The sequence below is a fragment of the Nicotiana tabacum genome, chromosome 9, assembly GCF_000715075.1.
Source record: "Nicotiana tabacum cultivar K326 chromosome 9, ASM71507v2, whole genome shotgun sequence".
NCBI lineage: Eukaryota > Viridiplantae > Streptophyta > Magnoliopsida > Solanales > Solanaceae > Nicotiana > Nicotiana tabacum.
In genome coordinates this window covers 9,554,610-9,626,698 of record NC_134088.1, presented here as the reverse complement: position 1 = coordinate 9,626,698, position 72,089 = coordinate 9,554,610, and the positions used below count along the sequence as shown (strand labels likewise).

Below are 72,089 nucleotides of genomic sequence, written 5' to 3'. Positions count from 1 at the left end.
GGGGATAACACTGCTGAGGATAACTCTGCTAAGTAAATATGTTATCTTACTCCTTCCAAAATTACTTCCTTTTGAGTAAGATGTTTCATTCCTCTGCAAACTACTTCCCCCTTTTTCTTTTTTTCGGTTGTTTTTTTTCTTTCTTTTTCTCTTATTTTTTTTTTGAAATGAAAAGACTGAATGTATTCCTCTGTTATATGGGCGGGCTCCCAACTTTAACCAACAAATCACCTATTCTGTTCTTCAGTGGGGCTCCTGACTTCAACCAATAATGTCAAAAATAAAACGCCATTCTATTTTTCAGGGGGGGCTCCTGATTACTTAAGATTTGAATTGTATTCCCTTATTCTCCAGGTGGGCTCCTGATTGCTGATACTTCCATTGTATTCCCTTATTCTCCAGGTGGGCTCCTGATTGCTGATACTTCAACTGCTCTTCCTTGTTCTCCAGGTGGACGCCTGATTGCTAATACTCCAACTGCTCTTCCTTGTTTTCCAGGTGGACGCCTGATTGCTAATACTCCAACTGTTCTTCCTTGTTCTCCAGGTGGACGCCTGATTGCTGGGGATAATACTACTAGGGAAGTCTCCTTTCTTCCCCTCCTTCAAATTCAAATTTTTTTTTCAACACTGCTGGGGATAAAAGTGTTATCTTCTCGGGATAACGTTGTTGAGGATAACGCTGCTGGGGAATTTTATCCCTTCAAGTCGATGCTTCATTCTTCTGGAAGCTGCTGGGGATGATAATGGCTTTTTGCTTTTCTGAGCACAAGTGTCATCCCTTTATTCTGTCTGCTGGGGAATACTTCCTCCATTTAAACTTATTATGTTGGGGCAACACTGGTTCAAACACCACTTCCCTTGAGACTGGTGCTATCTTTATTCTTCCTCGAATGGGTACCTGACTTCCAGAAAATTTTCCAAATGAAAGGAAAATTTTCTGCCCCAGTTTGACAGTCTCCCTTATGGCATGCATTTCTGTCATCAATGCTATTTCCTTTACCTGTTTCAAATCAAACAAAATTTGTTAGTTTAAAACGTGGTGGTTGGTTGTGATACTCCTACTGGGATGGCTTTTCCTTTTCTCCTTCCTTGCTCTGCGCTCCACAACTTGTTGGGGATGATATTATTTGTTGGGGATAATCCCTTTCTGCTGGGGATATCCCTCTTCTTTTGTGGCATAGCTCGGAAACTGGCATTTCCCCGACCTTTTAGTCTAGTATGAATTTCCCCAAATCATGCTCACTGCTCTCCTTGCTTTGTTCAACGGGCCTTGGCCTTGAGGTTTATAACCTTTGATTTCGGCAACGGTATCCCTCTTGACACTTGTCAATCCTTTTGTCAATTCCCTTTTGCTGGGGATATCGTTTTTTGACACTGGCCTCACGTTTGTTCCTCGCTGATTATACCACTTGGATGTACTAGTCAGATCTTATCTTGCATAATTGGAAAGCTGATGGCATATTTTGAAGTCAATTTACACTTGTTTTGACCAGACAGACTCTATTGGGGAGTTTTTCTATGAAAGGAAAAAGATAAAAAGGGAACAGAATAAAAGACAAATGAAAAAGATGACTCTGTAACAAAAGAAACTATAAATAAAAACCTATTAAACGCAGACACCGACTCTAATGGTCATGGCATGCATTTGTGGCCTATCTTCCGTCGTCAATCGTCTTTCAAGACCTTCAATTGGCAATTCCCCATCTGATTCTCAATCTTATTCGACTTGTAGTGCCCGAAGGGTTTTCACTATCAAGTCTCTCTCATTTTGGTTTTTCTTTCAGCTTTCATCGCCTTATGGTGTCCGTGAAGATTTTCACCGATAAGACTCTCTCATTTGCATCACTTTCCAGCTGGGGATTTGGAGTGTTGTCGGTATGACTCTCTCTGTTGGAGATTAGAGTCCTTTCTGCTGTGGAACAGAATGTTATGTTCGCCGGTAAGACTCTCATTTGTCTGACTTGGCATCTTTTGCAGACTGGTCAGAAGGTCTTTCTTTGGACCGTAATGTGGGTTTTTGGACAGGCTAGAAAGAAAGGGTATTAAAGGCTCAAAAACAAATCAAATTTGGGGTTCAAAATTACAACCTTCGAAATCATATTTGTTTACAACAAGCGCAACCCTTGCCCCAGTTTCTTGCTTGGGGATTATTTATTATTATATTTTTTTATTACACCATGTACACTGTGACCATTGTGGCCATTATGCACCCTATGACCGAGCCGTGAAGCGCCTACGTATCATCTTTGAGGAATCAGGTCAAACGTAGTTCCCAATTCCTCTGTTTTCATTTGACTTTCTTTTGTTTTTTTTATTGTTATCATTTTTCTCTTCTTTTTTTTCGTTTTTTTTTGATTTTTTTTCTTTACCTTCCAGGCTCGTATTTCCTAGTCGTTGCTATTGATTCCGAACGAGGGGTATGAAAGAAAATAAATAAGGCTCAAAGAGGGGTAACGAAGGATAAAGTGTTTAGATAGCAGAACAAAATGCCTTCGTCATTCCAGTCTTCAAAACATGCCAAATGCAAACAACACAACTGATCATAGATTTATAGTCTCTTCCGATGGTGCTGGACTTGACAATTATGTTAAACACTTGCTTTTTCATTTGTCATTTCTAAAGCACCGTTGGGCGACACTCTCACTCTTATGAACGATCCTCATGCCAATTTGGCGAATCTTGCATTTAACGATTTTGTTTATGTTTTACTTGCCCCAGTTCCACATGACTCGGGCTTCAAATAATCTCAAACCGTTCTTATTTCCTTTAAATGTTCTGATTGCCTTTCCGGGGTTTTATGATTAACTTTAAAGACTAGGCCCAAACTGTGTGCGCATGTCATGTCACTAGAATCGGCGCTGACAAAAATGATAAAAGGACTAAACAAAAGATGATTGGAAATAAGAAAAGACCGGATTTTGCATTAGACTACCGGTGAAATGGTTTGAATAACAAAAACAAACCAGAATAAAATCCTAAAACAACCTGGACAAACTTAAACAAAGCGCTATGACAAAACGGAAAGATAAGACAGCTTGACACGAGACAATATCCGAATTACAACCCTAATAATCCGAACAACAGAAATGATAACAAAATAAGCCACCACAAGCTTCTCTCTTGCTAACCAAGGAACAGAGCGTCCTCCCACTTTATCAAAATTGGCATCTTAGCCACTGAGCTTCGCATCAGTATTGTCCAGACCATTGCCAACTTCGATATCATCAACCTTAGTCAACAATTTTCCAATAGGATTCGAGTGCTTCTGTCATCAGGCTTGATCCCCGCAAAGTGTGTATCATGATGTGCAGGTAAAGGATTCCGCGCGATATTCGGGGTGTCATTGTCCGGCTTACCACAAACCAACCACCTTAACTTTCTTTGTGATTCAAAACAAAACAGGTTAAAATGGACTCATTCGGTCCTCATTATTAACAACATCTTCTTTCTTTTTTTCATTTTTCTTTTTTTCTTGATTTTTTTTCGATTTCTTTTTTCTTTTTCTTTTTTTTTCTTTTTTTTCATTTTTTTGTTGTGGTCGAATCTTATGGAGATTGCCTACGTATCATGACCCCGCATGAATCAGACCTTGCGTAGTTCAGACCAATAAAGATAAACAATAATAAATATTTTTTCAATTTTCATATTAAAACAAACTGGGTTTCTAAGGTTTAAAGATGACCTACAAACTCGAAATCAAACAACTCACATATGATAATCAAAAGATTTATAAACTCCAAAAACAAATGGCCAGCTTCCTCTCTCCGTTTGACAAATGCAACCGAATGGTTATTTTTGCAAATGTAGCCCCTTCCAAATTTCACATGAATTTTGAGGCCGGGGAAGATTATTTTATGACACTTTACAAACTTGTCCGTTCTTTTACGAAAATAGCCTTTCGACAACTGAAAGATACTCTAAGGCTATTTCGGCAAGAACGGTTTAAGCAACTGCCGAAGCTGGCTCGGCTTATTTTGACTAAAAATCCAAACGGTATTCACCTGACCGCTGACTCTTTGTTTTTTTTTTGTTTTTTTTAAAAATAAAATAAAATAAAAGACCTGTTGTTGCAACGGGGACGAAGGTTTTTTTAAGGCTGTGTGGGTCAATTGCACCAAATCTAAAATAATGACCCAAAGGTGGCTGTTTATACAAAGTCAGCCTTCCGGCGTCCCTTTCGGGAACATTCGGCTATTTATGACAAAACAACATCACCTGACTTATTCATGACTCTTTTTATCGTTTTTTTTTATTGGAACTATGAAAGAACTGCTCAAAGGAAGTATATATATTTTTTTTGATTGATTTCCTTTTGAAAGAAAAACTTGTAAAAATTCCTTTTCTTTTGATTTGAACTTTGAGAATTTCAAAAGTAAAAGGAAGTTTTTTTTTCGAATTTCCATTTGTTTTTTTTATTCTAAAGAAAAAAAATATTTTTGGAATTTTACTTTTGATAAAAGAAATGCTTCTAAAAAATATTTTTTGAATTTTGAATTTTCTTTTCAATTTTGAAAGAAGAATCAAAATATTTTCGGATTTTTTTTTCTTAAAAGAAAACATTTTTATTATTTTTGTTTTATCAACAATGGAAAATAAAGATATTTATATTATTTTTTGCAAGACATATCTTTTTGGAATTTTATTTTGAATTTTCTTGGCAAGACAAATATTCTTTGCAACAAATAAAGATATATATATATCTTTTGGAAATAAAAAAAAACTATATATATATATATATATATATATATATATATATTTGCGACAAATAATGAAATACTTTTTTTTATTATTTTTTTTTATTTTTTGCATTTTCATAAGCAAATAAATAAAAAAAACATTTTAAAAATAAGACTCTTTTTTTATTTTCATTTTCATGGCAAGACAAACTATATATTTTTTCTATTTTTTATTTTTGAAAAACAAAAACAGAACAACGACTTTTTTTTTCTTTTCTTAGCTTTTAATAAAACAAACTAATAAGACATTTTTTTTCATTTTCTTAAAATTTCGGCAGAGTTTTGACAGTATTTGGGCATTTGTTTTCTTTTCAAAAATAAACAATCAATTCCCTAACCGTTATTTCGTTTTTTTTCAATTTCAAAATATTATTCCTGATATTCACAAGTCAGTTAGCACACAAGTCCGAATCAAATAAATGCGCAAGTAGTAGCAAGTAAGATGCATCAGGATGGTCATTTTTATTTTTGGTACACTTGTCCTAGACAGACCCAACCCCTGTGTTGGGCCTCCAAAGTCAAATGCACGTGATGCGAACAAACGTTCCTACTAGGGATCCAGCATGTGGCTTTGTTATACTAGGTTCAGAACCTGGGTGTTTGTTCTAGACCTGGCTTACCCGAGCGGACAGCTCGAGCCGAGGAGGAGGCGCCAGTCCGGGAATACAGAAGCTTCACCGGCTTTGCGACTTATCCAAACCTCGTTCTAAATTGGGACTTGACACTATACAGAAAAGAAGTCGTACGAAGTATACCCTTCTTCATGATTCAGAAGACTCAGAGAGAAGATGGGTTTCGGCACAATTTATACACAGTTCCCATAATATCAAAGCGGTAAAAGCATCATTTAGCACATTAGGCTCAAGCACATGTAAAAATCAGATAAAGCCAAATATAACAATTTATCTAAGCTCGAATTTCTAACCCTGAACCAGTGGTTCTGGGTGTTTGTCCCCAGCGGAGTCGCCAGAGCTGTCACACCTCCTTTTTCCGCCCCCGCGAGGGGTACAAGGGAGTTTTTCCAATTAAAGGATAATCGAAACAGGATTTATTTATGTATTTCAGAGTCGCCACTTGGGAGATTTAGGGTGTCCCAAGTCACCAATTTTAATCCCGAATCGAGGAAAAGAATGACTCTGTTTAACAGTCTGCGCACCAGAAATCCGGATAAGGAATTCTGTTAACCCGGGATAAGGTGTTAGGCATTCCCGAGTTCCGTGGTTCTAGCACGGTCGCTCAACTGTCATATTCGGGTTATTTATCTGATTTTAATACAAATATGAACTTATGTGCAAATTTTATCTTTTTACCGCTTTTATTATTTTTTAATTATTTTTACAAGAATGTGAACATTGTTTAAAAACATGTCTTTGGATTGCATCACATAAAATGCACCCGCGATCCGGAACATATTTTTATTCAATGTTTTGGGATTTGGATTTGGGTCGCATAAATGCGCACCCGTGTTTAAGAATGTATTATTATTAAAATCATGCCTAAACCGATTAACGTGTTATTATTTATGGGTAAGACTGTGGAATTCACTAAACAATCCATCCCGAATTCTAAATACTCAATTAAACATTTATTGAGGGCCCCGCAGTTAGTGCATTTTATTGGGCGAGGCTCATCTCATTTTATTTTTAAAAGGACAGTCCTAAAATGCCTACATTTTTTATTGAAATTTGTCTCTACAAAATAAAGGAGAAATATCTTAATTTATTTACATGTTATTACCTAGTTACATTATACTAGGCATGTTCTCAGTTTGTCAAATTAAAAAAACATAGCAATTCTAATTTTAATCCTAGACCATTTACATGCTGAAATTAACCAATATTATTTAACTAAACAATATTTCTACCAACTTCCTACTAGATGACCTATTCGTTTGATTTTTGACTCGACGGAATTACTACACCATTTATTTATTTTTAGGCAATAGATGTAGATAGTTCATTTGTTAAGCTATCATCGAATGTTCCACTATATGTATTAAATATCTACATGATTCTGATTTTTGCAAGCTAAATAATTTATACATACAAATAAAATTCAGAATATAATTAAATATAATTCAGAATTTCAACTCTTCATTTTTTCGTATTCATGCTTCATATTTCGGATTACAATAACCAGCGTGTCAGTTGTGTACCTAATATTGGAAGCAAAAGAAAATGAAGATGAGAATCAACAGCAGTAATAACAATACAGCACAGCAGCAACAATCCAGCAACAGTAACAACCCAGGAACAGAGTTTGCAAACCGGTGGAGTATTAATCCCAAAACAAAAACTTCAAGCTTTGATGACATAACAACAATTAATGTTAATTTTAAACAATGAAAGAAAGCAGAATATTTTTTAGTTTTTTTTTATTTGAAAGTTTAAATATTTTTTTGGAATTTTCTCTCTCTTAAATGTTCAGCCATTTTTTTTCTCTCTCTCTTATTCTCTTTCTCTTAGATTTTTTCCTCTCTGTTTTTTTTTTCTTATTCCTCTCTTCCTCTCATTATTCAAGATCTTCTATATATAACTCATCCCATAAATCTTTTAATCAATTAAAATCAACCCATTTTCTCTACCAAACCCACTCATCCCCATTACACTAAATAAATATATCAACCCCACCCCATTATATTTTGTTCCCCATGCTTCATTAAACAAATACAAGATTTTTCCCCACTAAATTTTGTCTTGTCCCCCCCTTTATATTAAACAATTATATCACAAACCCACCCCATTATATTTGTTCCCCATGCTTAACATAAAGAATCAAAATAATGTTCAATTACCAAACTACCCCTCCGACCTTATTGCAATTACAAATTTACCCCCGAATGCAATGCAATTTACCAAATTACCCCTCTGCTCTAAACAATCAATTAATCATAATTTGACCAAAATATAGTCAAGATGACCAATTTCTCAACAATCTTCAACAACAATTTACATGAACATGATGAACAACACAAACTCCAAATTAATGGAAATAAATCAACCATATCGGGAACCAATCCTGGTTAATTTAGACCATTAATGGATGAACAAAGAGACAATAATACAAACAACAATATGCATGATTCAAATTGAACTTAACAAATCACAAACAATCATAATCTCACATTAAATCACTGAATTTACACATGAACTTCAAACAAAAATGAACATGGATTAAATCGGTTAATTTTTAGCAACAAACATGACGGATTCTAACGATTCAAACAACATTAATATTTTCTGGAAAAATTCATAACAACATGAAACAAATTGAAGAAATAATTAATTAAATTTCAATTTGAATCTAACAAACATTAAACCAACAAATATTCACTTAAACAACAATACAAACATGAAATAAACATGAAAAACAATTAATTAATCTTTCATTTGAAATTTGAAAAATTAATTTAACAAACAACACATGAACATGAACTAAAAATTAATTCAAACGCTAAACAAAACAAACATTTGCCGATTTTAGATTCGAAAATATCAAAACAAAGTACGGACAAAAATAAAACTCAAAAACTACTAACCGGATCGAAACGACGAACAACGACCAAACAACAACGAACTTGACGAGCCTCGACCAAAGCTCGAACCAACAAAGACGAACACGAGCAGACGACGACGAACATGAACCTACGAAGCAATATCGGCAGTTGGCGCGGCAGAAGTGAAGCAGCAAAAGCATCCATGGACGACGAGGTTTCAGTACAAACCCATATGAGAGGTCGACGGACAGCGGAGACGCGACAGCTTGGACGACTGGACGTCGAGCAGCTGCTCGTCGAGGAGGAAGGCTATGGCAGACAGCAGTAGCTCGGGGGACTACCGGACTGGTTTGGGTGGTGTCCGCGTGGGTTCGACGGGCAGTAGCAGCTGTTCGTCGAGGAGGAGGAAGGTGGTCGACGCAGCAAGCAGAAAACTCGAGCTTGAAGCAGCGTCAATGGCGGGAAGGCAGCGCCGCCATGGACGATGATGGCAAAGCTCAGAGACGACGGGGTAACAGCAGTGACGCTGCTATAACAGGCTGAAGAAGATGAAGCAGTAGCAACACACAAAACATGGCATCCATGGCGATGGGTTTTCCTTCCATTTTGGCCGAGGGTTTTCCGGCGACGCAGCGGCGAAGTAGATGGGGAGGTCGACGTGGATGGTGGTCGTTTGGGCAGCCATGGACGAGCCTGAAGTTCTGAAGGTTTGGAGAAGAAGCCATGGGAGGTGTTCTTGAGTCTTTGGGAAGAAGAAAACCAAAAGGGTGGGGGCGGATAGTTTTTTTAGGTTTTTTAGGGTTTTTTGGTTTGTCTTTTGACAAAATGAAGAAAGGGTATTGGGTTAATGGGTCAACGGGGCGGACCTGGTCGACCCGGTCTGAAGTGGACTGGGTCATGGAGAAGATTGGGCAATTGTTTGGGCCTTTGGCTTACAATTGAAGAAATGGCCCAATCCGATTCTCTTTGTATTTTTGTTCTCTTTTCTTCTTTTATTTTTCTAAAACTAAATTATAAAAGTACTTAAATTATTATTAAGAACTAAATTAAGTTATAAAAGCGCAAATTAACTACCAATAACAATTAACGCACAATTAAGTAATAATTAAGCATAAAATTGTTCATTCGGACATTAAATGCTAAAAATGCAAAAGATGCCTATTTTTGTAATTTTTAATTTTGTAAAACTAATTTAATTACTAACAATTGTAGAATTAAATCCTACATGCAAAATGCGACATATTTTTGTATTTTTTTATTAATTTAACAAATAAGCAAACACAGACAAATACAAATAATTATCTAAAAATATCATAAAAGTACTCAAAATTGCACACCAAGGAAAATCATTTTATTTTGCATTTTTTGGGAGTATTTCTCATATAGGGCAAAAATCACGTGCTTACAACATGTTCTTAAGTTTAACGTTTTGGACACACAGGCCACCATGTGGCTTGGGTTTTGTAATAATCTCCCAATTCAGAAGTGCATCTTTTTCTTTTGTATTGTGGTACCTCATATAAAATCCCTCTGGATTTTTTTGATCTTCTTGCATGTGGTCATGGGTAACTTAATGTATTGGATCACATGACTAGGAATGGTAGCTAAGCTAGCTTTTTCTAATGTAGTGCGCCCTGCCAAGTTCAATAACCTAGTTTTCTAGCCTGCTAACTTAGAGTGCATGTTATCAATAATAAATTGGAAGTCAGCATTGGTAGGTCTCTTATGGAAGATGGAAAAGCCAAGGTATTTACCAAAGGAGGAAGATGGTTCGATGCCAAGAATGTTGGTATACAACTCAATATTTTCAGTTGATATGTTTTTGGAATAGATTACCTTGGATTTAATCAAATTGACTTTTTGGCCACAGAACAAATTAAAGGAGTCCAGAATTCTGAGGATGGTGTGACAGTTCTTTGGGTTGGCTTTTGCAAATAGTGTTAGATCATTCGCAAAGAAGAGGTGGGAGATCCTAGGGCCAGTTCTACTAATGGAGATGGAATTCCAATTCAGGATGTCTACTTCATGATCAATCTACTTGGATAACCTATCCATACATATTATAAAGATGTAAGGGGACATATGATCCCCCTGTCTGATACCTTTAGAAGATAGGAATGGGTCAGTCTTGTTTCCATTTATGAGAATGAAGATCGAAGCTGATATGATGCATGACATAATGAGGTTGATAAGGCTTCCTGGAAGGTTGTAAAAGAGGAGGGTGCTTCTAATGAAAGACCATTCAAGCCTGTCAAAGGCCTTCTCAAGGTCCACTTTGAGGATCATATTAATAACTTTCCCTTTCATGTTGTTGAAGTGGAAAATGTATTCTTGGACAATAATAGCATTATTAGAGGCTCTCCTATTTGAGAAGAATCTATCCTGGCTGGGACCAATGATGGTGCTTAGATGGGGCTTGACCCTATTGACAATGATTTTGGTGACTAGCTTATACATGGTGTTACAAAGTCCTTTAGGTCTAAAGTTTCTAATAAGCATGGTAGCATTGTCACATTTAGGTATGAGGCATAAGGTGGTAACATGGTGGGAAACAAGGTGCCAGTATTTCTGGTAGAAGATAGGCTGGAGCCTATCAGGACCAGAAGCTTTTTTGGCCTTGAAGGAATAGAGGGAATTTGTGATCTCACTTGGTCTCAGTTGCTGACTGAGGCTAAGTGATACTTCCTCAGAGAGGGAGTTGAAGCCAGGTGTTGTGTGAGTACTATGGAGGGTGGTTTGGGTATGGTTAGTGGTGTAGATGTTTTTAAAGTACACTTGCACTATATCCTTAAAACCCTCTTGGTCACGGGTCCAATTACCTACCTCATCCTTAAGGGATAAGATTTTATTCCTTCTTCTTCTTCTGTTTATGGTAAATTTGTAAAAGAACTAGTGTTGTCATCTCCATCACAAAGCCATTTGGTTCTGTCTTTCAACCTCCATAAATCCTACTCACATCTAAGAATGTGTGAGTACTCCTTTTGGAGGTGTGAGTCTAAGTCTTAGAGAAATCTGTTGAATGGGAATTGGGGGGGTTCTGGATCCCAGCTAGACTGGCCATGATATGCTTTTTCTTATAAAAAATATTACCAAAGGTTTATTTATTCCATTTCAAGGTACTGAGTTGAAAGTCTGTGGTGGCCAGGGTCAGTGTATCATTATTGGAGAAGCTCTTGTGAATGATCAGTGGTAGGTCAGGGTACCCACACCACATTGTTTCAAATCTAAATGGTCTATTGTGGTTAATCTGAGCATTATACAGGGAGAAAATCAGGGGGTAATTATCTAAGTGGGTCTTGGAAAGGTGAGTGACACTGGCATTTGAGTATAGATTAATCCAGTCAGTAGTAGCCAAGCACCTGTCTAGCCTTTCTAGGATGAGGTTCTGTCTATTAGAGTATCTCTTATTACTCCAAGTGTATTTACTGTCTTTAAATCCTAGGTTAATTATATTGCACTTGTTGATCCAATTCTAGAAGTGGCTATCCTTAGTAGTACTAATGTTATTTCCCCCAAATTTGTCTTTGGCTTTTAGGACTTCATTGAAGTCACCCCTTACTAACCAGTTACCCTTGAATACAGATGCTATGTCTACCAAATGATCCCATAGTTTAATCCTATCAGTAAGACTATTGCTAGCATAAATAGCACTAATAAGAAAGAAGTTGGGAGTGGGGGGGAGTACCTTGTCCATGACATAGACACCCTGAGGAGTAGTGGAGACCTCTTCAAGTTTGATTAGGACATCTTTCTACATGACCACTATGCCACCAGATTGACCATTGACAGGGAATTGGAATTGTGCACTAAACTGCAGTTTAGAGGTTAAGTGTTTGTGATCAACCATGCGAGTTTTGAGGAGGACAAGCACAACAGGGTTGTGGAGTTTGACCATAGAGGAACAGTGCCTACACTATTGGCCCTATGGCATTCCATACGATGAAGTTCATTAGTAGCTTCTATTAGTGTGGTGTCTTCCTCTTGACACCCTTTCCCTTCCCCTTGGTCAATGCTCTCTGACCCTCCATCCCTAGTGATGGTCGGAGTAGAGCTATGGAGTGTTCTAAGTTTGTTAATGAGGGCACTTGGAGATCGAGGTTGCAACTTGATAGTTTTCTTGGGCAGAGCGTAATAAGCATTTCGCTGAGACTCTCTTTGAATTCTATCACCTGGCTCTTTTTCAACAGTATGACTATTGTTTTTGGCACTCCTAGATTTGCTAGGGTTTCCTCTAGCTCTAGATTATACTCCTTGAGAAAGTCCAATGTCGGTGGAGCACAGAGCTTGGGCCCTCCGATAGTGCTGCTGGTACTGGAGAAACTAAGGGAGATATCATCGGCCCTATTTATGGGATCGATGTAGGGGGACACATGAGGAAGGATGGGGTTTTCGATGGATATTATGCACTAATTTTTGGGAAGAAGGGCATCATTTGGAACACCTGACTCATTAGAAGGTTGAACTCCTCCGTTGACAGGTTCCTTGCCCCACCCAAGTACTAGGCTTGGAGGAGAGTGGTTTACCACAGTTGGTGACCAAAGCTTGCTAGGACATGGTTGAGCCCCGTAGTTATTGACGGGGCTAGAAAGAGAGGTCTTGGACATCGACACCGAGACTGAACCGATCTTCATGTTGAAGACCTAGCTTTGGCCCTGTATGGCCATCTCTAGCTACGATCCTAGTGAGCGATTTAGGGGAAAGGGAGCAGAGACCAGCGTCAGCATTGGGATGGGTTCGTCCTCCGTTTCCCCATGGTTGGATGGCTATTGTTGGGACATTATTGGGATCGATTTTGAGGACTATCATGGTGGAAAGTTGATTACCCAAAGTGGTAAAAACAGGGACAATTTGCTTGATTTCATTAGTGTTAATGGAGAACTTGAGATGTGTGGGTTTGCTTGATGAGACATCGGATGTCACTTCGCCTTCTACATAGTGATGATTACTTGTTGCAGATGGCGGATTTAGTAAAGATTTGGGGCTAATCTTAGAGATGGATTTGGGAGAGACAGTGGGAAAAGATGGACTAAAGAGGAGGGAGTAGGTGTTATGCGGGTGTACGCATGCGTGTCAGTGTGAGCATAATTTCGAGGTCCATCTTTGGGCCACATGTCCAGAATGGGTTCCATTTACGGATTTTGGGTTTGGGTAATGGGGGAATCATTCCTTGGTTGGGTAACATAAACTGTGGGCTGGGGATGTTTTAAAAGCAAGTTGGTTTGGGTCTGTGTCAGTGGACCTAGTGTATAGGTAGAAGGGGTGGGTGGATGAAGATTGCCAATCTTATTAGTTTGGGGATGTGACAGTGTGCTATTTGAAAAATTAGAGGGGGTGGGGGTATTCGAAGTGTCAACCTTGAGATTACTTGTTTGATTCTTTATCCCCTTGTCCGTAGAGTGGGTAGATTTCCCTTGGTAGTGAAATGTTTGAGTGTTTAGGAACTTACCTGTAGTAACATCGAATATTTTTACCTGGATCCCTTTAGCTTCTGAGGTTGATTCTTGACGTGTGGGGTTTTTAAGCTTTTGCTGCCATTTCCTGTTCTTGTGGAATCTTACAGCTTGCCACTTCTTTCGCTTGTTGCAGGGTGATTCAGTTGTGGATCAATCGATTAGTTGGTGATTGGGATTGTTTGGTAATTGCATCTGTTGTTGGTATGACCAATGTCCCCACATCCAATACATATAATACCTTCGCCCTCATAGATAATTGGTTGGGTGTGCAATCCAATTGTAACAGATTTTATGATCGAGGATTCCAAAGGGACTTGTATGCTCAACCTAGCATATCTGCCCCTTAAGGTTGAGGATGTGCAGGAGTCCAATTTGAGGAGCCCTCTGACTCTTGACCCTATTCTTTCTCAGATATCGTGTTCATAAAACTCTGTTGGTAGCTGAGGAAGACATATCCAAATAGATGTGGAGGCGAGGAGTGTTGCTCCAGGGATAAAGTTTGGTTCCCATCTTCGCACTGTTAGGAAATGCCCAAAAACGAACTATGGCACACCACGAAGAGCCTTGGTCATGCTCTCCTCCAAATTGAATTTGACAGTGAAAAAATCCCATCCTAGATCGATTAGGATGAGATTTTCCTCCGGCTTCCACAACTCATTTAGTTTAACTTTGAGTGTTAGATGTGAAATTCTTCTCGCAAATAGTTTCACAATGGCAGAGAAGCACCAAGAGTGGTACAATCTTACTTTGTCTTCTTGGGTTAGAGCAATGGGTTCAGGATTGAGGTGCGAAGGTTCCATAGCATTAATTGTGAGGATATGTATGGGATCGGGACTGCCCGCCTACAACAGGCCATATCGACTTTATATTATTATTATTATTATTATTATTATTATTATTATTATTATTATTATTATTATTATATGATCGGGCTTCCTACCTGTAGCAGGCCTTATTTTTACTCTAAAAATTTGAAAATTTCTGTCAAGTTTCAACCACGAAAATCAAATAAATTGGCACTTTTGTGCTCTAGAATCTACCACATTAAATGAAATGAAGGAACAATTCTATATTACCTTTTATTTAGTTTTTAATTGTAAAACTTTTATTTTAAGATCGAAAATTAATGTACGAATTAAAGACAAAAATATTACTCCTTTATTTTATTTTAACTGTCGTTTTAGTTCTTTTCACGCTCGTTAAAATAATAAATGTAAGATATTATCTACAGAATCAACATATAGGAATACTGTAATACATACGAAAAGAGATAAATCACAAATTCACACCAAAGAAGTAATATTATCTGCACCCAGGATTTGCATGTCCGTTGCTCACAATATTTGACGAGTGCGAAAGAGTCGAATTCATGATTTGAGCTTTATAAATTTAATTTTTAAAATTCTTAGTAGTAATTAAATTAATTGTATTTTTAAAAAATATTAAATTCAGATAAATCTGATGTCACAACACTGCACCCGCCTCGTAAAAAATATGACAAGACAACGGTGTGGAAGCTTTCAGCAAGGTCGAATACTGTAGAAATCCAAATTTGTCTGCACTCAAGAAACTTCATGCCAAAAGAAAGAAACAAATAAAATTCAACATTTCACACATACTTCAAATGCAAACCACACACTACCAGGGCTACACAAGAAGGTTAGGTGTGATTTGGTTTTCCTATTTCATTTTAAGGAAAAGGTAAAATATTTATTATAATTGGGTTTTTCTTTTAGTAGAAAGAAATTATAAATCTCTCATATTTTGCTAGTTTTTTTTCTTGTAGAAAAAGGTTTGGACTTTTATAAATTAATTGAGGATCATTCTTATTCAATAGCATCCACAATGTAGTCTTGTCTAGATGGGAGAACTTTTCGGGACAAAGTATTAGTGTGTCACTTGTGTTTACTTTTTTGTAATTGTTCTCTCGATATTTTGTACTCTCTTTTATATAGTGGATTACTCATCTATATCCATGGACGTGGGTCAATTGACCGAACCACGTGTTTGTGTCTCTTTTGATATATTTCTCTTTTATCTGATTTATCATCGTTCATGTTTTATTTTACTAACTTCCGCATAATACCTTATTATTTCGATCCTAAGACAACCTTAAACATTTGGAATTAACAATAAATCCTTTTTATAACACAACTTTTCATTGTTTATATTGTATATTTTTACCATTTTAGGATGAAAGTACGTCCATCGGTGGGACAATGTTAAGTTGCTAACCTATCCTTGGCTTCAACGTTACGAGTTACGATATTACATGAGAACGACTGCTTGGACTTTATATGAATCTACACTGAAATTTCTATATCAAAAGCTTCGAGTAGGAAAAGCATATCACTGAATATTGGATTATATACAATCTTGTAAAAATTATAATTAATCAATCGAGAGTCTCCTATACATTTAGAAGCTTTTTATTTATTGCTGAACGCTCAAGAAAAAGTAGAACCTTAGGGAGGTACTTTCGTTTTGCTTTACTATAGCAATTTTAGATGTGTCGGTTGCTCTCTTGTGAATGCTCGTCTAGCTCTCTCTCCTTGATCTTTTCTTTTTGTTTTAGCTGGATTTGGCCTTTTAGTCACCCCTTCGATCAAGTAGAACTTTCTATCCTACATTTTTTTCCCACGATACTAATAAAGATTAGGGGTGTACAAAGGAAATCGACAAACCGTACCAACCCAAAAATTCGAGTTAAATAGAGAGAAAAAATGACTATGGTTTGGTGTTGGAAAAAAAACCCCGACCATAAGTGGTTTGGTTTGGTTTGATTTTAACTAAAAAAAGTCAACCGAAACCAAATCAGCCCGACATTACATATATAGAAATTTTAGATATATTTAATATATAAATATACTTATTGTGATGTAATTTTTAAATATTTCTTAAACTTTTTCATAATTTTATCTTTTAAGATATTATTTCAAGGTTGGACTTAGAACTTTTGAATATTCCAATAAGTTTTATAGTCATTAATATTAGTAACTTAAATAATGCTAATAAAAGCCAAATCAAAATCAAATCAATATTAATGCTATCAAAAGCCATTCAATTCAATACTATGAACGACAATGTATTGAATATCTATTTTTTGTTTTGCAATAATTTAGATAAAAATGCATAACCTATTTTTATTTTTTCTTTAGTGTTTAGTCATGTAATTAATACTCCTTTATTAGTCTACTTATTTTAGCATGACTTAGTACTTTTAGATTATGTTTATTTTTATTATTTAATTAGCAATATTTATATTACATAATTTTATTATCTTTATTGTTGAATATCTTAGAATAATGCCATGATACATCTCATATTTTGTATTATTTTCTTGAAAAATACCTTATATAGTTGTAGCTTACTAGGATTAACGAAATATTTTGAGCACAAGTAATATATTTCGTTCTACGAAGATTTTACCGGGAAAAAACCCGAATAACCCGAAAACCCGAGATTGAAAAAATCAAGTTTTATTGATTTGGTTTGATCTTTAGATTTAATAACCCGACACAATTGGTTTAATTTGATAATTGTAAAATCCGAACCAACCCGACTTATATACACCCCTAATAATGATTACAATGGATATATATATATATATACCTGAATACAAAGTATAGTCCGTAAATACGGCTAATAACACTAATATCCACCGACGGGCATATAGTTGATATTTTCCACACAAAAAGTTTTCATTGTCTGTTGATGACAATATTTGACGAGTGTGAAATATGACAGGCAGCATGTGAAAGCTTGTGGCCAAGGTCCAATAATCCCACCCCCACCATACACCAAGTTTCGACTAGTTAGAATACGACAGGAAATCCAAATATGTTTATAATCAAGAAACTTCATACCAAATAAAGCAACAACATTTTCATACATAATAAAATTCAAATGCAAAATTAACAACAAACTCTATTTTACAATCACCACATACTTGACACTACTTACTATCAACTTTACAAAGTTCCAGAAAATAAAAAGACATTTTAGGAAATAAATACAACCTTAAAACATATGGAATTAACAGCAAAAACTCTCTTACAACAACACCACAGTTTTTGTCCTCTTGTTTTTTTTTTTTAACCATATATATATTTACTGCATGTTTATTTTCCAAAGATTGATTTAAGCCACCAAATTCCTTTGGTGTCCTGTGGGCTATCGTCACCCTCTGGTGGAGGATCAGACTGAGGTGTCTTGTGAAGTTTACTCACATCATAGCCTACTTCTTTAGCCTTCTCAATCAGCATGTTGTATATCTCTTCGTCAAGATGTGTTTTCCTACATAATATCTGCAAATCAAACAATATTTTGTTAAGCTCTAAAAACCTGACAAATAAAAATTATAATATCAGGGAACTAGTAGTCAATGAAGTAAAGAGAGAACCATAAGCTCAAGATCAAATATTAGCATGAGGTCAAATTCAAATTCTTAGTCGAAAACACTAGGTGATTCTTACTGCGAGGATGGGAGAGTCAGAGGCAGACTATAACAACCTATGTGTATAGTGAGGGGTCACCGAATCCCGTAAGCTTCAAAAAAAATCTTTGTATATCTATATGTATATGCCTTGAAAATAGTTAATTTAAAGCATTTGGCATCCTGAATACTAAAAAACTTTTAGTGGTACTGATTGAGCATAATATTGTGTCCCGTTGCGTAAAAATCTGCCTCTCTATGCTGGTGAGAGATAGCTAATACCGATTGAATAGTCAAGGAGTTGAGGTGCACGCAAACTAATTCGAACACCACGATGTATATGTAGCTGGTCTTTTATTGAAAACTAAACCAATTTTTCAGCACATAGATGGACACTATGCTCAAGCAAACATGTAAAAGATATTAATAAAGAATAAACAAATTCCCAGATGAACAATCAATTCCTCAAAGCAGACACATTAAGTCATCTAATTATACTCGAAGCTCGTCCAAATTTTGGAGGAGGACCCTTGGCGCAACTGGTCAACTGGTAAAGTTATTGCCCGTCGAACCGTGAAAACAGTCTCTTACAGGAATACAGGTTAAGTCTGCATATAATATATAGACCATTGCCCTTATCCTTTCCCACATCCATAACAGAAGTTTAGTGCAGCCGCGCTGCCCTCATTCAAGATTCACATGAAAATGGCAAAACCCATGACTTTATAAAATGTCAAAAGAAAAGGGAACTTACCCAAAGATAATTCCTACTAGGCTGACCAATCAAAGCATATTGATAATCATTATCAATATAAAGAACCCAATAATCACCAACAATAGGAATAATTGGCAAAAATGGAGGAATATAAAACTTCACTTTAAGCTTAGCTTCATCACTTTTAGGATCAGCTTTATATGCAGTCCCTTCAATTGAACCTCTTTTTCCATCACTCCAAGTTTCATTTAACACATGAACTGTACCATCTGGATTTAAAGAGTAAGTGGCTCTTGTGTTTACACCATTTTTAGGCTGATTTCTTGATGGAAAACTAGCTATTTCATACCATCTTCCCATGTATCTTTCAACATCCAAATTCCTCACTACTTCCATTTCTTTTGTGGACATTTTTCAAGAAAATATTTTCAGATTTCAAGAAAATATTTTTTTTTTCTCAAGATTTTTGAAGGTTGGAGAAGGGGTTTTAGTAATTTTTATATAAGGGGTTTTGGATTGGGTTTTTGATAAGGTTTAGTGAGATTTGATGAGATATATAAAGGTGGTAGGGTGTAATGTGAAATTTGTGGATATAGACGTGGGGGCTTGAGCACCTTACAAGTGTAATAATGGATTTTAGAATACATATTTTTGGCTGATTGAATTGGTAATTTCTAGAATATTCGTATTTAATTTCTAATACAAGGGGCGGTTAAGTTGTTTGTTTTTGGAATTTTAAAATATTCTTTCGGATGAGGGGGTATTTGTGCAGTTCGGATTGAATATGAAAATTTTGATTTAGATATTTGGGTTTCGGATTAAATAAATGACAATTCAAATTCAATCCAAGAAAGCTCGGGTTGGGTAGGATTTTTTAAGTTCGGTTTTGGGTTAATCGGATTAGATATTTCGAATTTTCAGTTTTGAGTTTATAAGTTTAAATGTTTCTTTTTCTTAAAAAAAAAAGGAACATCTAAATAAAGCAATCACGTTAAGTTACCTAAAAAGTTCCTCATTTTCAGTGCTTCATTTAAGAAAATACAACAAAGACATTAATAAGGCCGATAAGAAGTAGCAATAATAAAATTATGTCCAAATAGAAAGTATTCTGCAGTAACTTAATAATCAATACTGAATTTATGTGATAATATCTAATGGATAGGGTATTGGACTTATTACTATTGGCATATGGATAATGGACTAAATATAAAGTATAAATTTTTTGAATTTTCGGATATCCAAAATCTGAAGTACCAAATCCAATATCCAATCCAAGATCCAAATAAATTAAAAATTAAATTTGAAATCCAATCCGTAATCCGAAAATCCAAACCAAATATTCAAAATATTCGGATTTTAATTTCGATTTTGGGTTTGCCCAAACTATGCCCGCGCCTAGTTCGGATTACCCAACACGCACATGATTAATGATGTGCATAGTGTTCGGATCACCTTACATGCACATGATTAATTTTATAAGTAACCTATTATTTCTCACTAACATAAAATATGCACTCCCTCTGTTGACTTTTACTTGTCCATTATGGATTTTGCACACCCTTTAAGAAATAATAAATGAAACGAATAATTTACCATAATGCTCATATTAATTGATGCATATTTTTAATGGAATTGAGAAAATGATTTGAAACGAGTAATTAATATTGTGCGTATAACAAGAAAAAAAAATTATATTCTCTTGATATGCTAAAGATGACAAGTAAAAGTGAAAACCTATTTTTAAAATATTGAACAAGTAAAGTGAACGGAGGGAGTATATGATAACTTTATCTATTAAAGCTTGGACAAATAGAAAAAGATCACACCTATAGGTAACAAAAAAAGAATTGCAACAACAACAACATACCCAGTAAAATTTCACTAGTAGGGTATGGAGAGAGTAGAGTGTACGCAAATTTTACCTTTACCCCAAAAAGGATAAAGAGACTGTTTCCGGGAAACTAATTGCATATATACTTATTCTATTTAAAATTAATGCAAGTTAACATATAACGATAAGTTATTTATCAACATTATTTTTCTATGTTTTAATTAGTGCTTGCCGAAGAGTTATATGCATTTATTTTTAAAATGACTATAAATCTTTTCTACATAATAAGTGTATAAAATTTAATTGGGCATTTCATTCATTCAGTTAAGTAATTACCACATAACTAGAAAAGTTATATTTGAATGCAACGGATAGAAAATGATTATGGTGATAGTGATTAGTGAGTGTACTAATTAAGACGTTATGTTCTCTGTGTAGTTGGTAGCCACGTGACCCAAAATGGTAAGTGTATAATTTGTTATAGTAACCATATTTAAGATTTCACATATTCTGCTAATAAACTAACTGAAGTTTTTTTTTTCCACATTAATTCCTAGTTTTCAATTTCAAACTCTGTTTAGTTAATTTTTCTAAGAGGGTGTTTGGATTGGCCTTTAAGCTGGTCAAATCAACTTTTAAGAACTTTTTAATTTTTTTAGTATTTGACAATAATAAAAAGTGCTTAAAATAAGTCTAAAACGGCTTAAAATAAGCCAAAAGCAATAAGTTGGGCAACCCCAACTTATTATTTTTTGAATTAAAAGTGATTTTTGCTGAAAACCCACTCTTTTTAAGCCAATCCAAACGGGCTCTAAAATCAAAGACGAAACAAAATTTAAATTATTCTTAATTAACTTTAAAAGACAGTCTGGTACACTAAACTCCTGCTATGTGCAGGGTCCGGGAAAGGACCGGACCAATTCATTTTTCTATAGTAATTCTCTGCAACAATTTTTTTTTTTTTCATTTTTCCGTTTATCTCCCGTCAGACAATCGTTAAGGATGTAGCAAATTCATCAGTATTCACAAATTTGAAACAGAATGGATTAGAGCCATTCCAAAAGGTTTCACTCTAGGAAATAACAATGTAAGAGATTTCTTGATCAAAGTTTTGTTCTGATTTGGTTAAACTGTGGGAACAACAATTTGGAAGATATTGATCAGGCATCTCTTATTCTTCTACTTTGTGATGCAATCCATTTTAGCACTACACCGTGGAAAAACCACATGCTGAGTACACTGGAAAATTACATCCTAATAAATTTCACTGTATTTGTTTTGGACTCTTCTCTACCGTGACACAGTTACACTTGATCAATCTTTAGTTACTTGTGAGGCATTATCAAGATTCAGAAAGGGCATCAAAATTTGAGGACGAATATTGGACTAGAACAGCTCCGAATGAAGCGGAAATTGATAGTGAAAATTCATATAACCAACTACAACTACCTCAAGATTGCAGCTTAGTTGCGACATATGAAGAGAGGGGAACAAATTGGAGCGATGCAAAACATAAAAGAGAACCAGAAAGAAAAAAAAAACTGAAGATTGTCAAAGGAATTGAAAGTTGCACAGAAATGAGGCTCAGATATGTTTAAACTATCAGAGCAACGGCCAATTCACCATAGCTGCGAAGGTCAGAGCTTTTGTGAGATAGAAATAACACAATCTCACTAAAACTCTCAAGAACATCGCCAAGCCAAGATAAGAATCAGCTCAAATATCTGAGATTTGAAGCTTTCTGGATAAGACCATTACAAACTCATTCACTAGGTGTAGGGTTTGCGACGAGTTGCAAATAGTTGACTCCAACTATTTTGGTGCAAGGCATAGTTAATTGAGAGGGCTGTTGATTTTTATTTAAAAAAAAGAACTCACAGGCCATCAAACTTCAGTGGAACAAAGCAACCACCCATAGAAGCTCCTGCAATGTCTGAATCACAGAAAGCTTCATTCTTATAGCACAATCAAAGTATTGAGGTATGCTCAGATATGCCTTCTCTCAAACAAAAAATAAGGGGAAAAAAACAAAAGCTTTAAAAACTGGCATGGCAGCAAGCAACAGTGAGCCTCATCAGAGTTCAGACAGAAGAAAAACACCGACACGGAATTTTTCCCTCAATATCTCACAGACCCATATCAGAGCTGTCACGCCAAGATGCAGTTTTCAGCTTAACAGAAAAATGTCTGATTCATCTTCCACAGAAGACTAAAATCTTCACAGCTCTCTGTCTTCACCAAGCCTCAAACGTAAGCTAATGCTTTTCACAAAGCGTTGGAGAACTTCAAACTATTGAATATTGGAAAAAACGAGTCCAAATGGAGCGGAATGAATAGCAAGTATTCATATATATGACAGTAGCTTGTTTGAGATTTAAGTGTTGTTCTTGTTGTGAAGAGGGGGAAATGACAATGTTGGAGAAATGCAAACATAAAGAAAAAGGAGGGAAAAAAAGGCTATACTACTGTCGAAGAAATAGGCAGGTAGAAAGAAAGAAATGAGGCTCATATTTGCCTAAAACTATCAGAAAAGGGCTAATCTGCCATGGCTGCAAAGGCCAGAGCTTTTGCGAGACAGGAAATAAAACCAGCTCCCAAAACTTTCCCTGAACTTTGCCAAGCCAAGATACAAATCAGCTCAAATATCCGAGATTTCATGCTTACTGGATAAAATCATAACAGCCTCATTGATTAGGTTTAGGGTTTAGACAGGAATGGATTCATATAGCCAACCACAACAATTAGGGAATGAGCTATAGTTGATTGATTTATCATCATAATCATCATCATCATTGTCGAGATATAATATAATTATCAGAAGTGTACTCTCCATCTAACAGCTTAAAATATCAGATGAGATGGTCCATAATCATTAGCATTTTGCAGTGCAAGGCTGTAGATCACAAAAGAATTCATCGGCTATGAACTCATAGAGAAACAGAGCAACCACCCTTAGGAATTCATGCATTCTCAGAGTCACAAAACCCTCTTTTTTTAGAATAATCAAGGTAACGGGGTAGGCTCAGATTCACTTTTTTTCAAACAAAATCCAAAGAGCTTTAATAACTGTCATGGCTGCATGCTTCAGTTGGCCTTAGGAGATGGAGAAGAAACATCAAAAATGGATCGTTTCTCTCCACATCTCACAGACCAATCTGAGCTGCCATGCCAAGATACGATTATTGTTTTTCAATATCAACCAAATTTTGCCCAAACGCCTAAACAGTCTTTTCAGCTCAGAGGAAAATGTCTGATTCATCTTTCAGAAACAGCAATCTTCATAGCCTCTGAAAAATGGAATCGAAGGAGTAATAAATCAATCAACTACTGGTGGTTTTGCAAATAGAAAATTTTTCATTTGAGAGATCATCGGCAGCGTAGAATGACAAGAGTGTGGCAAAACCACCCATTGAAATTCCCCAAAGCTCTTTGCTCTCACCGCAGTCTCAGACTTAAAACTAATCACCATCTTTATGTTTCCCTTTTGAGCTCAGATGCGTGTTATAGCTCAAGCAAAAGAGATCCGACGACACCATGGCTGCAAAAACCACCAAATCTGGGGCATGCCCCGCCAAGGTACGGGACGGATAATCTCAAAATGCTCAATTACTAAGCTCAGAAGGGAATGAAAGATATGCAAAATCATCATCGCATCTTTCGAGGCATCAATCATTCTCACCACCTCCGGCATAACTTGTCTCTAAATCAAACAAACCCTAACAGCTTGTTATGATGGTTGTTAACCATTATATTGTATTGTTATTTCAGATAGGCCAAATACATAGGCAGCTCCTCAAACTTGCACGAATTGTCATTTAAACACTTCTGCTTTACAAAGCAAAAGAGAAGGCGACGCTGCCATGGCTGCAGACACCAGTTTGCTACAAAAGCCATACCAGGCCGCACCGCCAAGATACAGGCCGATACTTTCTTAATAACAAGATTGAACATATCCCAGAAAGGAAAGCAATCTTCACAGCCCCTTACAGCATCAGTAGCAGCAGCACAGAGTGAAGAGGAAGAGGAGTACACCGCTGTCTTTGGTTAACAGATTTTTTCTTCTTCTTTTTCTTGTTTATTCCAAAGGGCTGTTGGTATTTTTGGTTATGAATGGAGAAATCACAGGCATAACAGAGAGGGGCAACCACCCTTTACAGAAAACCCACATATCTCTGATGCCTCATTCTTCTTTCTTGATAGGATATGCTCAGTTGATACTGAACAAATATGGTGATGGATTAGGACTGCAAGATGCTTTATAACTTGTAGTAGAAAGTCGCAGGTTAGACATATTCCGACATTGAATCATGGAAAACATTCTGCTTTTTTTTTCTCTCAAGAAAATGGGTCTCAGATGTGCCTTATGATAAGACAAAAGAGAAGCCAGCCACGCCGTGGCTGCAAACAGCGGTTGCATGACAGACAGAAAAGTCTCAGTCACAAGCATACCAGGTTGCCACGCCAAGATACTGGTTGGATAATCTCTATGCCCTAGTTGGTTAGCCCATATATAGAAACATCATCATCACTGCCTCTTTATGTACCTTCCATCAACACCATAAAAAACACAGACACAGAGGAAAGACACAGATTACAATGTATATAAGTTAAATTCTTTTTGCAGTTTCTGCTATTTCTAAAAACAAAGGGTTGTTGGTTGTTTGATAAGGGACGAAAATCAATGGCGGAACAGAGAGGGGCAACCACCCTTTAAGAACATCCCAAACTCTCTGTTTTGCCTCATTTCTTTCTTTCTGAGCTAAGTATTCGTTTGGGTAAATATTTTGGTTTTTTCCAAGTTTCCCAGTTCTCTTTTTCCCTCTTTTTTCTTCGTACTAGTCTCTGGATAAGCCTTGGGTAAAAAAGCCATAACATTAGCTTGGCCTTCGTGCTTTTATAATAGTATAGATATAGATCAATAGATAGAAATCCCCTGAGGAAGGGTTAATTTCTTAAATCAAGACTTACATAGGCCTTTCGGACAAAGCAAAAGAGAAGGTGACGATGCCATGGCTGCAGACACCAGTTTGCCACATTACCGGGTCCCCCCCCCCCCAAGATACGGGTCAGATACTTTCTCAATGCTGTCATTGAACATAGCCCATGAAAGAAAAGCAAGATTTGCACAAATAGGATAATTTGAGGCCACTGTTTAACGGCTCAGATGTGTGTTATGATAAGGCAAATAAGAAGTCAGCGACGCCATGGCTGCAAACACTGGTTGCATGTGAGAGAGAAGACTCAGTCACAGGCTATACCAAGTTGCCAAGCCAAGATACGAGGTCAGATAATCACCATGCCCTAATTGATTCGCCCAGATATATAAACATCATCATCATTGCCTCTTTATGTACCCTCCATCAACACCTAAAAAACAACACACCACACACAGAGGAAAGGCGGATATGTAGTAGTACTAGGAGGAGGAGTATTCTTTATGTTTCTGTTTTTTCCATGACAAGGGCTGTTGGTGTTTTGTGAATAAAGGAAAATCAATGGCAGAACAGAGAGGAACAACTACCCATTAGAGAAAATCCCTAATTCTCTGTTATGCATCATTTCTTTGGGCTGATAACTTGTAGCAGAAAGTGCCACAGTTCACATATCCATGTTCTTTTTCCTTTTCAGCAAATGGGTCTCAGATGTGTGTTATTGATAAGGGAAAAGAGAAGCCAGCCACGCCATAGCTGCAAACACCAGTTGCATATCAGAGAAAGAAGTCTCAATCACATGCCATATCGGGTTACCCATGCAAAGATAAAGGTCAAGTTAACTCCATCCCCAAATTCGTTAAATCAGATATAGTAACATCGTCATCACTGCCTCTTTATGTACCTTCTATCCACACTGAAAAAACAATACACAGTCACACACAGACACTTGTGTCTGGAGGAAAGACAGAGATGTCAGTGTATATAAGTTAAATCCTTTTCCAATATATGTTTTTCTCATAAACAAAGGGTTGTTGGCTGTTTGATAGTTGGACGAAAATCAATGGCGGAATAGCAGGGGCAACCACCCGTTTAAACAACAACAATAACTTGTAGCAGAAAGTAGCACATGTCACATATTCCCAACATTACAACAACAGCACACCCAGTGTATATCCCCACAGTGTGAGATCTGGAGAGGGTAATGAATCCCAAAAAAGATTCTGTTTCTTTTTTCTTTTCAGCAAATGGGGCTCAGATGTGTGTTATTGATAAGGCAAAAGAGAAGCCAGCCACGCCATGGCTGCAAACACCGGTTGCATATCAGAGACAAGTCTCAATCATGTCATACCGGGTTGCCAAGCCAAGATACGGGTCGAGTCATCGCCATGCCCAAATCGGATAGCTCAGATATACAGTCAAACCTCTTTATAACAGCCTCATTTGTTCCGATATTTTTTGGGTACTATAGTGAAGTATTATTATAAAAGACATACATTATAACATAATATAAAGAGCCCGTTTGGATTAGCTGATTTGAAGTAGCTGATAAGCATTAGGTGCTGAAAACACTTTTAAGTGCTGAAACCGATTTAATAAATAAGCAGTTACATGTTTGGGTACAAGTGCTGGAATTGATAATAAGTTGTTGCAGTATTTGATAAAAAAGTGTTGATAAGCTCTTTTTTTGTTAAAATAACTTAAATAACCGTAGAATTGTTTACGGTTATAAGGGCGTAATTTCTTCTAAATTTTAGATTCCAGATCAATCAAATTTTTATGATACAAAATATACAAACTATTCTATTTGTCATTTTATTTTAAATACTATTGTGCTTAGATAAGATAATTTTTATGATTAAGCATATAATCAAAAGTTATAATAATTAATAAATTGACAAAAGTTTCTCAGTAAAAAATAAACCTAAATAGGATAAATTATTTGAAGAGAAACAAACAATGTCTTCATCACCAGAACACTTGGAAAGCAATACACCAAAAATTTGATACGTCCTCATTTATTACATACAGTTCAAAGATTAATACACAATCACATAAATATCTCTTTATGTACCTTCCATCCACACTCTAAAAACAATACACACGGTCACACACACAGAGAAAAGACAGAGATGCAATGCATATAAGTTAAGTCCTTTTCCAGTTTCTGCTGTTCTCATAAACAAAGGGCTGTTGGTTTGATAATGGAGGAAAATCAATGGTGGAACATAGAGGGACAACCACTCTTTTAAAGAAAAATCCCAATACTCTCTGTTTTGCCTCATTTCTTTCCTCTCTTGGCTAACCTTTTCCTTTTATGGGGAATTCTTTGGTTTTTCACCTCGAAATTCCCTAGCTCTATTTTCCCTCTTTTCTCTGTATATAAATTCCCCGTGGGATAGTGAGAGAGAAAAACAAAGAGAGAAGGAAGAGTTAGTTTCTTAAATCAGGAATTACACGGTCCTTTCGGTTAAAAAGTCTCGGTTACAGTCTTAAAATGAGACTTATGAGAGTCTTCGGCTAAAACTCAAAAGAGAATAATGGACTCACCGTTGAAGAACATGAAATGGGCATTAAGGGCTCAGATTTGCCGTATTTGAACTAAGCAAAAGAGAAGGCAATGCTGCCATGGCTGCAGACACCAGTTAGCTATACAAAGCCATACGGTGTCGCCTCGCCAAGACACGGGTCAGTATTTTTTCAATGCCGTGATTGAACAAAGCCCAAAACGTAAGCAATCATCACAGCCCCTTTAAAACATCGTAGCAGCACCACAAAGAGAAGAGGAAGACGAAGAAGAGTACAAGGGTGTGTTTGGATGAAGGATTTTTTTTTTCTTGTTTAAAGGATCTTTACACAAATAGCCGGCCAAATTCACCATTACTTTTCCTAGCCGGTATACATAGATTAACACTAATTAAACATGGTTATACTCATGTTACATGAATTATACATATCTTATATATCTGCCTGCTATTTTTCATTTAAGCAGTTGGGTGGGCGGCTATATAGGTTAATTCTTCTAATTTGGAAGGGCTGTTGGTCTTTTTGGTTATCAATGGAGAAATCACGGGCATAGCAAAGAGGGGCAACCACCCTTTACAAAAAATCCCATTCTCTAGGCAATGCTCAACTCTTTGCTTTCCAGGTAGAACCTCTGGGTAGGGAACTTTGAAAACTGCCATGGCTGCAAGCATCAATTAGCCTTATGAGACAGAGAACAAATACCACAAATGGAACTTTTCCCCTTATATCTCACAGATCCATCCGAGCTGCCACGCCAAGTTACAGTTTTCTTCAGCTCAATAGAAATATGTCTGATTCATCTTCTCATCTTTCGCAGACAATAAAATCTTCATAGTCTCATTGCTCATAATTGAAACAGGGTGAGTAACAGGAAAAGGAAAAGAGGAAGATCATGTGAAATTTCACAAAAAGGGTGGTTTTGCAATCAGAAAGTTCATCATTGATCATCAGCAGCCGAGAATGACAGAGAGGTGCAAAACCACCCATTAAAACTCCCCACTGCTCTCTGCTTTCATCGCAGCCTCAGACTTAAGCTAATCAGATTTTCACCATTTTTGTGTTTCCTCTTTGAGGCTCAGATCGATGTTATAGCTCAAGCAAAAATAGATTTGACGACGCATGGCTGCAAAAATCACCAGAAAATCTGGGGGCATGCCCCGCCAAGATACGTGCCAGATAATTGCAAATGCCTGATTAATAAGCTTAGAAGGGGATGATAGATTTACAAAATCAACATGGCCTCTTTGAAGCTGTTGATCACGCTCATCATGCCGGCATAAATTGTCTTTACACCAAGAAAATTCATCAACTATGAATTCACAGAGAAAGCAGCCAACCTTAGAGACTCATTCTTTTAGCACAATTAAGGCAACGGGGAGGCTCAAAATTCCCCCTTTTTTTTTTGATAAGGTGAAGATTTTATTAAAAACAGTATCAAGCTGATACTGTAAAAATACAAGGATCAAAATTCCCCTTTTTCATACAAAACCAAAAGAGCTTTAAAACCTGCAATGGCTGCAAGCAACAGTTAGCCTTATGAGACAGAAGAAAAAACAAAAATGGAACTTTTCCTTTCAAATCCCACAGATCCATCTGAGCTTCCATGCCAAGATACAGTTATTCAACTCAAGAGAAAAATGTCTGATTCATCTTTCACAGAAGAGTAAAATCTTCGTAGCCTCATTGCATCACCTAAATTGGAACGGAAAGAGTAACAAGAACGGGAAACTAGCAAGGTCATTACGTTTTTTCACCAAACGGGTGGTTTTTATAATTGGAAAGATTTATCATTTCAGTGACAGAGAGGGGCAAAACCACCCATTGAAACTCCCTACAGCTCTCTGCTTTCACCGCCACCTCACACTTAAACTAATGAGATTTTTGCTATTTTCATGTTAGATTCTAAACTCATAATTCCAAAAGTACTGTGAGTTTAGTGCTTAACATTGTATTCGTCAAAACAATACACATGATGAAACGATATGTAACAACCATCCAAACAAGCTGTGACGTACAAATCCTGAATCCGCCTCTGGCTATATCCATTTCCCAATAGGGCATAGAAAAAACTGAGGCTCAGATCTGTTTTAAAGCTAGGGCGACAGGAGATCCCAACGACGCCATGGCTGCAAAAACCATGCCCCGCCAAGATACGGGTCGGATAATCTCAAATGCCCCGATTAATTAATAAGCTCAGAAGGGAATTAAAAATTTGTTAAAATCATCATCGCCTCTTTTTAGCCGCCGATTCAACTCACCACCACCGCTTCCATCACCTCCACCAGCAGCACTGCAGCATTGGCATGCTCCGGTGAAGGCATAAAAGAAAGAAAAAACGAAAATTGATGTAACAACAATCCAAACAGGCTGTTAATAATCCCTCCGTAAGAGGGAAAAAGGGGTAATTTGCACAAATAGCACTGAAGAAAGGGTTGTTAGGGTTCTTACAGTGAAATCATGGGCTAATAATGCAGAGAGAGGCAACCACCCTTTCAATGAAAAATCCCTACACTCTCCATAGCCTCATTCTCTCCCTTCTCAGCTTTTTTGCTTCGTTTCATCTCCATAACACATGTTTGTATTTGTTTCTCCGGCAATGAGTGATGGAAAACAGAAGTTTGTGGACTAAAATTTCTTTTTGCTTTTCTTTGAGGGGGGAATTGAGGATTTTTTTAGTTTAGTTTCTGTACACGAGCTCTCTATCAAAATGGTCCCTGTAATATGAGTAAAGTTTCACTGCACCTCCCTAACTTTTTTTAAATGAAAAAGAGGAAGCCCCTAGCCTAGCCACTCGCACAAAGTCCTATGATGTCTTGGGAACAGCTGTTTCAATGGGGTTATGGGGTTTTGGTTTTTATGATCATTTTATCGTTTTTTTATATTTAAAAAGACAATAAATTACTTAAAATTTGATTTTAATCCGTTAGAAGAAAAATTTTAATTTCCTTAAGCGCAAATATTCAGATTATCAAATTTACAAGAAAGTTTACACATTTTGTTTCTCTCTTTAAATATGTGTTATAGTAGCCTTTTTGTTCATTTTCAATAATAGTCTCAAGAGCGTGTTACTTTGTATCATCCTCTATCCTTTTTGATAAATTTATTATTATTATTATTATTATGATTATTATTATTATTATTATTATTATTATTATTATTATTATTATTATTATTATTATTATTATTATTATTATTATTCTCGTATATTATTATCCCTCGATTTCTATTACTACATGTTGTCTCCTTTACTTCGGTTATTTTATTACTTCGGTTTTTTCCTTTCCAAATTTGTTGTGAAATATTTTTCACAACAAAAAATACATAGTTTGAAAAGAAAAGTGTACAATTGCAAGAAATTACAAGTGCAATTGTACACTCTTTTTATTTCTTCTTTTGATGCAATGACTATTTATTTCAATTATGTATTTTTTATAACTTTTTAGATGCCCTGACTATTTATTTCAATTGTATAAATCTTTATTTTCAAGTCACATTCAAAAAAAGATTAAGTAAAACTTTATTATTTTTGGCCAAATAAAAATATTTAGCCTAAATAATATAGTTCTATCCAAGTTTTATTATAAATTGTGTTCGAAAAAAATTATCTAAAAAGTAATATTCTTAAAAAGGTAAAAAAAAATATTTTATTTTTCATAAAAATGTCACATAAACAAAAAAATCCAAGTGGCAAGCAAGTACACCCACACTTTTTGTCACATCAATATCTAGGGGTAATGACCCTCAAAAGGCCAAGTTAAGGGGTAATTAAGACTAAACATAGTTCGGAAAAGTTACTAATAATCTGATCCAAGTTTAGGGATGGTTTAAGGTATTTCGCCCTTTTTTTTGTGATTCATTGTCGTTTGATGGCCTTATATTTGAAGTATTAAATATTAAACTAATGAGGTTTGAGAAGCTTTCAAAAGGAGCACGAACTAGAACTAATATAGACGAAAATCTCATATTTGCATTGGTCCTATGTCAACCATTTATATACACAGAAGATTACAAGCTTCCACAACAGCAGAAAACTATCCTATAATGTTTGTGCTTTTGGTTCAATATTTACACGTTATAGCTTCCAAAAAAATCCAACTTTGTCAATTAAATAGGAACCTCACTCAACATAAATTCATCTTCATGGTTATCACTTCCTGTAACTAGTCCTGCAGTTTGCCCTCATAACATGACTAGCAGAATCCGAGTTTACAAGATCATCTCGTACAGCTAATCGAGCACAGGGAGATCAGCTGCATATCATCTACTGAGTTTGGTTTCTTAAGAATGCAGAACCGTTGGTGAAAGATCTTCCAACAGAGTTCATATCATAGTTTTCGATGGATAGATACGAAGCTGAAGTCAAAACCAATACAACATATAGTTCATTGCAAACAAGCAGATAAAGACTTTTGCTGTGGGGAAATCCCTGTGCCAACACATATGGTCTGTCAATAAAGTTCTGTATTTAAGAGCCTAGAGTACAATCAGTGGCTGATGATCACACAACAGGACTTGAAATTTTATCTGCATCTGTCTTTGCAAATGCCAACTTCCTTCTTTTAACTGCAGCTATGCCGCAGGAGTATCTGCAATTCCTAATCAACTGTTGTTGTAGAGAGTCCCAAACTATTATACTTTGACTGGCTTATCAGCCATTGGGTAAGACAGGCCTCCCTCACTTCTAAATCTGCGGTAAAGTTTGCAGGGAGGTTTGGACAAGCTCAAGGAAATAATTAGACATCATGAAGCAACGTCTTATGCCATTAAATAGCCTCATAGAGAATTAGTTGCGTGTAAGTGGTCTCAATAAATCAAGATGCAGATCTTCAGAGATCAAAATCTCACACACACTCGACCATGCACATAACACAAAAATGAGCACTTTTAACGAGAAAAAGGAACAGACACAAGCTTTTTTTATTTTAACAGGAGGAACATACACATGCTTACTTCCCAGTATACAGGCTAGAATTACAGATAATAGGCAAAAAGTAAACCTTACATACAATTCTTGCCCGCTTAGGCGCTCACAGTTCATCTTTTGGCGGTTTCCTTGACTGGAAGCCAGAATGCTTCCAGGGGAGCCCCAACAACGAACTAGATCTCCATCTAAATCCCTGCTAGAGGGTATTATTTATTGCTTCTTGGATCTTGAAAGGATTTAACTAATGGGTCTCGTAACCTGAAACAGATGATTAATTACATCTGTGCATTAACAACACGTCTTTCAATTGACAGCTCTATTCTTTCCTATCAGCAAGCACTAAAGAGGGTGCTGACATAATTGACTATCTAATCCAAATGACAAAGATGAAGTTGCACCTCTGGTGGTCACAGCTAATCTCCACCCAACAACCACAACATCAGGATGCTTCATCAATTAATCAACTCAGAGCAACAACAAAGCTTCTTGCAAATTTTCTCTTTGACCTTGCAATACAAATAAAACACATAATAGAGCGGGAGCTTTCTAAAAATTAAAAGTTTTTTCATACAAAAGAAACGAAATACTACTTATTCCCAATCCCTCCCTCCCTCCCTCCCTCTCTTCTTTGTTTTGGACTTCTAATCCAGTTGCAGCTAAAGTGTACAGTGATTTTAGCAAAGAAATCCAAAAGGAACTGCAAGCAAGAACATGGGAAAAAGGCATATAAGAATCTAGCTTCGCGAACATTTCATCCTAAAGGCAAAGAGTACGTATTACCTGCAACTTTGTCTTCAAGAATGCTGAATACCTTGGTCGACTAGGAAGGTTTAAACATCTCAAGCAAAACTGTAAAAGTCCAGTGTTAATAATGCGCAAGGATATCCCCACCTACCAATTAACCAAAAAATAGCCAATTCAAAGGCCTTTCATAAGTGATGTGCTCGTGACGAATAGACAGTTATAATTACTACACATTAGGATATCCGATGATTTAAAAAAAAAATATGCCAAAGAAGATAATTACCGACCAAGTTTTAGATGGACTTGTCAGTGAAAGCTAAAAGACAGTTGTTTTTATGTCAACCCTCCCCATCAGTAGTTTTGCTATCATCATCATTTCTAATATGGGACAATTTACAAAAATTCAGAAAGAATTATTGGACACATGAAGACATCAAGACGAGAGACCATGCCATTTTTGTAATCTTTTTCTTGAAAACTCAACTATCACAAAATAACTTTGAAACTCGAAATCAGTTTAAGACTGAAATTTAAGTTCAAATTTATTCCCAGAAAGCTTCACCAACATACAGTTACAGTGCTCAAACAAAAGTTAAACTGAGGTATGGAGGAGGCTCAGATTATCGCCTATTTAATCAAAGAGCAGAGCTAAAACATTCATAGCTGCATACATGGTTGCCTCATGAGAAGGGACAATATCCTTCACAGACCTTCCAAGTGCCAAGCCAAGAATTAGCTCAAAAATATTGTTCAGTCTTTTAAAGATAATCTTCACTGCCTCAGAGATTGTGGATTCTCAAGATTCAGAAAATGGAATCAAAATTTGAGGAGAACACATGAAACTTCTTTTCAAAAGTGGAATAAGGCTTTGGACACTTATATTACGTGTAGCATTTACTAGGAGGCCTTTTAGTATATTTCGAGATTTGTATGTCAGAACTTCTAGAGTTAGAGAGCCTCCAATTATCGAATGTTGGAATAAAATAGGTCCAAACGAAGTAGAAAAAATAGTGAGGATTCATATAACCGACTACAACTAGCTTGAAAATGAAGCATGGTTGTTGTATGAAGAGGGGGTAATAACCTAGAGAAATGTAAACATGAAAAAAGAACCAGAAAAAAAAATGTTGACAGAAGGTCCAAGGAATTGAAAGCAACACAAAAATGAGGCTCGGATTTGTTTACAAGTATCAAAAACCAAAGCTAAAAACCAAAATTCCCCCTACCTTCCCCAGCCAAGCTAAGAATCAGCACAAATATCTGAGATTTCAAGCTTTCTGGATAAGATCATCACAGCCTTGTTCACTAGGTTTAGGGTTTAGAGGGGAATGAGCAGAGAGGTTCATATAGCCGACTCAAACTATTCGGGATAAGGGCATAGTTGACTGATTTAGCATCATCGTCATCATTGTTTTCATTAACATCGTCTGATGCCAAGGCTGTTGATAAAAAAGAATCAAAGAATTGATAAGCTGTCAAACTACAAAGGAATAGAGAAACCACCCAAGAAACTCCAGCATTCTATGAATCATATGAAGCCTCATTCTTTTAAGCACAATCTAGGTAATAGGATAGGCTAAGATTTTTCTTTTCTCAAACTAAAAAAAAAAGCTTTAAGAACTGTCATGGCTGAGACAGAAAAGAAACATGAATGATTTTTTTCCACAATATTTCAGACCCATATGAGTTACCACGCCAAGATCCAGTTTTTTCAGCTCAAGAGAAAAATGTTTGATTCATCTGCACAAACAACACCAACTATGCTTCAATCCCACACAGGTTGGGGTCGACGATATGAATCCTCACTTCTTTCTTTAAACTTAACTCATAACATCATCATACCAAAATAAAATAAAAGAGAAAATCTTTATAGTCTCACTGCTCATAAATGGAACAGGAGTAACAAGAAAAGGAAAAAAGGGGTGGAGTGTAATTTCACCAAAAGTATGTATTTGCATAACAACAACAACATACCCAGTCTTATCCCACACCATGGGGTCTGGAGAGGGTAGTGTGCAATTATTTTAAACAAAAGTGTGTGCATATTAAAAATAATTTCTTTTGAGTAATTATCAACATTGGAGAATGACAGAAAGTGTCAAAACCACCCACGGAATCTCCCCAGAGCTCTTTGCTTTCACCAAGTCCTAAAATTAAACTAATGGGTTTCACCAAGTGTTTAAGAACCTAAAACTATTGAATATTGGAATGAAAGGGGCCCATATGGAGCAGAATGGCTAGCGAGTATTCATATATCTGACTGTAAAATGAGGTTATGAGCTCAAATTTTTGCCTATGTAATCAAGGAGCAGAGGGAAAACCAAAAACCAAATCACAATAATGGGGTAGGCTCAGATTCGCCTTCTCTCAGACAAAAATCAAAAAGCTTTGAAAAATCCGCCATGGCTGCAAGCAAAAGTTAGCCTTATGATACAGATTAAGAAGCACCAAAAATGGTACTTTCCCCATATCTAATAGACTCATCTGAGCTGCCACACCAAGAAACAGTTTTATCAGCTCCATAGAATTATATGTCTGATTCATCTTCCGCAGAAGATAAAATCTTCATAGCCTAATGGACCAAAGAGAGTAACAAGAAAAGGAAAAGAGAGAGGTCATGTGTAATTTCACCAAAAGGATGGTTTTGCAATAGGAAATTTTTTTCATTAGAGTGATCATTGGCAGAGAATCTTTCACCACAGCCTCAGACTCAAGCTAATGAGATTTTTGCCATTTTCGTGCTAGATTCTGAACCCAAATTTCCAAAAGTACTATGAGTTCAGTGCTAAGAATTTTTAAGCTCAAATCTTGAATCTGCCTTTGACTATATCCATTTTATAAAGGGCAAAGCGAAAGTGAGGCTCAGATCTGTGTTATAGCGCAGGCAAAAAGACATATTCAACGACACCAAGGGAGATCTGGGGAATGCCCCGCCAAGATACCGGTTGGATAATCTCAAATACCCAATTGATAAGCTCAGAAGGAACTGAAAGGATTGACAAAATCATCACAGCCTCTTTTTAGTCGCCGATTATAATCACCGGCAGCATTGAATGCTCTGGCTGAAGCATAAACGAAAGAAAGAAAAGAAAATGCATACTGCATCGAAGATTCAAGTGATCCTACTCGTGCAAATCTCCCGATGTAAACAGCAGTCCTAAAACTGGCCATACCATGCAAAATATTCCTGAAGAAAGGGCTGTTGAGATTGTTTTGAGAAATCATAGGCTAAAGCAAAGAGAGGCAACCACCCTTCCACTAAAAATCCCTATTAACCTCTGTAGCCTCATTCTCTCCCTTCTGAGCTTTTGCTTTGTTCCATGTAAGCAAAAAATTGCAGGTTCAACAAATCCAAACATTAAATCAGGGAAAAGATTATCTTTTTTTCCTTTAAGTAAAAAGGGCTCAGATGTGGATTATGATAAAGCAATCCATGGCTGCAAAACACCGGTTGCATGTGCGAGACAGAAGTCTCAGTCACAGGCCATACCAGGCTGCCACGCCACAATACGGTCGGGTCACCTCCATGCCCGAATTGGTTAGCTCACATAGAGAAACATCATCATCACTGCCTCTTTATCGCACAACCATCCACACTGAATAAACAACACAAACAAACACAAAGTGAAGACAGAGATGTCAGTGTATGTTTTTTCAGTTTATGCTTCTGCTTGTTTCCACAAGCAAAGGCTGTTAGTTTTTTGATAATGGAGGAAAATCAATGGTGAACAGAGAGGGGCAACCACCCTCTTTAAGAAAATCCCAATACTCTCTGTTTTGCCTCATTTCTTTCTTGGCTAACCTTTTCCTTTCTAGGGAAATTCTTTGGGGTTTTTTTTGCGACCTTACTTGAACAGGATCAGTTCTATAGGCTCGTACCACTGCTGTATCCTTGAGTTCTAAGGAGATAGGAAACCAAGTCTAAGTGGATGAAATGTGTCCATGAGCCAGACCGTGATTAACATCTTTGGTGGCCCTTGGGCCTCTGAACAGTAGAGGATCATTCTCAGACCTCTCGTGGGTCTGGCGTGGTCAACTCTCAGACAGAGTAAAGACAACAACTTACATAAGAAATTCCTTGGTTTTCACCTCCGAATTTCCCAGCTCGAATGGGACAGGTAAGTTTCTTAAACCGAGACTTACACGAGCCTTTACGTTAAAAAGTGAGGGCTCGGATTTACTATATCTTTTGACAAAGCAAAAAAGAAAGCAACCCCAACCATGGCTGCAGACACCAATTTGCTATACAAAAGCCATACTGGGTTGCCCCGCCAAGATAGGGGTCTACCTTGAGCAAGCATCATTGCCTCTTTATCCTCTTTATGCATATTCCACCAACGTCAAAAAACAACACAATACACACACAGAGGAAAGGCAAATATGTAGTAGTACTAGGAGGAGGAGTATTGTTTAATTATATTTTTTATGTTTCTGTTGTTTCCATGACAAGGGCTGTTGGTTTTTTGCGAATAGAGGAAAATTAACAGCAGAACAGAGAGGGGCAACCACCTTTTAAAAAAAGTCCCAAACTCTCGGTTTTGCTTCATTTCTTTTTGGGCTGATAACTTGTAGCAGAAAGTAGCACATGTCACATATTCCCAACATTACAACAACAGCATACCCAGTGTATATCCCGTATATCCCGTATATCCCCACAGTGTGAGATCTGGAGAGGGTAATGAATCCCAAAAAAGATTCTGTTTCTTTTTTCTTTTCAGCAAATGTGGCTCAGATGTGTGTTATTGATAAGGCAAAAGAGAAGCCAGCCACGCCATGGCTGCAAACACCGGTTGCATATCAGAGACAAGTCTCAATCATGTCATACCGGGTTGCCAAGCCAAGATACGGGTCGAGTCATCGCCATGCCCAAATCGGATAGCTCAGTCAAACCTCTTTATAACAGTCTCATTTATTCCGATATTTTTTGGGTGCTATAGTGAAGTATTATTATAAAAGACATACATTATAACATAATATAAAGAGCCCGTTTGGATTAGCTGATTTGAAGTAGTTGATAAGCATTAGGTGCTGAAAACACTTTTAAGTGCTGAAACCGATTTAATAAATAAGCAGTTACATGTTTGGGTACAAGTGCTGGAATTGATAATAAGTTGTTGCAGTATTTGATAAAAAAATGTTGATAAGCTCTTTTTCTGTTAAAATAACTTAAATAACCGTAGAATTGTTTACGGTTATAAGGGCGTAATTTCTTCTAAATTTTAGATTCCAGATCAATTCAAATTTTTATGATACAAAATATACAAACTATTCTATTTGTCATTTTATTTTAAATACTATTGTGCTTAGATAAAGATAATTTTTATGATTAAGCATATAATCAAAAGTTATAATAAATAATAAATTGACAAAAGTTTTTCAGTAAAAAATAAACCTAAATAGGATAAATTATTTGAAGAGAAATAAACAATGTCTTCATAACCAGAACACTTAGAAAGCAATACACCAAAAATTTGATACGTCCTCATTTATTACATAAAGTTCAAAGATTAATACACAATCACATAGATATAAATATGCAAAGGAATACAGAATTTGCTTATCTTAAATAGTCAATGGGAATTGCAGACTTGAAGAGGTGAGTAAGGGGAGGGATATTAAGGTTGAATACTTGAGGCAGTAAGTATTGATGTAGGAGTTTTGCTCTAAAAAAGAATATTTTAAGGATAAAATAGTAAAAATCTTGGTCAAACTTAAAGTGCTTATAAGCTAAAAATTCATAAGCTGGGGGTGACCAGCTTATGGCTTATTTTTGACTTATAAGCACTTAGCTTATACGCACTTTTAACTTTACCAAACACGTAGATAAGCCGAAAAGTTAAGCTAGTTTGACCAGCTTATAAGCTTAACCAAACACCCTCAATATTCGATTCCGTCCCCAGACCCCACTAGTGGGATTCTACTAGGTTGTTGTAGTTGTATAAAACTCGGTTCCAAAAAAATTGATTTTTACAGTGAAGGGTTGTTATATAGAGATGTTGTTATAGAGAGATCTAACTGTAGTAACATCATCATCACTGCCTCTTTATGTACCTTCCATCCACACTCTAAAAACAATACACACGGTCACACACACAGAGAAAAGACAGAGATGCAATGCATATAAGTTAAGTCCTTTTCCAGTTTCTGCTGTTCTCATAAACAAAGGGCTGTTGGTTTGATAATGGAGGAAAATCAATGGTGGAACATAGAGGGACAACCACTCTTTTAAAGAAAAATCCCAATACTCTCTGTTTTGCCTCATTTCTTTCCTCTCTGGGCTAACCTTTGCCTTTTATGGGGAAATTCTTTGGTTTTTCACCTCCGAATTTCCCAGCTTTCTTTCCCTCTTTTCTCTGTATACAAATTACCTATGGGGTAGTGAGAGAGGAGGAAAAAAGAGAGAAGTACGAGATAGTTTCTTAAATCAAGAATTACATGGTCCTTATGGTTAAAAAGTCTCTGGTTACGGTCTTAAAATGAGACTTACAAGAGTCTTTTGGTTAAAATATCTCTCAAAAGAGAATAACGACACAATTGAAGAACATGAAATGGGTATTGAGGGCTCAAATTTGGCGTATTTGAACAAAGCAAAAGAGAAAGTGATGCCGCCATGGCTGCAGGCACCAATTTGCTATAAGAAGCCATACCATACCGCCTCGCCAAGATACGGGTTAGTATTTTCTCAATGCCGCGATCAAACATAGCCAAGAAAGGAAAGCAATCATCACAGCCCCTTTACAACATCAGTAGCAGCAGCACAAAGAGAAGAAGAAGAAGAAGAAGAAGACGAAGAAGTTCAGGGGTGTGTTTGGATGAAAGATTTTCTTTTATCTTTTTTCTTGTCTATTTGAAATGGCTGTTTCTTTTTGGTTATCAATGGATAAATCACGGGCATAGCAGAGAGGGGCAACCACCCTTTACAAAAAAATCCCAATGTCTCTGATGCCTCATTCTCTAGGCTATGCGCAACTCTTTGCTTTTCTGGTAAGAAACTCTGGGTAGGCTCAGTTTCTCTGTTTTCCAGACAACAAAAGATCTTTGAAAACCGCCATGGCTGCAAGCATCAGTAAGCCTTGTGAGACAGAGAACAAACACCACAAATGGAACTTCTCTCCCCATATCTCACATACCCATCTGAGCTGCCAAGCCAAGTTACAGTTTTCTTCAGCTCAATAGAAATATATGTTTCATCTTCCACGGAAGATAAAATCTTCATAGCTTCAACAACAACAACAAACCCAGTTGAATCCCACAAGTGGGATCTGGGTAGGGTAGTGTGCACGCAGAGCTTACCCTATCTTGAGAAGGTAGAGAGACTGTTTCCGAAAAAGAAACAGGAAGTTACAGTAACAGGAAAAGGAAAAGAGGGAGTTCATGTGAAATCTTTTCACAAAAAGGGTGGTTTTGCAATCAGAAAAATTTATCAGTGATCATCGGCAACCAAGAATGACAGAAAGGGGCAAAACCACCCATTGAAACTCCCCACAACTCTCTGCTTCACCGCAGCCGCAAACTTAAACTAATGAGATTTGCAAAAAAAAACTTACGCGGCAAAACATAGACAGTGGCCTCAAAGCATCCTATTTGTACAAATCACCCCTGCTTCGGTCGAGGATCAGATCTGTGTTATAACTCAAGCAAAAGGAGATCCGACGACGCCATGGCTGCAAAAGACCACCAGAAAATCTGGAGGCATGCCAAGCCAAAATACAGGCCAGATAATATCAAATGCTGATTAATAAGCTTAGAAAGAATGGAAGATTGACAATCCTCATCGCCTCTTTCAAGCCATAGTCACCACCCTCAGCATAAATTGTCTCTAAGCCAAACTAACCAATAAAAGCTTGTTTGGGTTGTTGTTACCCATTGTATTGCTATTTTGGAATTTGGATAGGCCAAAATAGCCAAATACATAGATAGCCCCTTAAAACCCACCAGGGGAGACCTGGGAGCATGCCCGCCAAGATACATGTCTATAATCCCAATGGCCCGATTAATATGATAGATTTACAAAATTATCATCGCCCTTTCAAGCTGTCAATCATACTCCTCACGCCAGCATAATTTGTCCCTAAACCAAGAGAATTCATCAACTATGAACTCACAGAAAGAGAACCCAATCTTAGAGACTCCTGCATTTTCCGAGTAACAAAAGCCTCATTCTTTTTGCACTATTAAGGCAACGGGAGGCTCAAAATCCCACCTTTTTCAGACAAAATCAAAAGAGATTTAAGACCTGTCATGGCTGCAAGCAACAGTTAGCCTTATGAGACAAAAGAAGCACCAAAAATGTTACTTTGCCCGCAAATCTCACAGACCCATCCGCGCTGCCATGCCAAAGATACAGTTTTTTCAGCTCAAGAGAAAAATGTCTGATTCATCCTCCACAGAGGACTAAAATCTTCATAGCCTTAAAATCTTCTTAGCCTCATCCCTCATTGCATTGAAACAGAGAGAGTAACAAGAACAGGAAACTAGCAAGGTCATTATGTAATTTCACAAAAAGGGTGGTTTTGTAATTGGAAAAATGTTTCATTGGAGTTATCATTGGCAGAGGAGAAAGACAGAGAGGGGCAAAACCACCCATTAAAACTCCCTACAGCTCTCTGCATTCACCACAGCCTCAGACTTAAAACTAATGAGACTTTCACAGTTTTTCGAGTTCTTTGCATTTTGAAAAGCATAACTAAAAGGTCCATTCTGATAACCAGTGAAACAAGAGATTAGGCCTTTTTAGCTCCATGCACGGACAAAACAGAGAAAACTAAATTGTGAATTTTGCAATCCATGCAGTCGAATCCTTCTATCATCTAAAACAACAACATCAACAACTACTACACCTCATACCAAATCGGTATGAATCCACCATATCCCATTCCAAAATTAGCCGAATTTTCTAAAATTGGCACATACAGTTAAACCTCTAATTTTTTGGCTAGTATAGTGAAGTGTGAACATATATTATAACGTAGTGTTAAAATCGGTTCCTAAAAAACTTGGCTCTTACAGCGAATGATTGTTATACAGGGATGTTGTTATAGAGAGATCCAACTATATATCAAGGCTCAAGGCTCAGATCTGTGTTAAACCAAAGGCAAAAGGAGAGTCCAACGACGCCATGGCTGCAAAAACCCACCAGAGTAAACCTGAGGGCATTACCCCGCCAAGATACGGGTCGGGTTATCTCAAAATACCCCGATTAATTAATAAGCTCAGTAGGGAATGACAACAATCATCATCGCCTCATTTTAGCAGCCGATTATACTCACCGTCACCGCTTCCACCAGCTCCACCGGCAAGCATAGAATGCTCCGGCGAAAGCATTAAAAAAAAAGAAAAAGAAAAAAAGAGTGGAAGGGTATAGAAAACCTTTAATAATATATATATATATATATATATATATATATATATATACTCCCTCCGTTTCAATTTATGAAAAGGGTTGTTAGGGTTCTTACAGTAAATAGAGAAATCATAGGCTAATTGCAGAGAGAGAGGCAACCGCCCTTCCAATGAAAATCCTCAAACTCTCTGCAGCCTCCTTCTTTCCCTTCTGAGCTTTTGCTTTCTTCACTTCCTAACCGTTTGTTTACTATATATAGGGAGCGTTGGGACACAAGAATTGTAAATTTCAGAAAAGAAAAAAAGCGAAATAATATTTGAAAATTAGATTTGTGTTTCGCGTAAATATAATTTTGAGTTGTTTTTAAATTTTTGTGAGAGGTGTGAGTAAAAATTTTAAAAAATGACTTTTTAAAGTTTTTAAAATTTTCAAAAAATTCCAAAATTTATTTGAAAATTAAAAATTTACCAAACACTAATTTCGAAAAAAAGACAGAAAATATTCTTATGTCCAAACGGACTCATAGTGTAGCCAAAAGCATGTGAACACTACTTTGAGATTTATTACTTTTGAAATCCTTTACTAAAATGTTATTTTAGTTAATCTTTCTTGTTACAAGGGGGTCAGTAAGAAATTAGAGCTGTAGAAATAATAATACAACATATCTTTGAAAAAATATCAAATTGTAGAAGGAATGGGTCGTAACAAAATATAATTCTGGACTTTATGATATGTATTTTTTTTGTGGAGATTTTAAGGCTGAAATATGTGATAAATCTATTATTAAACATATTGTATTTTGGTGGATGTTCATAACTCCTAAAATATTCGTGTATTCATCTACTCAATCGAGGAATAGAAGAATAGATCCATTGGCAGGGTGACTAACCGTGATTCGGTTGTTGTCCTCTACCTCCTGATAGATTTGATTAGAAAGAAGGTGAGGAACGAACACAGTAATTTGATTGTTGAAATCCCAATCGATATGTATCAGTAAAAAATGGAACTATTGAATCACAGTTACTCTCACTATTTTTTATAATGTAATTATCCTATGATTAAAAAATATTGAGAATCGTATTGTACATTGAAAGAAATAAGCAAGTTTTCTCTTCCCCTCTATATCTTTTATTTATTCTCTACGTCTCTTAGCTATTTCCTGGTTGTTATTTTGAGTTAAAATTCTTAATAAAGTCGAATAAACAATTATAACTGATCTAATTTTGATTTTCATTTTGATTTTGTTACTTACTACTCACAATTTAGCAAGTTGAGCGAGTATATCTTTGGCAATTAGCTTATCTATGCCCATATGAAAATGTTTGAAACATAAAAAATTAATTTCTTCAATTAGGTTTATTAGATATAATCATGATGAGAAAACGTTCACTTTTTTTTTAATTTGGTAATTAAACAGACTAGTTCTAACTAAAAATGATATTTGAGTTAGGACGGATTTGATCACTGACTTATTATTTAGTTAGAAATTATTTAGCTCCTCTTGCCCTAAAAAACTTTAAGCGAATTATAAAACAATTTATAATATTGCAACTTGTTCTAACTCATCCAAGTTATTAATTCTATAAGTTTAAAATGATTTAACTCTTCTTGCCCTAAAAGACTTTAAGGACTCATTTGGCACGAGAGATAAGGGATAATTAATCCCAAAATTAAATTTAAAATGAATTTATCCCATGTTTGACTGGGATAGAATTACGGTATAATTAATCCCGAGGTTATAATATTTTTTATCCCTATAAAAGAATGAGATAATTAATCGCGGATAATTAATGCTGAGATAACTCTTTTCCAACCAAATCATATTACAACTCAGCTTATAATAATGCAACATGTGACACATTAACGTGTCTATTACAAGCCCAAACAATTCTACACTCCGTCATCATGACCATCCCAATACACCTATTCAGCCCACTTCACTCACCACTCCAATCTCCATCCACGGCCATGCAAAACCTTCATTTACCATCTCATCACTCAATCATCACCGCCTTAATTCACCAATCCCATTAAAACTACTAAGGAATTTTTACATTACTATGCTACATAGGAAACTTTATTATCCTCAATGTTTAAGGTTTGACTTAATTATACTTAGTATACCAAATTATCAATTTTATACCATAATTAATTAAGGGTATAATTAATTATACATTATTTACTCCTTAATTAAAGAAATCTGCACGTTTCTCTCTCCTAACCCCTCAGTCTCACCCACTTTTTACCCATACCCACGTTCTTTTTACCATTTTCCATCTTCTGAAACTAAATTCTACATCTAAATTCACAGAAAATTGAAGATTTTTAAACAGAACAGTATTCACAAACGTGAAGGCGAAATGTGCACTACGAATGTGAAACAAAAGCAACAGAAGCATATGAACAACAAGCTTCGCGCAACAACATCATGATATTTCAGAAATAAAAGATAAACGGACATGCATTTTGAGCAGTTTATGGTTTTTAGAAGCCTTAGTAGAACTACTTTGCTTTCCACACAACCATTAAAAAGCTTTGAAGCTTTGAATTCAAATTTGGGTTTTCAAAAATCATTATTTGTTTTGATTGGGTGTTGTTGTAAATAATTGGGAATATGTTTTGGAGTTTATATCTCAATTTTGAGGGGTTTTGGTGAAGATTTAGACTTGGTTTTGGCTGAATTTCAGATTGAAACTCGAAGAAGAAGAAGACATAATGCAGAAATTGTAGATAAATTGTAGCTACAGTTGGATTGATCACAATTTGAACTAAATACATCTTCGCCGCCGTTGACGGTTTCCGACGAGGAAACTCCTCTGTTCTCTACTTCTCCATTCTCCATTTCTTATTTTTACTTCTGTTTTACTTTTTCTATTTCTAATTTGAGTTTCTTGATTTCGCACACTTTATACACACATTTGATACATCAAAAATATGAAGTAGTTACGGTTGGATTGATCAGAATTTGAAATGAATAAAAGAGATTTTTACATCCTATGCCACATATATTTCAAATTTTATGGAAGTCTGATTTTACGGTAATATCTATAAAATTCCTACATTTATCTACAAATAAACTACACATCAGTTTTATGATGTATAAGGCAATATTGTTTTCATAATTATCTATAAAATTACTACATTTATACTACAATTAAACTACAATCTATGTTGAAAAAAATTTGACTACAAAATTTTTCTCTTCATCTACAAATTTTATACAAAAATTCTAAAAATATACTACAAATCAGTTTAAGTATGTATAAAACAGTATTATTTGTAAGGGTATCTACATAATTACTACATTTATACTACAATTAAACTACAATCTATGTTGAAAATCTACAAATTATCTACAAAATATCTACAAACTGGATACATTGAATTTTAATATCTCAATTCCCATTCAATTGTATAATTGGGATTTTTGACATAATTGCATTTTTCAGAAGATTTTTAGAAGTTTTAGTTGTTTTTTTATTTGTGAAAACAGAAAATAAAGCATCTACAATCAGAATACAAATAATCTACAATTTATCTACAGTTTATCTACAATTTCTGCAATATGTCTTCTTCTTCTTCTTCTTCTTCTTCTTCGAGTTTCAATCTGAAATTCAGTCAAAACCAAGTCTAATCTTCAACAAAACTCCTCAAAATTGAGATATAAACTCCAAACCATATTCCCAATTATTTTCAACAACACCCAGTCCAAACAAATAATGATTTTTGAAAACCTAAATTTGAATTCAAAGCTTTCAAGCTTTTTAATGGCTGTCAATGGTGGATTTGTAGCGATTTTGATTTAATGACGAGCTGAGATTTTGATTTGTAGTGTTTGTGAGAAAAAACGGAACAAAATTTGATTATAAATTGAAGATAAAGGATTTCCGTGATATGATTTGATCTCCTTTCCGTTTCAAAACTTGAATTTAATGTAGAATCAATCGATCCCAAGATTCTTTCCTGATTTTTCGCGCGTTATTAAGGGAAGATTCTGCCCTATTAATTCCTAATAAATGAATGGTACAGAAATTGTAGGAAAAATGTGGACTAGGCGGGTAATTTAGATACTATGCACATATTTGGTAATAAAGTTTCATATATGGTATAGGAAGGAAAAAATCTCAACTACTAATAACCATCATTCATTACCTCCTTCAATTCCAACACACTCTACTACAAACCCCTCAATACCACAAATACCTTATAACCATGCACAAACTCCCCACTCCAAACTACTCCCTCCGGTCCAAAATAAGCGATTTTTTGAATGTTTTCACACATATTAAGAAATACACCTTTTAGCATTAATTAGTAACGAAATTGACCATATTAACCTTTATTATCTCACATAAATACTCTTAACACATATTCCAACACTATTTACTCCAAGGACAATATAGGAAAAAAAATAATTAAGTCATTCTTGAAATATCGAAAAATTACTTATTTTGGACCACAAAAAAAGGGCCAAAAATTCACTTATTTTGGACCGGATGGAGTATCCTCTGAGAACTCAACATCAATACCCGTCTCTTATGCCATTCCACCCCATCAACATTCACTTCCTCAACCCAGAAAACATGCAACAGAGCACACACCCTCCAACCACTTATCCAGTGATTTACACATCACAAGCACCATATCCCTTCAACCCTCCTCAATCATGGTTAGAGATGGGACTCCAAAATCATGCACTGACCTTCTCGATGATTTTCAACAACCAAGAGATCATAGTACGCCTCTAAAACCCTCAAGACTCGGCCCAGATAGTCACCGAAGGCATGGCGACAACAATGACTTTTTATGGCCAATACAACTGGACCACAATGCCCATGCAAACCACCAACTCATGACGGAACCCCTTCCCTCAATATCACCAACACTACAATCCCTACCCAGACCTCCCGTTCTACCCACAAGCCCAGTCATCAATCCCTTGGCTGCACGAGTACATCCATATACCACAAACACTGCCATTGTCTCTAATGAGCCCATTTGAGTCACTCACCCCCTCCACCTCAATGAGTTCCCAACCACTAACTTCAGAAGAACAAGATCTACTAACCACTCAAAAAATAGCTGCAGTCATGGTAGAAATGAGGGAAACATGCACGGAACCAGTATGGCTAGGAGCATGTCATGTCTCCGTCCTCAAGGAACAATTCGCAAAAAAAAGTTCTACTCAATTGTCCACTAGAAGTGATCAAGTGTTTGATCAAACTGAGGCCTCCAGTGAATCCAGAAGCAAGCAAATTTGCAGTAGTGATTATACCCACTCTCCGGGGGACAACACAAAAATCTGCCTAGGAGAACCAAATGCAGGTGGAACAGACGATAACTTTACCACCCCCACCTCACAGAACTAGGTCCATGAATTTTGTCATATGGAATTGTAGGGGAGCCCAGTTCCGGAGTTTAAAAGAAACTTCCATTCCATGCTCAACTATTACCAACCATCCATTGTAGTTCTTTTGGAAACACACGTTCAGGACCACCAACCTCTTAAAGATGATTTTGGGTTCTCTAATCTCTCTAGCACCGGCTGAAGGCCAAGCAGGAGGCATTGTAGTCCTTTGGAATGACAATATAGTTCAAGTAACAGAAATAGTGTTAACTAATCAAGAAATTTACTGCATGCTCCAGGTATGTCCCTATAGTACCCCTTTTTATTTTCAGCCATATACGCAAGCAACATGCTATAATCGCGTAAAATATTATGGCAAAACCTTAGACACACAGTTGACACTTATAAAGGGCCTTGGCTAGTGGGGGCGATTTTAATGAAATATTATATTCCAATGAAAATTTTGGCGGATGCTTGTTAAATTAATAGAGCAGATTTATTACTTAATTGCTTTAATTATTGTAACCTACTTAACCTAGGATTTTCGGGCAGTAAATATACTTGGTCAAATAAACGACGAGGAGGGGCTATGGTATTAGAAAGATTAGACCGTATAGTTGCAAATCATGCATGGCTAACCCTTTACCCTGATGCACATGTTCACCATTTGCCTAGAACTCATTCTGATCACTGTCCTTTATTATTATCCCTCGACAAAAATCTTTATAAAGAAAAAAGCAATGTTTTTAGATTCGAAATAATGTGACTTTCCCACCATGAATTTTCTAACCTAGTCCATCACATATGGGATAGTAAACCCCATCCCCTCATACTTCAAGCAATAAAAGACTTCATAAAGCTGGTCCAAACATGGAACCATCAATCGTTTGGAAATATTTTTTATCAAAAAATCATATACAAGCTAGATTAGCCGGAATACAAAAATCAAGCAACTACCCCACGAGCTATTTCCTGCAAACCCTAGAACATGATCTAATATGTCAATATAATCACCTGCTCACTTTAGAAGAGGAGTTCTGAAAATTAAAATCACGTGTTAATTGGCTAAACCAGGGAGATGCAAATACGAGTTTTTTTCATTTGTCAACTATAAAACGAAGGCGTCGAAATAGAATCATCGCTTTAAAAGATTCTACGAGTAACAGGATTACGGACATAGCCACTCGTAATCATCTCGCTATAACATACTATCAAGATCTTTAGACAACCTCTCACACTCATTCTTCCGAAAATTACCCAACTAACAATTACAATACTCTCACAACCACTGATGCTACCACACTCTCTAGCCCCATAACTGACAAGAAATCCTCCAAACAGTCCACTCCATTCAATCGTTTAAATGCCTGGACTAGATGGCTTTCATCCAATATTTTACCAAAAATTCTGGCCAACTTAAACAATCCTTAATCCTTTTTTGTAAAACTATTTTCCATTAAGGATATATCCCTGTAGACCTAAACACAACTTATATTTGCCTGATACCAAAAGTCAAGAGTCCCTCATTTATGACCTAATTTCGGTCTATTAGTATTTGTAACACCCTATACAAAATAATCAAAAAAATAATTGTTAATCGTATCAAACCTTTCTCTCGAATTTGATAAACCCCACTCAATCTGCCTTCCAAAAAAAAAACCACACGAGCAGCGTACAATGCCTTTATTTTTCAAGAATTACTAACTCATTTAGAAACTCCAAGTCAAAGTATCCTAAGATGCTTCTAAAAATAGACCTCGAAAAAACATTTGACTGAATGGAATGGAGTTTTATCAATCGAGCCTTAACTTTCTTTAATTTCCCTCCCAAATTAATTTCTCTTATTATGTCATGTGTATCCACCACCTCCAGTCCTATCCTTTTTAATGGATCCCCAACGTCCCTTTTCACACCTTCGCGTGGCATTAGGCAAGGAGATCCACTATCCCCCTATCTCTTTATATTATGTATGGAAATGTTATCTCGACAAATCCATACGGTTGTGGACTATAACCTTTGGCAACCTATCTCCTTGGCTACCAATGGACCTCCTATTTCTCACATCTTCTTTGATAACGACATTATATTGGCATCCAAAATAACTACCCCTAGTTGCCATAAAATCATCGACATTCCTAACCAATTTACTGAGTACTCCGGGCAAAAAATAAATTTTGAAAAATCAAAAATATTTTTCTTTACATACTACCCCCTCAACGGCAAAAACTTTATCTTGTGTTGTTTCAATATGATGGAAGGAACTGCTTTTGGTAAATATTTAGGATTCCCTCTTTTTAACGCTAAGCCTAACAAAAGAGACTACCAATTCATCTTGGAAAATTTCAAAAATAGATTAGCAGGCTGGAAAACAACTCATCTTACAATTGCCGATCGAACTACCTTGATTAAAGCAACACTCAATCCTATTCCTAACCATCTTATGCAAATTATGTCCCTACCCACCAACATCATCCAAAGGCTAGAAAGCTACGAAAAATATTTTTTATGGGGCTCAACTTCACGAAAAAAGAAGCTTCATCTCATTAATTGGGAAACTGTTACTAGCCCAAAGGAACAGAGAGGACTAGGTATCCAAAAACTATGTTAAAAAAATGACACATTACTAGCAAGTACGGTATGGAGGTTGTTTCACAACCCTCAAACCCCTTAGACATCATTCTTAATCTCTAAATATGCTACTCCCTCCTCAACACCAACTAGAAGGACCTCCACCCTCGGAAACACATGATGCATGGATGGCAAATTTGCCAAAAAAGGTTAAAATGGAATGTCACGCGTGGTACGCATATAAATTTTTGGCATGATAATTGGCTCGCTCCTAACATGAATATTAGAAGCCTTTTATGTGGCCCATTAAATCTCAATGAACACAACCTATCAGTAGCAAAGGTGCTATAACTGAACAGTGACCAAGCTCCCATACTATCTTTCGAATTACCCCAGGAGATCTCTACACTTATTAACGAGCCTCTTCACTGTTAACTCTTGTTATAAAGTCATTACCAAAATACCTCACAATGTTAACCACCATGGCTGGATTTGACACTTAAAAACACTACCTAAAATAAAACACTTCATTTGGCTCACTAGTCACAACAGACTGCCTACCAAAGAATACCTCTATAGGTCAGGCATTACCCAATCAAATATGTGTTCCATTTGTCAACTAGAAGAAGAGACTACTGCTCACATATTCTTCAAATGTGGCCACGCAAAATTTTGTTGGGAAAATTTAAAGCTAACACCTCTTATTCAAACAGTCTCATCTCACGACACTCCTAACCACCAATAGCTTCATACGCTGGTTAATCAAAGGGGGAGTTTCCACTCTCTTAATCTTCCTCTAACACAACTCATTCCTTTCGCCATATGGCATCTATAGAATACCAGAAACAAATGTTGCTTCGACAACACTAGGATAATGCCTTCCTCCAAATCAATCATCCAACTAACAGCGGAACACTTTTTCTTAACCAACCCTCCAATCCATAAACACATTAAAATGCCTGTGTATGTCAAATGGAAACCACCTGACAGGGGCACAATCACTTTAAATACGGATAGAGCCTTCCATGCAACCACTCACAAGGCGGGCTTTGGGGGTGTATTTCGAAACCACAAAGGTGAGTGGATAATGGGATACGCAGGCCTCCAATGTCATCGATATAGAATTAATGGCTTTACTGCGTGGATTGCAACTAGCAATCCACCACAACCTAACATCTTTGAACATACAGATAGATGCACAAAAGGTAATATCCATGTTACACACACACTATACAATTCTCACCCTTGTTAACTGATTGCAGGTACATGATACGCCAACTGAATAGTCCACTAATCAGTCACGGTTACAGGAAGCAAAATATGATAGCAGATAGACGGCGCACTTTTTGGCATGCAATTATCGGAAAGTAACATTACCTTTTTGCAGACCCCCTTCCGTTCGTCATCAACCTCTTCAACAAAGACAAACGGGGTCATGCAACATGTAGAATGAGCAGTATCTCAACTACTGCACTGTATGAAGCACCATCCACTTTTTGTAATCAGCACTTGATCCCTAGCACTAGTAGTACCTCTAGCCATAGTGTAACACAGCACAATAGTGCACTTAATGTTAGTTGTAACACTTTTTGTAATGTTGCTCAAGGGCAGTCGCTCCCTGTAACACTTTTTTGAATATAATATAAAGTAGTCTTCTTAACCCCCCTCCCCCCCAAAAAAAACTTCGTCTATTGCATCTTGGAACAAGTAGAGTCAAAGTTATACGTATATCGATAAGGTTATTATATAATGTATATTTATAGGCAAGTTATTAAATTATAACTATATCGAATATCAATAAGGTTCTAGGTCAGTAAATTCATTGGTAAGCTCCCGCTTTAATATATTTTCATCCTTTTGTTTCAAGCTTAAAAAGTCCAACTTATGACTTAAAGACTATTAATTTTGGGACTGCAAAAAGTAGTTTACTTCAACTAACAACTTATACAAAAGCTTTAGTTTTAAAGTCCTAATATATTTTTTTTAATCAAAACAATTGCTTACAATTAAAAATACTAAACGTAGATTGATAATCTGAAAAGAAAAATAGCAAATAACATCGTTACAACATGTCATATTAGCATTATACGTAACGTCACATAAATTAAGACAACGGGACTAAAAATAATATACGCCAACTGAGAGGTAAGTAGTATTTTTGAACTCGGAGCAGCTACCAATATTCTTGCTGAAATCCTTATCACCAGTAAATGTAAAGATTTGTAAAAGCTATATTTGTGTAGAATTTCAGTTATAAAGGGGGTGTAAGTGCTTGATCTAAAAATACATGAGGGTCCATCTGTATCCGACTCCATGTTACATAGATGCTTAATGCAATTTGCCTTATAATAATAGGCAAAATACATAAGTTACTCACTAAACTATAGATCAAATCCTTGTTACATAATTTTTACGGACGAAAATTACATTACATACTCAACCTTTCCAAAGTGTATCTAATATACACTACTTTTTCCTTGACCAGTTTTTCAGAAAATGTGTAATATCACGCACCAATCAAACAATGACACATGTCATTATTTTTTTTTTTATTAAAAAATAAAATAATTAAAATTACAACTATACCCCTCATCTTCTCCATCTAAAGTTCTAAACCACCATTGTTGCCGTCCATCTCCTCTCTTCATCATCAACCACCATAGCCTCTTCCCCCACTCTTTACTTAATGACAAAGCCACCATTAACTAACCAAAATACCAGAAAACACACCCAAGTCAAAGTATCCTAAGATGCCTCTAAAAATAGACCTCGAAAAAGTATTTGACTGAATGGAATGGAGTTTCATCAATCGAGCCTTAACTTTCTTTAATTTCCCTCCCAAATTAATTTCTCTTATTATGTCATGTGTATCCACCACCTCCATTGCTATCCTTTTTAATGGATCCCCAACGCCCCTTTTCACACCTTCGCGTGGCATTAGGCAAGGAGATCCACTATCCCCTATCTCTTTATATTATGTATAGAAATGTTATCTCGACAAATCCATACGGTTGTGGACTATAACCTTTGGCAACCTATCTCCTCGGCTACCAATGGACCTCCTATTTCTCACATCTTCTTTGATAACGACATTATATTGGCATCCAAAATAACTACCCCTAGTTGCCATAAAATCATCACATTCCTAAACAATTTACTGAGTACTCGGGGCAATTTTTTTTTTTTTGAAAAATCAAAAATATTCTTCTTTACATACTGCCCCCCAACGGCAAAAACTATATCTTGTGTTGTTTCAATATGATGGAAGGAACTACTTTTGGTAAATATTTAGGATTCCCTTTTTTTAACGCTAAGACTAACAAAAGAGACTATCAATTCATCTTGGAAAATTTCAAAAATAGATTAGCAGGCTGGAAAACAACTCATCTTACAATTGTCGATCGAACTACCTTGATTAAAGCAACACTCAATCCTATTCCTAACCATTTTATGCAAATTATGTCTCTAACCACCAACATCATCCAAAGGCTAGAAAGCTACGAAAAATATTTTTTATGGGGCTCAACTTCACGAAAAAAGAAGCTTCATCTCATCAATTGGGAAACTGTTACTAGCCCAAAGGAACATGGAGGACTAGGTATCCAAAAACTATGTTAAAAAAATGACACATTACTAGCAAGTACGGCATGGAGGTTGTTTCACAACCCTCAAACCCCTTAGACATTATTCTTAATCTCTAAATATGCTACTCCCTCCTCAACACCAACTAGAAGGACCTCCACCCTCGGAAACACATGATGCATGGATGGCAAATTTGCCAAAAAAGGTTAAAATGGAATGTCACGCGTGGTACGCATGTAAATTTTTGGCATGATAATTGGCTCGCTCCTAACATGAATATTAGAAGCCTTTCATGTGGCCCATTAAATCTCAATGAACACAACCTATCAGTAGCAAAGGTGCTACAACTGAACAGTGACCAAGCTCCCATACTATCTTTCAAATTACCCCAGGAGATCTCTACACTTATTAACGAGCCTCTTCACTGTTAACTCTTGTTATAAAGCCATTACCAAAATACCTCACAATGTTAACCACCATGGCTGGATTTGGCACTTAAAAACACTGCCTAAAATAAAACACTTCCTTTGGCTCACTAGTCACAACAGACTGCCTACCAAAGAATACCTCCATAGGTCAGGCATCACCCAATAAAATATGTGTTCCATTTGTCAACTAGAAGAAGAGACTACCGCTCACATATTCTTCAAATGTGGCCACGCAAAATTTTGTTGGGAAAATTTAAAGCTAACACCTATTATTCAAACAGTCTCATCTCACGACACTCCTAACCAACAATAGCTTCGTACGCTGGTTAATCAAAGGGGGAGTTTCCACTCTCTTAATCTTCCTCTAACACAACTCATTCCTTTCGCCATATGGCATCTATGGAATACCAGAAACAAATGTTGCTTCGACAACACTAGGATAATGCCTTCCTCCAAATCAATCATCCAACTAACAGCGGAACACTTTTTCTTAACCAACCCTCCAATCCCTAAACACATTAAAATGCTTGTGTATGTCAAATGGAAACCACCTGACAGGGGCACAATCACTTTAAATACGGATAGAGCCTTCCATGCAACCACTCACAAGGCGGGCTTTGGGGGTGTATTTCGAAACCACAAAGGTGAGTGGATAATGGGATACGCAGGCCACTACCAAGCCTCCAACGTCATCGATATAGAATTAATGGCTTTACTGCGAGGATTGCAACTTGCAATCCACCACAACCTAACATCTTTGGTCATACAGATGGATGCACAAAAGGTAATATCCATGTTACACACACACTATACAATTCTCACCCTTGTTAACTGATTGCAGGTACATGACACGCCAACTGAATAGTCGACCAATCAGTCACGCTTACATGAAGCAAAATATGATGGCAGATAGACGACGCACTTTTTGGCATGCAATTATCGGAAAGTAACATTACCTTTTTGGCAAACCTCCCTCCGTTCGTCATCAACCTCCTCAACAAAGACAAACGGGGTCATGCAACATGTAGAATAAGCAGTATCTCAACTACTGCACTGTATGAAACACCATCCACTTTTTGTAATCAACACTTGATCCCTAACACTAGTAGTACCTCTAGCCATAGTGTAACACAGCATAATAGTGCACTTAATGTTAGTTGTAACACTTTTTGTAGTGCTGCCCAAGGGCAGTCGCTCCCTGTAACACTTTTTTGAATATAATATAAAGTAGTCTTCTTAACCCCCCTCCCCCCCAACCATAAAAAAAAAAACTTCGTCTATTGCATCTTGGAACAAGTAGAGTCAAAGTTATACGTATATCGATAAGGTTATTATATAATGTATATTTATAGGCAAGTTATTAAATTATAACTATATCGAATATCAATAAGGTTCTAGGTCAGTAAATTCATTGGTAAGCTCCCGCTTTAATATATTTTCATCCTTTTGTTTCAAGCTTAAAAAATCCAACTTATGACTTAAAGACTATTAATTTTGGGACTGCAAAAAGTAATTTACTTCAACTAACAACTTATACAAAAGCTTTAGTTTTAAAGTCCTAATATATTTTTTTTAATCAAAACAATTGCTTACAATTAAAAATACTAAACATAGATTGATAATCTGAAAAGAAAAATAGCAAATAACATCGTTACAACATGTCATATTAGCATTATAGGTAACGTCACATAAATTAAGACAGCGGGACTAAAAATAATATACGCCAACTGAGAGGTAAGTAGTATTTTTGAACTAAGAGCAGCTACCAATATTCCTGTTGAAATCCTTGTCACCAGTAAATGTAAAGATTTGTAAAAGCTATATTTGTGTAGAATTTCAGTTATAAAGGGGGTGTAAGTGCTTGATCTAAAAATACATGAGGGTCCATCTGTATCCGACTCCATGTTACATAGATGCTTAATGCAATTTACCTAATAATAATAGGCAAAATACATAAGTTACCCCCTAAACTATAGACCAAATCCCTGTTACATAATTTTTACGGACGAAAATTACATTACACACTCAATCTTTCCAAAGTGTATCTAATACACACTACTTTTTTCTTGACCAGTTTTTCAGAAAATGTGTAATATCACGCACCAATCAAACAGTGACACATGTCATTAATTTTTTATTAAAAAATAAATAATTAAAATTACAACTATACCCCTCACCTTCTCCATCTAAAGTTCTAAACCACCATTGTTGTCGTCCATCTCCTCTCTTCATCATCAACCACCATAGCCTCTTCCCCCACTTTTTACTTAATGACAAAGCCACCATTAACTAACCAAAATACCAGAAAACACACCCAAAAATCCATCTTTTCCATTGAAATTGAATAAGAAATTTTTAGCCTAGATCCAACTCATTTTCCATTTCTCTTCTGTAAAAGTTCAACTACCATTAATGACCATTCCATGTTTCAATGGTCTGTTTTGTGTCATTCCGATTCCCACAACTGAAGCAATGAATTTGTAATAATAAGGAAGAAAGTATATTTCTTAGAGAAAAAACTAAGAACTTTACATTTTAGTTATTTAAAAATTCATCCATTAATAAAATTAAAAAATGTACTTATGTGCAATAGCTTGAGTTAAGCTTTAATGGTTGGAATTTTTTCCCGAAAAGTTATACTCGGCCATGCCAAAAGCTCAAGCTAAGATTCTCCGCAAAAAAAAAAAAAAATCTTCTATGCAAAAGGTTGAGGCAAACTTTAATGGTTGGGGGAGCTATAAAAAGCTTTAATTACTAAATCTAGTCACAATTTCTCGCCCAAAGATCTGCAAAAATAAAAAAAAAACTAAAAACTAAACAATGAAAAGAGATATGAGAAATCGTGGTGGGTTTATTTGAGAAGCAGGAGATCGGATGGTGGAAAAAAGTGGATCTAAGTGTCAGGGTCTCAAGGAGCAGCCATGACAGGATTTTTTAAACAAGGAAGAAGATGACTTAATTTTAAAAACTAAAAAAAAATTGACATCTGACACAAATTCTTTTGTTCACGCAACTCATTTGTTGGAAAAAAACACGCACTGTCCACGTGGGCAAACTAGTGTGTATTAGATACACTTTGGAAAGGTTGAGTGTGTAATGTGATTTTCGTCCGCAAAAAGTGTGTAATAGGAATTTGATCCATAGTTTAGGGGGTAACTTATGTATTTTGCCATAATAATATGGGCAATACTTATAGCCGGACAACGAAAAAATATGCAAAAAATTGCACCTCTTAGCAATCTTGTAAACAAGGACAAAATAAAGGGGGTGAGGGGATGGTGGGGGGAGGGGGAACAAAAGGAAAAGATATTTCATAGTACTCTTTGAACAAAGGGGATTATAAAAGTAATCACAAAAGAAAATCACATAGTATTCTTGACAACAGTGAATACATAATTACCCCTACCTTTGAGAAAGCGGAGAGGTTGTTCCCGATAAATACTCGGCTCAAGGAATGAATATAAACGTAATTACAAAAGAAAATCACACAATACTTTTGAAAACAGGGATTACAAACGTAACCACCAAAAGAAATGTGTTGGACTAAGCATGAAGTTTAATAAAACCAAAAAAGAAAAAAACTTTTGAGATTTACGCTAAGAATATGCAAAGTACTAAATTTATCAGATCAAAAGAGATATAGAGAATGTAGCCAAGCTAGAAAGAGCTGAAGTCAGAACCAAGAATAGTTCATCAACTAAAATTGTTCCAAGCTTGTCCAATTAAAATATTGGCAACAGGGAAAAGAGGGAATCAACAAAAACAGATCCCCTCGGCAAAGTTGCCTTATTTGTAATTCTTTTTGCATTAAACATACAATTATTCTCAACTTTAATAAGGTTAAGACCCTACCAAGACAATAGAAAACCATGCTTATGTCAGTTAACTGGCGCTTTAAAATCCGCTCTTGTAGGAGGTTCATGAAAACTTACTGACAAATTTTGGGAGGTAAAATGATTCCTTAAAATCCTAGTAAACAGCAACAGTTTAGAAAAGACCGGCATGGTATCTCTAGTTATCTACAACCTTATAAACTCTTCATCAAGGGAAAAACACTCCAGGATAACACATAACAGAACTTGATTAAATAAAGCATAAAATACACCACGTAAAACAGACTCTTTAGTAAGGTTGCGTACTATAGAACCTTGTGGTCTGGCCCTTCCCCGGACCCCGCGCATAGCGGTAGCTTAGTGCAATGGGCTGCCCTTTAAAATACACCACGTAAAACAATATTTTTAGACCAGTAGTTGTGATAACATAGAGCTAATAAACGATGTACCCCAAAATAATAGAGCTAATAAGGGATGTACTACAAAAAAAAAATTAGACCTAATGAAGGATGTCACAAAAAAATAGATCTATAAAGGAATCTCATCATCTATCAGAGTAACTATGACAAAAAGCTTCATTTGGATGTTAATCCATAGCTTACTTGAATTACTCATCATTTAGGATGAATTCCTTCATGCACAGAATAAACAAAACAATTGAAGGAGAAGAGCAAGAACTATGATTTCTTTAGGTCAATCACAAAGTGTGCCAAAAAACCTTAAACACAAGCAATCTCACGGAAAACCAATCAGCACGAACTCAATATACACAATTAGTGGGTATTCAAAAAACAAGCAACAACTGCAAAATTTGCTTAAATTATACAACGAGCTTACTTCCTCATAAATGTATTGCCTTCCTTGTAAAGGTCTATGATTTTAGCTTTTAACTTGTAACACCAACTGCAGAGCTCCTGCATAAATAGATGCAGTGGCAATACATTGTTTTTAAAGTTGAGTAATCGAATTACACGATAATGCTGATGAGATCATGGACTTCACCAATCAGGCTTAGTCGGAAAAAAATATCTCAGCAACAAAGTAACCCAAAAATAGACATTAGTATTCAAATGCCTAGATTTCTAGACAAAAGGAAACACATTTAGGCACATCCATGTCAAAGAAGCAGGTATTCTGATTCTTTTCAGAGTTCGGAAACAGAGAACATAAGGGCTAAAGTATCGGAAAGTACCTCTTTAGCATATAAAAACAGAGAACATAAGGGCTAAAGAATCAGAAAGTACCTCGTTAGCATATGATGCCTATGATTTGACAAAGAAAAATACTAAGGCACACCCATCTCAGAGCGAGAGCATACCAAATCAATAGATTTTAAAAACAAGTGGAAAATAGGATTACGTATCAAAAAGAACATATTTACCAGCAAAGAAACTCAAAAATAGATTTTACTTGTTTGCATTCTGATTCTTAGAATTATAGTGAAAAGAAAACATTTTTAGGCACACCCATACCAAAGAAGCAGCATTATCATTCAACACAGAGAGTTCATAAACAGAGAAAAATAGGCTAAGGTATCCAGAAGCACATCTTTCCCAATAAAGTTAATTCTCAAATAGAACTTAGCATTCACATTCCTAGAACTCCAAAAGCAGAGAATTTGTTGTTTGCTTTCTTATTTGATCTTTGGCCATCAATTATTTTTGCTACTATCACCATTTATCGTTCAATTAATAAAATTCAGATACTGAAAACATTGGAGAAATTATTCCAGAACATTTTGGAAAAACAAACTAGTTTTAGACTGAAATGAATAAATTCAAGCTAAGAATTATTTCCACAATGCTTCTCCAAGGGTTACAGTCTCAAAAGTGAGCCAAAAGTTAAATTGAGGTATGAGCTCGGATTGTTTCCTATGTCATCAAGTAGCAGAGGAAAAAGCAAAAAGCAAAAACCAAAATCAATAGCAATGGGGTAGGCTCAGATTCGCCTTTTCTCAGACAAAACCCAAAAAACTTTGGAAAAAACTGCCATGGCTGCAAGCATAAGTTAGTCTTATGAGACAGGAAAAAACACCCAAAAAATGGATTTTCTCCAATATCTCATAAACTCGCAAGGTAGGGTAAGGTCTGCGTATATGTTGTTGTTGTTGTTGTTGTTGTTGTATCTCATAGACATATCTGAGCTGCCATGCCAAGATACAGTTTTTCCAGCTCAATAGATTTATAAGTCTGTCTTTTTCACAAACAACAATCTTCATAGCCTCTAATAAATTTGAACAGAGGGAGTAATAAATCAATCAACTAAGGGTGGTTTTGCAATTGGAAAATTTTCCATTTGAGTGATCATCGGCACCGAAGAATGACAGAGAGGGGCAAAACCACCCATTGAAACTCCCTACAGCTCTCTGCTTTCACCGCTGCCTCAGACTTAAACTAATGAGATTTTTGCTATTTTCATGTTATCGCGGCTTCTTATATATTGTGCCCTAATCAGTTGGGCCTCATTTCAAAAGCCCATTCAGAATCTAAATCGAGTCGAACTGAAACCAATATTCGGATCCACCGTTTCAAATCATTGGGAAAAAAACAGGATTAGGGCTTCTGAGCAAAAAAACATACAACTCGATTTTGCCGGAAAATGGAGTGAAATTGAGGCTCAGATCTGTGTTTATGCTCAGGCAAAAAGAGAGTCCGGCGACGCCATGGCTGCAAAAACCCACCGGGCAATGCCCCGCCAAGATACGGGTCGGATTATCTCAAAATGCCCCGATTAATTAATGAGCTCAGAAGGGAATTAAATTTTTTTTTTAAAATCATCATCGCCTCTTTTACACCGTCGATTATACTCACCACCACCACTTCCACCGCCAGCACCGGCAGCATTAAATGCTCCGGCAGAAGCGTAAAAGAGAGAAAGAAAGAAAAAAGGCATACTGCATTGAAGATTCAAACGATACTATTTGTGTAAATCTCCTTATGTATCAACAGCGGCTCTAAAATCGCAATAAAAGGGCTGTTGGGATAGTTTGAGAAATCATAGGCTAATAATGCAGAGAGAGACAACCGCCCTTTCAATGAAAAATCCTACAATTCTCTGTAGCCTCATTCTCTCCCTTCCAAGCTTTGTTACATTTCTTTAGAACTTTTTGTTCGTTTTTTGGACTTTGGTAATCTGGTTATTTATACTACCTAGTCAATCGTATTTTAAAAGGGGTTTTTTTAAACCCTAAACTTGAAACTGAAATTTACCATTAGAAAAGTGGAAACAAGATGGAGAATTCCAAGTATAATTTTCAAAATCTTACCCAGAAAAAGATTCGGCGGCTTCTTGATCCTTGAAGAGAGAGACGTGTGAAGGATGAAATTTGTTTTGGGTTTAGAAGAAATAGCCTGATATCAAGAGAGAGAAAAGGAGCACCGAAAAAAGAGGCGTGTATTTTTAGTATTTTTAACCTCTGAACGGAATTAAGACTTCTTTAGGTCAATCACAAAGTGTGCCAAAAAACCAATAAAAACAAGCAATCTCAAGAAAAACCAACAGCACAAACTCAATATACACAATTAGTGTGTATTCACAAAACAAGCAACAACTGCAAAATTTGCTTAAATTATACAACGAGATTACTTCCTAATAAATGTATTGCCTTCCTTGTAAAGGTCTATGATTTTAGCTTTTAACTTGTAACACCAACTGCAGAGCTCCTGCATAAATAGATGCAGTGGCAATACATTGTTTTTAAAGTTGAGTAATCGAATTACAGGATAATGCTAATGAGATCATGGACTTCACCGATAAGGATTAGTTGGGAAAAAATATCTCAGCAACAAAGTAACCCAAAATAGACATTAGTATTCAAATGCCTAGATTTCTAGACAAAAGGAAACACATTTAGGCACATCCATGTCAAAGAAGCAGGAATTCTGATTCTTTTCAGAATTCGAAAACAGAGAACATAAGGGCTAAAGTATCAGAAAGTACCTCTTTAGCATATAAAAACAGAGAACATAAGGGCTAAAGTACCTCTTTAGCATATGATGCCGATGATTCGACAAAGAAAAATATTAAGGCACACCCATCTCAGAGCAAGAGCATACCAAGTCATTAGATTTTAAAAAGAAGTGGGAAATAGGATTAATATCAAAAAGAACATATTTACCAACAAAGAAACTCAAAAATAGATTTTACTTGTTTGCATTCTGATTCTTAGAATTATAGTGAAAAGAAACCATTTTTAGGCACACCCATATCAAAGAAGCAGTATTATCATTCAACACAGAGAGTTCATAAACAATGAAAAATAGGCTAGAGTATCAAGATGTACATCTTTCGCAATAAAGTTAATTCTCAAATAGAACTTAGCATTCACATTCCTAGAGCTTCAAAAGGAGAGAATTTGTTGTTTGCTTTCTTATTTGATCTTTGGCCATCAATTATTTTTGCTACCATCACCATTTATCGTTCAATTACTAAAATTCAGATACTGAAAACATTGGAGAAATTATTCCAGAACATTTTGGAAAATCAAACTAGTTTTAGACTGATATGAATACCTTCAAGCTAAGAATTATTTCCACAATGCTTCTCCAAGAGTTACAGTCTCAAAAGTGAACCAAAAGTTAAATTGAGGTATGAGCTCGGATTGTTTCCTATGTCATCAAGTAGCAGAGAAAAAAGCAAAAAGCAAAAACCAAAATCAACAGCAATGGGGTAGGCTCAGATTCGCCTTTTCTCAGACAAAACCCAAAAAGCTTTGGAAAAAACTGCCATGGCTGCAAGCATAAGTTAGTCTTATGAGACAGGAAAAAACACCCAAAAAATGGATTTTCTCCAATATCTCATAGACTCACGAGGTAGGGTAAGCTCTGCCTATATTTTGTTGTTGTTGTTACATCTCATAGACATATCTGAGCTGCCATGCCATGATACAAGTTTTACCAGCTCAATAGATTTATAAGTCTGTCTTTTTCACAAACAACAATCTTCATAGCCTCTAATAAATTTGAACAGAGGGAGAAATAAATCAATCAACCTAGGGTGGTTTTGCAATCGGAAAATTTTCATTTGAGTGATCATCGGCACCGAAGAATGACAGAGAGGGGCAAAACCACCCATTGAAACTCCCTACAGCTCTCTGCTTTCACCGCTGCCTCAGACTTAAACTAATGAGATTTTTGCTATTTTATTGTTATTGCCGCTTCTTATATATTGTGCCCTAATCAATTGGGCCTTATTTCAAAAGCTCATTCCGAATCTAAATCGGGTCGAACTGAAACCAATATTTCGAAGAAATTTTACCTCCCGTAGCGAATGTTGATATAGCAAGCTAATAATTACTGTCACACCTTCTTTTTCGCCCGCGCTGCCGCAAAGGGGCGCGGAAGGGAGTTTTTTTCAATTAAAGGACAATCGAAACGGGATTTATTTATTTATTTCAGAGTCGCCACTTGGGAGATTTATGGTGTCAAGTCACCAGTTGAATCCCGAATCGAGAAAAAGAATGACTCTGTTTAACAGTCTGCGCTCCAGAAATCCGGATAAGGAATTTTGTTAACCCGGGAGAAGGTGTTAGGCATTCCCGAGTTCCGTGGTTCTAGCACGGTCGCTCAATTGTCATATTCGGCTTGATTATCTGATTTTATACAATTATGAACTTATGTGCAAACTTTAAACTCTTTACCGCTTTTATTATTATTATTATTATTTTAACAGAGAATTACAACATTGTGAAAAACGTATCTCGAACTACGTCACATCAATGTACCCGTGGTTATTGACACATTTCAACTCCATTGAGATTTGGATTTGGGTCACATAAATGTGCACCCGAATTTAAGAGTATAACATTATTAAAGACGCGCCTAAAGCGACTAGCGTATCATTATTTTGGGTAGGGCCGTGAAATTGACTAAACGGTATGTCCCTAAGTCTAAGTATTTTAAAACAAATAATTATTGAGGGCCCAACAATTTTGTATTTATTTTGGCGAAGCACGCCTCATTTATTTTAAGGATATCCTAAAGTGACTACATTTCTATTAAATTCGTCTCTAAAATAAAAGAGAAAAAATCCTAATTAATTACATGCTTTAACTAAATTTAGCTACATGTTCACGATTAACCTAGTGCTGACAATATTAAAACCTTCATAACTAGTGAACTAATCAGTTTTGCCAAGACGATTCACTAAAGACACCAACTTATGTTTCCTCTTATTCTAATTATTAAACAGTTTGACAGTAATGAGTATGCTTAAATATATACTACCTAATAATCAAGCTAAAACAAAGTATTATTTAATACATCACTACAAGATGCCTAGTTATGCAAAGCGACAGAAATTTACAGAATAATAATACACGAAATAGCCTAAATACAATTAGTAAAAGAAACAAAGAAAAAGGTAAATTAAAACTTCAAAGTTCCATTCTTCATATGTATTCACGCTTTCACATTTCAGCTTACAATATGCCAAAGTTACAGTTGTGTACCTGGTATTGTCAATACAAGAAGAAGAAGGTCAGCAAAGTAGTATGTAACACATCAACAGAAAGCCCAACACAGTAGCTTCAACACCTCAATCCAGAAATCCCAGCAACACGGAGAAAACTAGTAAAAATGGAGAAGAAAAATAGTCCGGAAATCTCTCTTTATTTTTTTCTTTCTAGCTTTGAACTCTCTATGGTGTTCTTCCACTCTCAATATTTCAGAAAATTTGGTTCTATCTTTTTTACTCTCTCCAAAATGAATTTTGTCCCTGTATATCCAGTATATCCAGAGTGTATATCGAATGTATACTGCTCTCTCCGCCCCCTCTTTTTTTCTTCTCTCTATCTAGTTTTTCTTCTTTTTGAACCCCCTTCTTCCTAAATTTTCTCTTCTATTTATAGAAAAATTTTCGAAATTTTCAGATTTATTTTTTAATTAAAAGAAATCTCACTTACAAATTGCTTTTATTTTTTTAGAAAAATAAATCCCACCTTTATTTACTTTTATTTTTAAAATTCCAACTTTAATTACTTTTATCTTATTTAAAATCCCACTTTTTATTTTTTTAAAAGAGAATCTCACTTTATTTAACTTTTCTTTAAAAAACAAACCACTATCTTTTCTTTTTCTTTTAAAAATACTACTTTCAATTACTTTAAATTTTTTAAATTTTCAGATACCTTTATATTTATTTTTTAATTTCAACCTTATTTTACTTTTTAATTTTTTAAAAATTTCCACAAATTTTTTTATTTTTTAAAATTTTCTACATTCTTTTACTTTTTTAAAAAGAGAATTCCACTTATTTTTACTTTTATATTTTTTTTATTCAATACTTCCCTTTTTCTTATTTTTTAAATCATTCCGAAAATTATTATTTTTGTTTTAAAATAAATAAATAAATAAATATTTTCGGATTTTTTTATATAAAAAAACAAAAAATGATTAAAAAAAATTAATAGTAATAATTCAGCTTTTAATTTTTTTTGGTATTTTTAACCTATAATAAAAAGTGTAATAAATCTAAAATAATAGTAGGTTAAAACCCCCTAAAATGTTTACATAAAAGAAGTGATAAAAATTAAATGTTGTCAAAAATTAGGTGTTCACAAAGAGGATTTAGTGGTTTCTGAAAATTTCTCATATTCGAATTCCACCTTTGCAAAACATTGGGGAAAAAACAGGATTAGGGCTTTTGAGCAAAAATACATACAACTCGATTATGTCGGAAAAGGGAGTGAAATTGAGGCTCAGATATTTACGATCAGGCAACAAGAGAGTCCGGGGACGCCATGGCTGCAAAACCCACCGGGAGCATGCCCCGCCAAGATACGGGTCGGATTATCTCAAAATGCCCCGATTAATTAGTAAGCTCAGAAGGGAATTAAAAATTTGTTAAAATCATCATCGCCTCTTTTAAGCACGTCGATTATACTCACCACCACCACTTCCACCGCCGCCACCGGCATCATTAAATGATCCGGCGGAAGCGTTAAAGAAAGAAAAAAAAAGGCATACTGCATTGAAGATTCAAACGATCCTATTTGTGCAAATCTCCCTATGGATAAACAGCGGCTCCCTATGGTAATCTGGTTACATTAGTTATGTGAGGGATTATTCTTTTCTGATACGATCAATCAAATATTATACTATTATGAAATGAAAGCAATTTAGTAAAACATGAACAAGAAATAGAGATAGAGAGAAAGGAAGAGATTTTCTTCTTAAATTGTGTGTATTTTACTATCTATTACAAGACCTTTATATAGGCATGAAAAGTGAAGAAAATATGTCATGGAATATGTCATTGAACATAGAAAATATGTCATGGAATATGTCATTAACCATTTGAGAGAAAGATCATGGAGGAAGAGTAGACATCCACCATATTTTGATTTTTATCATAACACTCCCCCTTGGATGTCGATAAATAATGTGCCTCGTTAAAACCTTATTAGGAAAAAAACCCTATGGGAAAAAATCCTAATGAAGGAAAAAGAGTACACATATTTAGAAATACGCCTTTTGGTTGCCTCGTTAAAAACCTTGCAAGGAAAACCCAATGGGACAAAACCTTGTAAGGGAAAAAGAGTACAACGCGTATTAACTCCCCCTGATGAGATCATCAGTTCACATCGTTGAGCCTTCGTATCCCAATCTTGTACACTAGTTTCTTGAAGGTTGACGCCGATAGATATTTGGTGAACAAATCAGCCATATTATCACTTGAACGGATCCGTTACATTAATATCACCATTCTTTTGAAGATCATGTGTGCACAATAATTTAGGTGAAATGCGTTTTGTCCTAACTCCTTTATGAATCCTCCCTTTAATTGGGCTATGCATGTTGTATTTTCTTCATACAAAATTGTGGGTAGTTTATCACACTTCAAACCACATTTGTCTCGAATAAGATGTATAGTAGACCTCAACCATACACATTCTCGACTTGCTTTATGAATAGCAATTATCTCAGTATGATTAGAAAAAGTACCCACGATTGATTGCTTAGTCGATCGCCATGATATGACAGTGCCACACATGTAAACACATAACATGTTTGAGATCAAACCTTGTGTTTGTCAGATAAATACTCCACATCGACATAACCAACAAGATCGGTATTGCAATCATTGCCATAAAATAAGCCCCCATCGGTAATCCCCCTTAGATAACGCAATATGTGCTTGATTTTATTCTAATTTCTCCTTGAGCGGAGCTATATCTTGCTAAGACATTAACTGAAAAAGTTATATCATGCCTTGTAGTGTTAGCAAGATATATTAGCGCACCAATTGCATTAAGATATGGTAGTTTAGGACCAAGAAGCTCTTCATTATTTTCATGAAGTCGGAGTGGATCTTTATTTATATCGAGTAATCTCACAACCATCGGGGTACTTAATGGATGTGCTTTGTCCACATAGAAGCTCTTTAAAATCTTTTTAGTGTATGCTGATTGAAGGACAAAAATTTCATCTTTCATATATTCAATTTGTAGACCAAGACAAAATTTTGTCTTTCCAAGATCTTTCATTTTAAATTCTTTTTTTAAACAGTCTACTGCTTTAGGAAGCTCTCCGGGAGTTCTAATGATATTTGAATCATCAACATACATGGTGATTATAACAAATTCAAATCCATATCCTTTTATAAGGACACAAGGACAAATTGAATTTATACCCTTCTTTCAACAAGTATTCTCTCGGGCGATTATACCACATGGGCCCTGATTGTTTCAATCCGTATAAGGATTTTTGAAGCTTTATTTAATAAATTTCTTGGAAACCTTAATAAGCTCCAAGACAATTTAAATCTTTCAACGATATCCACTATATGCATATCAAGTTTTTCATATATTGCCAGATTAAAACCTGAAGTGACTATATCCACTATAAGAGAACATGTCTCCATATAATCAATGTGAGGATATTTACCAATTTTCTTGTGCTACAAGTCGTCTTTATGTCTATCGACTTGAACCTTTCGCACAAGAACACATTTATACCTCAATTGACTTTATACTTTCAGGTGTTGGACTATCCGTCCAGCTTCACATTTTTCAAGTGAAGTCAATTTCATTGCGTATTTTTTATTTGGCCAATCTTTTATCTGTCCAAATTTCATGACAGATTTGAGCTCAAGATCCTCGTCAATATTAATAATATTGAGCGCTACATTATGTTAACAGTATCGTCGACGATCATTTTATATCGGTTCAATTATTACACAATAAAGACATAACTTATTGAAATCTCTTTATCTCATTATTTTCAGGTACCTGAGCCTCTCACATGAGGTCTTACGAAGTGTTATGTCGTGGTGCTCTTCTAGAGCACTTGCCTCCTTATTATGACCATTTTGCCCCTCTCCTTCTTCAAGGAGTTTTATCTTTGGAACCGATTGGTCTGTTACACTTCATGCGTGGCATAGACTCTGTCCCTCATGGACTTTATTCTATTTGGAGCATTAGCAGCTGAAATATGACATTTAGCTTTGGGTCAGCAAATGCGTCTGGCAATAATTTGTAAATGAATTATCACTTGAACTTCAAGTTTATATTTTCTTGTACGAGGATCTATATGTATTCATAATAATTCATTTCACGTATCACTTTCTCAGCTGCCCATTTTCTCCCACTAATGTTGGGATCACCAACACATTTCTCAACCATCTTTGGGAACTCATCTTTGTGAATTTTGGTGGCATAATTAAATTATATAGCACATCCATATTTCTATATAGAAATTATTTGGTTCCTGACCCTGAACCGATTGTGATAGGGAGAAATTTTTATAACTTGGCTAGATGCGTACAAGTGCTGCTGTATATTAAATAATAAATCTCATACCAAATTTCGTTTTTGGGAGTTTTGTTCTCATAACCAATGATTTAGCTATAATTGGAGGCATACAATTTCTGCTAAACCAACTTGGATTTAAACCAGTATTATTAAGATAAATCATCATAATTTATATTCTGGAATTGTGCTCTAATAATTTGAGCAAGCAATCTTGCAAAAACCAAACTGCAAGTTGATAACAAATGCACATGTGACCATAAAATAGATGCATCTATTAAAATCATATAATAGTAAACGATCCACATGGCAGGTGACTGGGCCCATATATATATATCACCTTTTATTCCTTCCAGAAATCAAAGGATTCAATCCCAACCTTTAACTGGTATATCATGAGAATAAGCAGCACAAGAGAATTCTTGAAGAATCTTCTATTCTTCAATATGTGTCAATGTAATTCTTAATTAATTTTTCGCATCATAATTGAACCGATAAGGTCAACCGGTCATGCCAATTAATATTTATTTTAGTAAATCTCTAGTTTACTTGTGGCATATGATTCCAGTATCATGTTTATATTTGTGTAGTACAAATAGAAAAAAGATCGGGTAACCTTTCATATTTACCCGGTATGATTATAGAAATATGAAGATATTCAATCTTCCTTTCATTTATAGTCTCAATATGCCAATCACTTTGACTTATATATTTGAAACTCAAAAAGTTTCTTTTGAGACTTTACAATATCAATGTCATGAATAAGTTTATTCATCCGGGTAGTAACAAATTAGTTTTTCCGGAGTTCTTAACAACTTTTGTACTACAAGATCTTTTATCATACCATTCATATGGTAAATGTCTCCTTCACGGAGAAAATTATATCATAATAAATTGTCATGGTCAAAATCATCATAAGCAAAATCATTTCTTGCTTTAATTTTGCCTTTAATAACTTTTATAAAGCATGACAAAATAATATTTAGCATATCACATGTACGCGACCAATGACATATTCATGTAACCACACAATAATATTTATTCTCTTTAGTTTACTCAAACTTCCCTTAGAGGTGAGTTGTGTGGTATTCGTATAATCATGAATTGCATGTCTTTATTCATTGCTTTTATCACATATTGCCACATTCAACTTTAGGAATGGGTTTGCATTTTCAATGCTTATCATAAGTCACATTCTCTTCAAGGAATGGATCATAATCAGCGACGTATTTTCATACCAATTTGATGGTAAGCATTGTCTTCACATTTTGAAGGACTATTTTGAGAACCCTTATTATTCTCCTTTTATAATCATAGGATGATTATAATCATTTTGATATTTGGAACACCCCTGTTCATCGTTCAACCACTTGTCTTCATTGAAACTTATTATGCATTGTTAACACATTCACTTCAAGAATGGAGCAAATCAAGTGGGACAATTTTCATGCCTTTTCATGAAAAATATATTATTTTTCTTTAGTCATCATTATATCATCAATATGGTACATTGGGACCCAAACCCAATGTCTTACCAATATAAAAGCATGTTAGGCCATAATAAATTGGGACTCAAATCCAACTCTTATCATTATGGAGTATCAGGACTTGATCCCGATGTCTTATCCTCAATTAATGGCATAATAGGCTAAACAATATTGAGATTCATTCTCAAACCTTAATTTCAATCACATGCCAAGAAAGTTATACACAACTAATTTGCAACTTAGCAAATCAAATTTGCTTTCTTAAATAAGTGTATAAATCTCAAATCAGCGTAAAGCTTTATTAATTATTTGTAGCATCTATATGAAATACAATTGTTTGTAGTCAGAATATTTCTTCTAAATTCTATTAGAGTTTAAAAGGATCATAAAATCATTGTCATAATATTTATTGAGTCTCTCTAAAAAAATATTGTTGCTTTCGGGGTATACCCTACCTATTGGATTTGATTTAACGCCATGACTTTCCTTCACTCAATTCAACCAAGCAATTAGTGAATAAATTTATCAAAAGTATATCATGTAGGTAACAACACATATATAGTACTAATACATAAATTCAACATTTATATTACCTGAAAAGTGACATTATAGGTAACAACTTACCAGTTGTAGCTTGTGCACCATTCATATAAAATACTTGAAAATGGTAAGTCAATAGCAAACATCAAGTAGGTTATGGATACTCAAAAATACCTCTTTTAGTAGTCATACTAATCATTGTTTGCTTTCAAATGATACGACCATAAATTATGAAGTATATTTTCTCAATAGCTGGTTTGTTTTCCAAACTTCAAAGAAGTAATTAATCAACCTAGATAAAGATGTGAAGTATTTCTTGTTTTCTTCAAGATGATTTATGCTTTTAATCAGTATGACCAATTTTATTTTATTTTTTCTTCCTTTTTTTTTGGTACTATATGCAAGTGTAAAAATCCAAAAG

General features: G+C 35.7%; 1 protein-coding gene, 2 long non-coding RNA genes and 1 other non-coding gene across 11 annotated transcripts; 1 reads left to right on the top strand and 3 right to left on the bottom strand.

Annotated features, from left to right (window-relative positions):
* Positions 1-17,557: 17,557 nt before the first annotated feature.
* LOC107805368 (temperature-induced lipocalin-1) lies at positions 17,558-19,380 on the bottom strand. The gene is made up of 2 exons (XM_016629397.2): positions 18,877-19,380; positions 17,558-17,994 (listed from the first exon to the last, which is right to left on the bottom strand). Exons 1-2 carry the CDS (start codon positions 19,246-19,248, stop codon positions 17,809-17,811), a joined length of 558 nt encoding a protein of 185 aa, XP_016484883.1. The 5' UTR covers positions 19,249-19,380; the 3' UTR covers positions 17,558-17,808.
* Positions 19,381-28,412: 9,032 nt separating this feature from the next.
* Positions 28,413-30,956, bottom strand: LOC107805367 (uncharacterized). Its single transcript, XR_012694725.1, has 2 exons — positions 30,574-30,956; positions 28,413-30,415 (listed from the first exon to the last, which is right to left on the bottom strand). It is a non-coding gene; the product is annotated as an uncharacterized LOC107805367 (long non-coding RNA).
* Positions 30,957-32,084: 1,128 nt separating this feature from the next.
* LOC142164167 (uncharacterized) lies at positions 32,085-43,370 on the bottom strand. Of its 8 annotated transcripts, none has more exons than XR_012694722.1 (3): positions 33,830-38,296; positions 33,128-33,555; positions 32,085-32,812 (listed from the first exon to the last, which is right to left on the bottom strand). It is a non-coding gene; the product is annotated as an uncharacterized LOC142164167 (long non-coding RNA). The 8 variants fall into 8 exon arrangements; XR_012694723.1 differs by having other exon boundaries at positions 33,132-33,555; XR_012694719.1 differs by lacking the exon at positions 32,085-32,812 and adding an exon at positions 43,252-43,370 and having other exon boundaries at positions 33,008-33,555; positions 33,830-35,232.
* Positions 37,633-37,843, top strand: LOC142164502 (small nucleolar RNA U3). Its single transcript, XR_012695268.1, has one exon. It is a non-coding gene; the product is annotated as a small nucleolar RNA U3 (small nucleolar RNA).
* Positions 43,371-72,089: the final 28,719 nt, after the last annotated feature.

Bases quoted from the DNA above. Each gene is read 5' to 3' on its own strand.
- LOC107805368 (XM_016629397.2), bottom strand. From the start codon at position 19,248: ATGTCCACAAAAGAAATGGAAGTAGTGAGGAATTTGGATGTTGAAAGA. The intron at 17,995-18,876 runs GTAAGTTCCCTT...TTTGATTTGCAG, and splicing joins CTAGTAGGAATTATCTTTGG to ATATTATGTAGGAAAACACA.